The sequence below is a fragment of the Tachypleus tridentatus genome, chromosome 1, assembly GCF_004210375.1.
Source record: "Tachypleus tridentatus isolate NWPU-2018 chromosome 1, ASM421037v1, whole genome shotgun sequence".
NCBI classification, from domain to species: domain Eukaryota; kingdom Metazoa; phylum Arthropoda; class Merostomata; order Xiphosura; family Limulidae; genus Tachypleus; species Tachypleus tridentatus.
Window position 1 is genome coordinate 28,529,356 of NC_134825.1, and position 61,503 is coordinate 28,590,858.

The 61,503-nt window shown below is 32.3% G+C and overlaps 1 protein-coding gene across 2 annotated transcripts; it reads left to right on the forward strand.

The window, feature by feature from the left end:
* Positions 1–24,708: 24,708 nt before the first annotated feature.
* LOC143244954 (proline-rich protein 5-like) lies at positions 24,709–53,215 on the forward strand. Of its 2 annotated transcripts, XM_076490563.1 has the most exons (10): positions 24,710–25,794; positions 35,541–35,627; positions 37,308–37,356; positions 41,887–41,944; positions 45,233–45,324; positions 46,244–46,322; positions 48,069–48,133; positions 49,589–49,754; positions 50,545–50,647; positions 50,899–53,215. In XM_076490563.1, coding segments are annotated over exons 1-10 (936 nt in total). In that variant the 5' UTR covers positions 24,710–25,558; the 3' UTR covers positions 50,900–53,215. The 2 variants fall into 2 exon arrangements, with proteins under 2 accessions (XP_076346686.1, XP_076346678.1); XM_076490571.1 differs by having other exon boundaries at positions 24,709–25,794; positions 50,545–53,215.
* The last annotated feature ends 8,288 nt before the right edge of the window (positions 53,216–61,503 follow it).

The window sequence follows — 61,503 nt, forward strand, 5'->3', positions numbered from 1 at the left end:
ATTTTGCAGAACCTGACTTGCTTTATGCAAAATCTCATCCCACATGATCAACATAAAAACAACTTCTAGCTCTTGCATCTTATTTGCAATATTGTCTGTTTCCTTCTAGTGTCTCCCTTTTGTGACTGGTCTTCAACTAGACATTCTAAAGCTTCCAAAACCTTAAAGACTTCAAAATTGCTTTTGTTGCCATAGCATGTGCCTTCCATCTGGTATCAGAGAGAGATTTTAACACACTTTCATTTCCAAGACAAGCTTTAAGAATTTTCCACCAGCTAGTTGAGGCTAAAAAAAATGTACAGAGCAAATGTATTGTAGAGAAAGAATTAACTGCCACTTGACGGCAGTCAATAGCACTTCGGCCAATCAGATTTAGTGAATGGTCTACACAGGGCACTTATATGGCAAACTTATTTTCTTCCAAATTATTTTGTTGTATTCCCTTATAACGCCCAGACATGCTAGCAGCATTGTTGTAAGGCTAAAATTACTGGAATAATTTACTTCATTAAAAATGAACGCGTGGCTTTGGATAAATAAGAAGGATTTCCTTTTCCATAATTTCTATATTTCGAAATGCGCTCTGCTATAAATGGATCAAACTGACTTGTGAGCTCAAGCAGCCCTAAAATATTCCCATTTTTCAATGAACCAAATTTTTCATCTCTACCTCGAAAAGCCAGGCCACGTTCAGCTAACGTACGAATAACAGCTGTTACACGCTCCAAGACATGTTCCCAGAAATTACACTCTTCTTTAATTTGTTTTTCCAATGTACAGCCTAAACCTTGTCTGTAAGTTAAGTATATTAGCACAGAGTCTCAGTGAGTAGTGTTTCTGTCATAATGATCAATTACAATAGTATTTCGCCAGTCACTGAACCCTCCTCTTTGAACAAAACGCGAGGAAAATTTTGGGACAGAAAATTTACAAACAAAGCGGTAGACTGACCCTATTAATGGTAAATACAATTACCACTCTCTCTTGCATTGCTCATCATTGGCTTTTACCTCAAAGAAAAATTTTCCGAACACTATCTCGTCGGTTTGCCACTACTTAAAGCCCGGCAAGATTTGCCAAATGGTTTATTGTGGTGTTGACAGTCAGTGGGTCCACAAACAATCCAATGAGCCACATCATCAGCAGAGAAATCGAGCCACAACCTTGGATCTTTTGTTTTATTTTCTTCATCTTGTATAGATCGAAGCGTTTTACCATAGTCCAGTAGGTGTTCATTTTCAGCAATTATTTCAATTTCAGACTGTTTTGTAGAGCAGCTTGCATCAACATTAACATTAGAGATATCAGGAGAATTTACAGACAAAGTAAGATCAGTTGTGAGACTTGTGTCAGTTGAGCCAACCTGTGACACCTCAACGTCATCACAATGTTCTGACCTTGAAGTGGACAAAGTGGTACTTGTAGGTGTGGAGCTTGGTTCAACTTCAATCTTCAACTTCACGAGTTCGTGTCCAATTAGAGCTTAACTAACAAAATTTGTCTATGCGTTATAATTCAATTATCGAATGTTACTTGGGTGTAAAAAATCAAAGCACGTCTTTCTTATTAGCTAAAAACACCACAGGAATTACCATATGGATGATTTAACTTTAAAAACTAGTTCTCAAATAAAAGCTTACGAAAACAAAAAATATATCATGAATGAAGTGAATGCACATCACTTGGATGTATTTCATGAATGAAGTGAATGCACATCACTTGGATGTATTTCATGAATGAAGTGAATGCACATCACTTGGATGTATTTCATGAATGAAGTGAATGCACATCACTTGGATGTATTTCATGAATGAAGTGAATGCACATCACTTGGACGTATATCATGAATGAAGTGAATGCACATCACTTGGATGTATTTCCCTTATCAGTACTTCACTTCCTATATAATTTCAAATCTCTTTCTCCCCTTTCCTTCTGCATTGCAGTGTTTAAATTAACACTATAACACCGAATATTTACCTTGATAAATAAATATACATTTGGGTGTGTGTGTGTATACACATATATATATATATATAGAGAAAGAGAGTATGTCCTAAGACTGTTGCATTGTTTTTAGTTAAACACAACACTACACAATGGGCTTGCTGTGGTCTGCTTACCACAGGTGTCGAAATACGGTTTCTAGCGTTGTAAGTCCGCAGACATACCGCTTTGTCACACAGTTATTTTTTAGAAATGTACTGCATGTTTTGAAATATTAAGTCTAATTTAATATCTATATACTACTAATTATTCTGGAACTTCCAAACATTGGTAAAAATTTCATTACCCATATACTTCAACCTTCTTCCATACAAACCATTGTCCTGGAATTTGAAAGTGAAATCAAATTATATTTGAGAAAAGTTATCTTCAGCACAAGTCAACACCATACGTTGGTTAATCGTCAGTGATTAATTATCGTAAGTGAAAATAATTCAAATGTTGTAAGGTATAAATATATGACACTCAATGCTACACACAGGCTCACAGGCGGATAACTATGGATATTTTGACTCTTTTAACACATTCTTCAGTAGCCAGAGCTTCGAAACGTGATTTAAAATGATCGCATTATATTAGTTAATGATGGTAAAACTTCGTTATGATTTCACGTCATCTGTATTGTTTTGCAAAAAAATAATGTAATTTACCTTCGTGAGTGGTATTATACAATTACGTTAGTTAACTTACAGCTCACACGTCACACAGACTCAGTTATATACTCACATATGCCAAAGGTAGAACTTGAATTATATTTGTCTGGTTTATGAAAGATGAGGAGCTAATTGAATGCAGCATCACCTGAAGAAAACGTCATATAAGAGTTTCGATTATCATGAAAAGGAGCATCTTTCTAAACTTGGCATAACAAATAATATACAATGTTGAAACAGGTAAACAATTAAAAACGTTTTATACAATGCCAGTCAGGACCGTTAAAAGTTAATTCTATATATTTTGACGTTGCAACATTATCTTCAAAAGTGATTTACAAGACATAATCATGTCTTATTGATACGTTGTATTTTTATATAGATCATATAATCTATTTACGGAAAGACGTTATACATTTTTCATATATATCCGCTGAACTTTATCCTCTATTTAATAATACATGATTTTTCTTTACATTTATCCATTTCCAAGGATCACGAACATTATTAGCTATAATACTATTCGATTGAGCCAGTATTAAAGTTTTTCATACAAAACAATATATTATAATTCTTCTCAATGTGTCACCCACTGGTACAGCAGTAACTCTACGGATTTATAACGGGGTACGATTCCTCTTAGAGGACTCAGAAGATAGTCCGATGTGGTTTTACTATAAGGAAATAAAGACACACTTTTAAATGTTCTACAATAGCTGAATTTTAATTTTTTTATTTCCTACGTATCTTTGATGCTCTAGTGTAAAATATTTTAAATTACATTTAGTTTGTCTATTACAAATATTTCCACATTTACATTAAATTCTAGTTATTCCTGTTTTGTAGTTAGAGGTATGTTATTTTTAGTATTACCTGACGTTTTCTTTATCTTATTAATCGGGTCAAAGAAAGAATAAATTATTTGTTGTTATTAATATATTATTAGTAAGATCTGAAAAGTTTCTTTTTTAGTTGTTTTTTTTATAACAGGATTTTAAAGTAATACTTTGATCAATTGTTACTGTATCGATTAATTTCTTTAAAGCTCCATGTATAATATTTGGGTCAAATCCTCTTTCAATTGTCACATATTTTATTAGTAATAATTAATGTTTCAAGTTTCCTTTTTTTAATGCATATTATTAAAATTCGGTAGACATAAGTGTAAATGCACATTTTTTGTGAATTAGTATGAATTTTAAGTTACATGTCTTTTACAGCAATTATTTACTAAGCCAGATGTTTCGTACTTGACGTTTCGTGTGAAAATGCATTTAACGCGCGTCGAGTACAAAAACAGTTGTTCAGGCAACATCGCATCTGTTAAGTATTTATAACCAGTTACTTAATTTCCAATGAAAATTAATTAATTTTGAGACAGATCACGGAAATACGCAGCGTTTCATATGGTACATCTGTCTAGATTTTTGCAAAAATATCTAGTCAGTTTTGCTTTAGGCTTGTGAAACAATACTATTAATAGTAATAATAATATTAAATATGTACAAATAGATAAAATTTTATCTTCTTTGCAATCGTTATTTTGGTTACTATAAATAGATCAATTGTTCTAACTATTGATAATAAAGGTTTTAAACTTGTTTTGAGAATAATTCTGCTTCTTTAGGTGATTTCGCCTGAATGTTCTATTATATTTCTGGTCAAATTCCTTTACAATCTCCCACCATTGTGAACTATTATAAAATAATCGTTCCGCACTAAACATATGAAATCAGGTTTTAACCGAGACTAGTTTTCCATTGTTTATGTAGCATACACTATTTTTTTTACCAAACTAAATTGTATAAATAACACTATGGGCATCGAAACTCATTTTTTCGAGGTATGAGTTCACAGACATAACGCTGTGCAACTGTGGGATATGTTAGAGAGAAGTGATGGTTTATTTATTTTGATTCAAGTTTTTATATTCTTAAATTATCCTTTTTGCAGTGCGGGATATGTGTGTCGTTACACTATATAATTATTTTGATATATAAATAATTTGATTACCTGGTTTAAAATAGAAGGAACAGTTGCACAAACAATAATTTAATACGTTAGACTTGGAAGTGTAGAACTTTCGTTCTCAAACTTTATTTTAGTTATAATTATTTAGGATGTTTATAGATGCAAATTTGTACGGCTGTTTAATGTATGTAAGAACAATAATATTTTTCTTTGAATAATAACAGTATCTTTAATATTACTACAGCACTGTTTCTCAATTTTGTGACAGCATCTGATATATTGACTTATCCTCATATAGTAGTTTGAAGCTGAGTTTTGAGACATTATCCTGTCTTCGGTTTGTAGTCTGAATCTGTGGTTTGAAATATTGACCTGTTTACAAATAGCAACATGAATTTGTGTTCTGAAATATTACTACATTGAATAAATGTTTTTATACATTAACCCGTCTTTAGTCAGATACCGTTAGAGACGAAAGGCTTTACAGAAATAAACGTGTTATCCCACAAATATCTTTTTCATATCTTCACAATACTTTAACTGATTTAGACGTTCCTTTGAAGCTCAATAATCAATCGCGTGATTAACTGCAGAGAGTTTGAATTTTCAATGATTTGGAACATCTTGTAGACTATGTTTGCTGTGTAATAGATAGTCCATACACAATATCCGATATATTTTAAGTTATATTATCAAAGTTCCTTTAGTGGCAATAAGTATAAAAAACACATATGGACGTAATCAAACGGATCGCAGTCAGTCAATCAAATTCTGTATCGGTATTTCGGTCATAACGTTTGATGGGGTCAGCTTTCTTTATGTATTCCTCACTCCTATAAAATTGTTTGTTTTCGTTCCAGTAAACATTAACGATGTGTTAACACGAAGACCAGAGTTTACATTTGAGTACTTCATCTGACCTTTTCATAAACCAATGTCAAGTATTGGACCATGGAACGTTTGAAACGTGTCATTTTCGTCATATCAGTTGCTGCATGGCACATTTACATATCTTTCAAGATTTTAAGGTATGACTTAGAAAGAAAAAATTAAATTTTATCAACCTTTGAAAACATTAAGAGTAGATATTGTTTTTATACATTTGAATAATGTTGATGTCACAGAAGTAATCAAAAATTAACATTTTCGTAAATTCATTTTTTTGTTTTAGAAATACTACTTTCCAGTTTTAGAATTGAAAATTTCAACTCCCTATTATGATAATTAAACACAGCAAAAACAATAAAAAGTTTCCAGTCGATAGTTTGTTTTTTGAGTTTCGCGCAAAGCTACACGAGGGATATCTTCGCTAATTTAGCAGTGTAAGACTAGACGGAAGGCGGCTACTCATTACCAACCACCGCCAAAGAATAATGCGATTGACCGTCATATTATAACTCCACCATGGCTGAAAGAGCGAGTATGATTGATGTGACGGGGATTCAAACTCGTGACCCTCCGATTAGGAGTCGAATATCCTAACAACCTGGCCATGCCGGGCCGCTCTAGTTGACAGGCTAAAAATTTTTAGTTCTGATTGAGTTAAAGTAATTCATATTAACATCGCATATTTTTAACGCAAACGTTTTGACTCTGCTGCAACAACTGATCATTTCTTTGCCATTTTTAAAACCTTTTACGAGGTATATATGCATCTTAAAAACAGTTGCTTCTTAAATTTTTATCACAACATCTTTAGTGATCTTTAATACAAATATTTTTAAATATATATATTGCGTTTCTTTCTCTTGATGAACTAAGAAAGGAAGACATTTTTTTTTGGTTGTCTACGATATTATGAATATTCAATTATTTTGATTTATTGTGTAAAAATATAGAGAAGTTCGGTTTCTGTATCATTACTTTGACAAATAAATTCGTACTTTAAATATTTGTCATATGTTTTATCAGTAGAAATCTCCATTTTTTTGATTTTTGAATTATACAAAATTCCTAAGAGTTTGCACCTGCCCACAAATTAAGGATACGATATTAATTTGGTGAATATGAAAACGAAAACTGTTAAAATAAATAATTGTACTAAAATTTTAAAACAAAACTATAAAAAATATTGCATATTCGTACGACTGATTAAGACTAAGTAACCGAATGATTTTTTAACATCTTTTTCCTTTTTGATATTAACATAAATGTATATCATATTAAGTAATTACAAAAACAGTGATTTCATGTTACGGTATTAAATATTAATATAACTCTTATAGTACCAAATGTATTTTTGCAGATTCCCCGAAAATGTTGTGTTTTAAGAGTGAAATACAAACAAACAAAATTAAGAGTAACAATTATATTTATTTCTTGCTTTTAAACTTCAAATATTCTCCTGTGTTGTAACCGACAGAGTGAATAATTCTTCTCGTGGTTGATGGCATGGATACGTTTTACCGACGTCACGACAGTACAAATTGTAACGTTAAGCGTTCCTTGTCTAAAGTCATTTTAATGTCTACTGACTGACTGACAGAAGACATACCATGGTATATTGGTGCGATGATGTCTCCTCCAGGCGACCTTTGTCTCTCTATCGAGAAAATTATCATGTTAATGATAATGGCTTCCAACACCACCAACAAAAATTTTAAGTGGCGGAGACCATATTCACACTCTGCACTTTATAAACATCGAAAGTAAACTAAACATCACAAAGTCAGGTTACTTTGAACAACCGGCAGTTAACAATCTACTTACCAGCTGACAGAGAATGCCATTCGATATTGCTCTAATTTTTTCTACATTTTATAAGAAAAGACATGTCATACATCAAAATACATATTTTGTATTTAAAATTATACCTTTATAGTTTTTCGTCCTGAAGAACAAACACATTGTTTCTGACATTAAATTGAAGGTTTGCGTGTGTTAATAGTTAAGCACAAAACTAAACAACGAGTTATCCTGCTGTGCCCTCCACGGGTACTCCACGAAACTCGCTTTCTATCGTTATAAGTTCGCAGTCTTATCACTTAGCCATTGCGAGTTGATTTTAAGGTAAACATTAACAGCTATTTAGCACGAAAATTCGTTGTTACTGTATTACTGGACCTTAAAGCATCTTGCATAGAGGAATACTAGTCATGCAAACAGAATCGTAATACGTTTCTGAAAAACAACAATGATATGAAAGAAAGGTACTGATACCGTAGGTTAATAATACGAAGGATAACACAAAAAGAATATTACGGCTAATAACATCGAACATAAAGAGTTAATTAGATACAATACTTCTTATATATACGTTAAATGTTATTTTTAATGGACAATGAAATATAGCAGTAGTTAAGCTCTTTTTAACCTAGCTGCTTAAAGTAAACCAGCCATAAATTTCATAATATTAAGATTTACAATGTAGTGAAGAGTGAACTGACCTGACCCTTAAAGACCCAGGTAGATACATAACTGATCTCTACTAGGTTTAACTCTGCGCCTTTGATGTAAGCACAGTGACTACATGCAAAAACTTTGCTTATAATGATTTTTTCCATTAGCAGAAAATTGGGAGAACAAACGCCACTGCACAACTTGTCCTCAGCAGGTTTAAAGTGGCTTTGTTGTCTTGAATACTTAAGCGACAAAGAGAAACAACACAAAAGTGTCAAAGTTATCAGATAATAGAAGAGTCACTAAGGACTAATGTTATATTTTTTATAATCAAAGGATTACACCTTACAATTCAAATGTGTAATTTATTAACAACTTATATGAAACGGACGGATACACGTAATTCTTGAGGAAACAGCGGTAATTCAAGGAGTTGCAATGTCAAAATTCGGGATTCAATTCTTACGGTGCACACAGCAAATACTACAAAAAATATTTTTCCTCTGTTTATTTTGGCATCTAGTAATTTAATGGAAGCTAAAGATGTAAATTATTCGTAACACAGTTTCACCCGAGAAAACAAATATCTCTTACTGAACAACCAGGTGTAACTTAGACACTCTTTAAAATATTATATTATGTTAAATGTAATTTTAGGATACGCAATGGTAGAAAATTGTTCAAGGATATACTGGGAATGAGAGAAAAATATATATAATATCAGTCGGCAAGAAATAAGTTTCACTCATAAGGCTGTGTAAGAACGAATAGTAAATCTTGTATGTAATATTAATAATTATATTTGATCAGTTTTATATTTGACAACATTAATTTGTTTTCAAACATGTGTTTCTAAAATGTTCCATGTAAAAAAGAGAAGGGTCAACTTAACTAAAAGTCATAAATACACATGGTTAAAAGCTATTCTAATTCTGAACACAATACAAAGCTTCAACGAACACAAAAACATTAATAGAGAGCAAATACCAGAAAGAAATATGTAAGATTATAGCTGTTATTGTACACGTGCAACATTTAACACGGGTTCCCCTTCTGGCCAATCCCACTATTAGTTGGTAAAAGGTAGCCCAAGTGTTGACGGTGGGTGGTGATGACTAGCTGCCTTCCCTCTCGTCTTATACTGCTAAATTAGGGACGGATAGCGCAGATAGTCCTCGTGTAGCTTTGCGCGAAATTCTAAAACAAACATATCCATTCTGTTAGCTTAACGCAAGTCGGAGGACTTGTAACTCTAAAAATCAGGTTTCGATATCCACAATTGGCAGAGCACAAAAAATAGTTGTTTACATTCTACTTAGAGAATAACAAACAGTAATGTATTTCTGAAGTCCGTGAGAAATTGTTGGTACCCATAGGTTATCAGGGTATCCTATATATGTCATCTGGGAATATACTTTAATATTGTAAAAGTTATATGTGCTAACATTTTCTATATTTGCTAATATGTTCTTAATTGCATCTCTTTTTGGAAACACGAATTAGTTTAGCCATTTGTCAAGTAATTATCAGCATTTATTATTATGCATCTATAACTATAATTAGAGGTAATACTAAGTTATTCATCTCTGAGTTTATTCATTCTATGCTTGTTCGATACTCTTCCAGTGTTTCAGCAGATTCTCTTTAGCGAACTCTTTGAAGAATGGCTGGTTTACTGGCTTTAGGAAGATAGCACTTATATTTACTCAGTTTAAACAGTCCGTTGTGAGGTTTCACTGTAATCCTTGAATAGCTACTTAGCTATAGCACTCAACGTTCTTTGAAAAATACTTAGTTTAATATTCATGTTGTCATCATGAGGTAGCTGGTAAAGGACAATTTCTAACACCTACACCGTTGCTAGGTGGTTTTTGTCAAAGTGATTTGTCAGGGAGTCTCAACAGAGGACACTTGTTTTTCACATCCTATGATTATTTTAAGTATAACTGTAAATAATTTCCTGTTTCCTCTCATTATGGTCTGCAAATGGTACTTGAAGTTTCACTAAATTTAGTAATGACTATGATTATTTTTTACATTTTAAATTTTAACACTTATTTTAAAAATGATAATTGCTGTGTTGAGATAATGATATATATATATATACATGTATATGCTTCACATTCAAATAACTCACGAGCTGTTCTTTATATATATATATAAACAGTCTGAATTATTAAGCTAAATAAAGGGTATTTATCTAAAACACAGTGAAAGCAATAGGCAAATAAATTGGTTTTTGTGTGTAGTAAACTATTAAGTTTATTTTATTACATTTGTATTTCGTAGAGTTTTAAAATATTGACGATAAATTCTATATAAGTATCAGTTGACTAAAATTTGACAGACGAGAGATTCACCATATTTTAAAAAATGTGTATTGTCGATGTTAAAAATGCAAGGACAGTTAAGTTAATTAGAAAAGGATTGTGTCTGGAGTCTATGCTGCCTGTTTATTCAATGAAAACGCCTTGTTTCATAAAAAAAACTGTGGTAAGAGCTACCAAACAGGAATGGGAATAAAATATCGAAAAATTATTCGTTCTGACAGACGTTCAGTAGTACAAGAACTGATGGTTAACAGACGTTCAGTAGTACAAGAATTAATGGTTAACAGACGTTCAGTAGTGCAAGAACTGATGGTTAACAGACGTTCAGTAGTACAAGAACTGATGGTTAACAGACGTTCAGTAGTGCAAAAACTGATGGTTAACAGACGTTCAGTAGTACAAGAATTGATGGTTAACAGACATTCAGTAGTGCAAGAATTGATGGTTAATAAACGTTCAGTAGTACAAGAATTGATGATTAACAGACGTTCAGTTGTACAAGAACTGATGGTTAACAGACGTTCAGTATTACAAGAATTAATGGTTAACAGACGTTTAGTAGTACAAGAACTGATGGCTAATTTTTAAAGTTGTCCAGCAACAACTGTGTCAATCACACAAAGTGATTATAGAGCAGTAAGAAGCTCACTTCAGTATGTGTTTTGATGTAAACCACCTATTCTGCATTATACAATGATGTGTTCAGACTAGCGATTTAGAATTTCCAATGCAAAGTTATCTCTTAACGACAATGGGAAACAAAGGGAAACAGATCAACATGAGCCACTCAGAAAGAAACTTACATCAACTTTTACCTCAATCGTGACATGTAAAGAGTGGCGTCTTGTAATAGGTGAGAATTCCTGAACATAAAAATCAGTCACAAAGGCAATTTACTTTATCCAAGGAGCAGTATGCAACATAACCAAGAAGGAACTCCATCTGGAAACGAGGTTAATAGTGTAATAGTTCACTAAATAACACTTCCAGTGATGTTTCATCTTTAACTATCGCATACCTCAACTGCTGGGGAATAAAAAAGGTATTCACTCTATCCCATATGAACACATACCATGCGAAACGGAAAAAAAACAACACTATTCTTGTAGAGTAGGTTGCATTATGGAAAGGATAGGGAAGAGTAGTGTGCATTGGACATGACTTCTTCACATCACAGACGTTTTTTTGTTTGTTTTTTATAATTGAATTCCTCTTTGTTCATTTGATAAGAAACGTCCGGATGTGATAATGTTGACTGTGACAAGATGGTAAGTCCTGCAGTCATTTTAATATGAACTATTTTGTACTACTGCAGCTATAGTAGGTTAGAATATTTTTTGTTTCTAGTACAGAAAGAGTAAAAATAGTTTCAATATAAAGTAAGTGCAATGCAATCATTCAATGAACTTAATCTTTATATTTTGACCTTGTCATTTGGGAGTAATGATTCATTTTGAACTAAACTACACCTGATAAAATCTTCCAATCCAAGGTGATATAAAATTACTTCTCATCACATAGTTACTAAATATTTTTGACCTACAATGTGACAAGCTTTCTTCAGCACAGAGAAAGGTTTTTATCCTGATAGTATGTCTTTTATGTCGATTATAGAGAAGAAAAACAACAAAAGATGACGAAATTGTCATTGTTCTAGAAAACACATAACTCAGTGTACAGTCACTGTAGTGCGTTTTTTATTGACTTGAGTCGAGTGTAAATACACACATAGATCAGAACATTAAAAAATTTAATGCTTATTCATGGAATGCAAATACGATAATTATATAAATACATTAGACTTAGTTTGGATTTTAAGTACAATACATATCTTAGCCAGTAGATGGCACTACAAGATTCAACTCACAATTGAAAATCCACATACCATTTTCAAAATATTCAAAAATGAAAATACGGTTATACACACACACATACATATATATAATTCTAATTAAACACACATATATATAAATTAAAATACAACTTTCTGTGGAAAAACATGTTTTTATATACCAAACTTTTCTTTTGCTTACAAAATTATACCTTTAAGATACTCATAAACAGAGGCTTATGAATATCTTGATTTTATGTAATGTTTAATTCTTATGGATTAACATTTATAGATTACATTTATCATTTGAAAATATCAGTGGACATTTATTTTCCATGAATATCTTCGAATAGCTGCATATATATATATTTTAATTTAATTTTTGCTTGTTTTTCATATTTTACCACAACATTTCGTAAACTAATAGTACTATCTACATAACTGAGAAATAAAAACTTTACAATACAGTTGAAGTAATTTTAATTACAAGAATAAATAAAGTTGTTTAAATATCAACTGAAACGACAAATACCACATTGAAAAAAGTCTGAAATGAAAAAAAAAACAACTGAAATATGCAATCCATAAATTAAACTCACACTACAGAAAGAAAAGCTTTCATGTTCCTGAAACCACAAACACACCGCATAAGAGCCTGACATGGCCAGGTGGGTTTAGAATGTTCGACTCGTAATCTGAGGGTTGCGGGTTCGAATCCCCGTCGCAACAAACATGCATGACCCTTTCAGCCGTGGGGGCGTTATAATGTTACCGTCAATTCCATTATTCGTCGGTAAAAGAGTAGCCCAAGAGTTGGCGGTGGGCGGTGATGACCAGCTGCCTTCCCTCTAGTCTTACACTGCTAGATTATGGACGGCTAGCGCAGATAGCCCTCGAGTAGCTTTGGGCAAAATTAAAAAAACAAACAACAAACAAACACACCGTATAAACTACTTGATGGGATCTTTCTGGAAAATTCAGTTTGTTGAATATGTTAAAGCAAGCTGACTTCATGGATTTAACTTAATGCAGAAAATATACAATTATTAATGGATCAAATTGTTGAATAATCACAGGGAATTAGGTTATCTTTGTTCAAATTTATCATTATAAAAAGCCTATTATTGTAATGAATGGATTTTAAAAAGTAAAATCATCATCGTTCGTGAACAGTTAAAGTTCAGAAAAGTAATGTTTGTGTTGTGGTTTAAATTACATTTGTTAACGTTGGTGCTTAATTAATGGAAGACCAGCAAGAGCCTTTCAAGACGTATATCAACAAAGGTCATTAAATAAAAGTCCGAAGATACAGGTTTTGAGTGGATTGTTTATTTTTATATTTTATTTCATTTTATTACAATGTTTTGGCCACTGGTGTGACCATCGTCATAAAACTGTCATTTACTGTGTGAAATACTGCACGACTATTTCACACAGTACATTACACATTACACTTACTTGGTGGTGGTCTTACGAGTTGTCGAAACGTTGTAATAAAACGTAAAAAATTCACTCAAAAACTATACTTCTGGACTTTTATTTAAAACCAAGCTCTGCATAAGCTGGTCTAAAATTCGTGTATTGACGTTTCGTGGATTATTCTATTCCAAACCATTTGATTTGGAGTAGCTATAATGTTCAGTAAAACATCTTTGACGTCTGTTCAAAGTGTAAGATCACGATCATACATTCTCTTAACGAACAAGATCATATTCTTGTTCATTTAAAGCATCTTTAATATTATTCTACTGGTTTCAGTCATTAAATCAATATTTTTTTATTATTCGGGAAGATAATCCAAAAAGTGCAATATATTTAACGATAAAAAAATCGTTTTAATTCCTTAAACGTACAACTTCAAGAACCTATATTGCTTGATAAGCCTAACTCACAAATAAAACTATAAAAGTTACTTATGTATTCTCAAGACGACTGTTATGGATATCAGCACTTTAATTAAAATAAAGTAGAGAACAACGTTTCGACCCTCTTAAGTCATCTTCAGGTTAACAAAGAGAGTTTGCAACATCACGAATTACGTAAAATATTGCTTATTAAATTTATTCTCATATGTATGAAACAACGCAACACTGATTAACACATTCACTAATGGAAGAAGAAACTTATAGATCAAGCCTTCTCCACAAATACAACATATGATGTCTGGAACTAGTCATCCGTTCTGACATTTCTTGTTCTTCCATAACTTCTGTACCTTTGAGAACCCCAGTCTTTTTTGTAACTACGGATCATCTGGCTAACTGATGTATTGGGACTACATCTGCAGTATGATTCACATTAGATTTTTTTCTGTTTTTTTTGCTACAAGGTCCACAGGATAAGTTGTCTTGGTATTCCATGAACGAGTCTGTATCAGTAGAGAAACCCCACACCTCCTGTCATAAAATTGTTGTAAGGTTCTAAGCTGTCTTTTAGCGAGGATTTGACATCAAACTTATATCTTATCTCAATGTCGATTATGTTTCACGTATTACTTGAACAGTTTTACAACTTGCATTGTACTATCCACAATTAACTGAAAGTTTATGGTTTGTCGTATTCGAGGTCTTAATAAAAACATTTATATCTGTAGGATTTATGCAAAATTTTTCGACTAATTGTCTTTCAAGACACACAGGGATACTTGATTATACTGTGGCCTACTTATTAGATGTTACTTTTCCTAATAAATACTTAACTTCTTAGTTGTAATAATTGCCCTCCTTGATTTATAAGTTCAGTTTATTGTGCTATACTTTTAACACAGTGCTCAGTGATTTTCTGGTAATAGATGTGAAATCGTTTGAAGGATGTGTAAACCCACATAATCGTTTCTAAATTAAATCTACACCCAAAATCCACTTCTTCTATGTCTATTATCTATACATCATGTGTGTAGAGAACTCCCCACAGATGTCCTCTCGCTAGATCTTTATGTCAATCTACTGTTCATATTAATTCATCTTCTGTTTTTATCATTGGTAGAATTTTTCATCTTTCATCACCAGAATATATCAAACGGGTTGTAGCTGTAGAATGAATTTTGATGAAAATAGCGCAAGTCTTCCATCAATAAATCCGTTAACTTATGAACTAATTTATTCAAGAAATGAACTTCTTATTTCAATTGGGACATGTAGGTATTCTGAGCTACAATCTACACCTTCAGTCTCGTTAATTCATGTTTTCCACCTTTGATTAGTTTTTTATTGTTCCTTTGATATCATTCGCGCATTGCCTCCTTAGTTTATTATAACCTGTTAATTACACAAAATCTGGGCCGTAATATCACGGTTCCCACAATTACATAAGTTTAATTTTACTGAGGTTCTTTGGAAGAGATTTCTATTCTCTACAAGCTTTTGTCTGCAGTTACTGACATTGTGTCCTCTTAAGTTACAGTTTAAATATATTCCAAATGATTTACTTCTCTGTGTTACTAATACAATAATTACTCCTTCCAATTTGTTTAGAATACTATCAGAAGAAGTAAATGATTCTATTCTACTTATTTTGATCGAATTTTTAGTTATTCATTTGCTAATTTAATGAATTCAAATAGTATTCATAGATTGGTTACATATAAATGGATTCATCCCATCATTTCACCTGAAGCATGTGGATAAAATATTAGACACGTGTTTTCAAATATTTCGTTATTTCAGTTAATATTACGCTCTTCCCCTTTGCTCTTTTCCTAAACTTTGTTTTAGAAACTTTATTCTATTGTATCACTTGGAACTGTTTTATAAGACAGTCAGTCAGCAATAATTGATATTTGGCTGGAAGATTGTTTACTGTTGTTAAAGCTAGTTTTTTTGAATAGGCACTAGGAGGAAATGTTTGTTGCTGACTATTCTTTACATTTACTTTATGAATTATCTGAAATTGAGCGTGTAGTGCTTCCAATGATGCCTTTACATTATACTTGTTTGTTTCTTGACTGAAAGATGGTGTTGAATCGGCTTGCAATTGAATAGGTCTGGATTCAACAAGTTCAAGAGACTATGAGTAGTCCAAGAGCGGCGCGTGTTTATGGATAGAATAGCAGTGATGATAACGAATGTAGATTAGAAATTCTTCTTTTTCATAATTCGTATTTAAATATTGAGGATGAAATATTTTGGTGAACTTAGAGAATGTTCTTGATGGTTTTTGATTCTTGCATTTCCAAAAACTCATTCTCCAAATGATTTATTCTATAATTAATTCTGTCTTGTTGATTTTACTGTTTCATGTTTTTCTATTTTTTATAGACTAAATCTACCCCCTGACATGCTCGTAATTTTATATATATCACAATTTTTTAAAAACCAAATCACACAAAAATTCGAGAAGGTACATCTAATCCAGATGTCCAGAAAACTTCCAGGTGTTACTCATCATGACAAAACTACCCTCTCCAACAAACAATGCAAAACGTCTAGAACGGCTAGAAAGTTCTGAATTGATGCCAAGTTCTTCTCGCGCATTTAAAACTATATTATAAATGCGGGATAGTTGTTTCAAGAGTAGATTAAAATGAAAGATAATGGAGGATGTAGTTAAGAAACTGTAAGTTCAATTTAAAAAAGAGAGTCAAATCATTCAGTGTATTTAAGTGAAATATTTGAATCCATATTTACTATTGTACCTATCGAGTTAATTTGTTTAAGCAAATTTATTTGTTTCACATTAGTTACAGACATTTGTTACGTAAATCTTAAACCGTTTGAGAGAGTGTGCTTTATTCATTCGTGTAGAAACCTTAAAAGGAAGAAATAAAGTAGTTTATTATCTTTATGTTGACTGGACATTGAATTAAAAGAGCCGCTAATAAAAGAACAACGTTATAATGCTGGTATCAAAACAGGTATTTTATTTTAATAAAAGTCAAGCAGATCTTTAACTGTTGTAGATGACTTTAATGAGGTCTTAGAGTGAGAAAGAAAGATTATTTAAAATTATGAAAATTTTAAAGCAGGATCAGGAGGAAATAAATAGAACATAGGATCGTTTAAGGAGAACATAAATAAAGATGTGTAGAACTGAAAGAATGAAACATAAAATTAAAACAAAAGAAAAAGGAGAGGGAATTATAATAAATAAACAAAGATTAAAGCAGATCAGGAATAAGGCAACAAGAACTAGTAGAAAGAGACGGAAAATGGAACAAATGCCAAGAAGTAAGAAATGTAAATTTAGAAGAAAGTGGTAGAAAGAAGACCAGAAAGAATGGGACAGAAAATTAGACAAGAAATTAAAAGAGATCGAGAAAAACAAGACTGAAAAACTAGGAGAAGTACAATGAAAAAGGAGATGTCATTTAGGGAAGAGTTTAAATCAAAAACAAATCTGACTAAAAACAAGATAAGTGAAACAACTGAAGATGTACAAAGAAATTACAAAATTTTTCTTGAAGACTTGTGGGGTGGGGGCTACAATGATAAAACTGTTGAAGTAAAGAAAGGTGTTAACAAAGTAAAATGGAGCGCCATTGACATAAGAAAGAACATCGATGAGAGAATAAAACATCTGAAAAATAAATATTAAACTAGCCACACCTCTTTCTGCATTGACTTAAGAATTGTAACCTATAGCACCATGTACCAGAAGATATGGAATACAAGAACTTATTTGATCTATATGTATCACTACTACTGCTGTTTCATCTATTACTGAAGGACCTTCCTCGACTATTCCTTCTGCTATGACATTTCCAAATCCAGTTCCAGAAATCAGCTGGCCAGCTCAACCAAAAAAGAAACCAATAAATTATTATAGGAAGGTATGAAGGAAGCTATTTTAATCTCAGTTTGAAATCATTTTCAAAGTGAATGACTTGAGCTCTTTCAACACTAGCTCGGTCAGTTTGATCGATCTCGTGACCTATTTGTTCTCTAACGGTGTTTATAGATTTCATAGTACTAACTTTTAATATCTAATGTATATCTTCACAAAATTCGGCAGTCTTTCAATAAACATTATAAGTTTTTGCGCACAAAAATGATATTCTTAGTAAAGTATTTTCAATAAACTAAAAAAGACTAATAAACTAAACTCTAAGACCTCCTCAATAATTGGCAGTGTTTGTTTTCTTTCACTAAAAGTTTATATTTTATTTGTTATATTTCACACCCCAACTCTATACAAGGTTGGCTAATTTGGCCGACCTTTTATCCACCCAAAAGTATCGAAGTAAATCTAAATTACCATTCTTTCCTTTTAGAATTACTTCAGATTCTAACATGAAACTACATTCGTTTATGCTAAACATCTTTAAACTCGTAACACTATACATCTTCGTCCTTACACTTTATTGTTTTATTACCCGTTTAATAGTTTATGACTGACTACTGTTTACAACATTGTCACCGTTGTAAATCACTTGGGGAACGTGGAACTCACTTTATGCTATCAAATTACGTTACTTATGAACTGCTTGCGTGGTACCTCGTGAAACATGTTTATTATATTATTGTTATTTATATAACCTTAACTAACTTAAATAGATCCCTGTTTTTACATTTTGGTCACTTTTATGATAATGAAGAAGGAATACACATGTAAAACAAGAAATAAAATACTTACTCAGGGTCTTTCTTTCTTGCAGTCGATTGCCAATGAGACTTAACAGTAGTTTTTGTACTAATGGTAATAATGCAGTATATAATTTTAATTAATTATAATGCATAAAAGAACATAGAATGATAACATACAAAAATCAGATTATTTCCTTTAACTATCACAAATTTTCTAGCTTTCTAGTTATGTAATAAGAGCAGTTACAAACTCATCCAAGTTAGTCATTGTTTTCCGCATGGGAATGAAGCTTGTAATAACAGGGAAATTGACAAGGTAACAACAAATATAATACGATATTTTATAAGTGTCTAACCTTGGCTTTCTGTTAGTTATATATAACATAAAATTAAACGTAAGAGAGAACTATTAATAGATCCTGAAAGAGAAGATGTGACAGGTGAATGGGGTAAGATGGGTCTGATGTTGCATTTGATGGCTCTGGAACCAAACAAAATTGAAGGCTATAAAAGTATGGTTTGTCTGAGCAATGATGATTTGGTGATGAGTAATTTATTTTGAATATCCTGCTTATTGAAGGGGTGGTGACTAAAATGAAGAAGAAAGGTTGTCCAGAGAAAGTGTGTGACATTTCTCACACTAGTTTATAAAGTATTACAGCTATCCGACATCACTATCCACCTTATCCAACAAATTTGGAGTTTAGCACTAAAAAAAAGTATTTAGACCAAAGTCCTGGAACCGGGTACAGAGGAAGGAAGATATATTAGCTAAACCTGTAGAATATTTGAAAAGACTTGTTTAATTATCTTACTCAGACACTTCTCACGAAATGATGGATTCGTTGGTACCTAACCAATTTATAAATACTGTAACAGATGAGGATAAAAGAAGTTTGTTTATTTTGAATTTCGTGCAAAGCTACCCGAGGTCTATCTGCGCTAGCCGTCCCTAATTTAGCAGTGTAAGACTAGAGGGAAGGCAGTTAGTCATCACCACCCACCGCAACTGTACTTGGTGCCAACGAATAGTGGGATTGACCGTCAACAACCGGCTGAAAGGGCAAGCATGTTTGGTGCCAGGAGGATTCGAACCCGCGACCCTCAGATTACGAGTCGAACGCCTTAACCCATCTGGCCATGCCGGGCCTGAGGATAAAAGAAACAGACTGAACCAGTGTAGATGTACGTCATTAAAGTAAGTTTTGCACTTGACAATGGAACGAATAAAACCATCACCTAGAAGTTATGAAGGTATCAGATCCTGCAGTATTGAAACGTTATATTCTCTTAACAATATGCTACATTAACATAAAAGGTTAATCAGATATTCTGATTAACTAGGTGTGGTACTTTTGGTACATTGTTTACAAATTAGCATCTTGGTGCAAAATCCAACAAAACAAATACAAAGATAAGAGGTTAAAACATATCACAGCCAACACAGAAAAAAGGATAAGTTTATAGAAACTGAGAAACAATAAGAATAAATTATACGAAGGATAATTCTTAAAACATATCTACTCCTGATAAGAATTTTGATTTCACAGTGGTATGTTTGTAGACCTGAACTACTAGAAACCGGTTTCGATACCCCTCGTAGATGGAGAAAAAATAATCTTTTTTTACCTTTGTGCATAATAACGAACCAAAAAACAACCAAGAATTATGATAATGAAAATACAATAAAGTTAATCAATTGAATAATTAATTTTATGTGTTTATTTAACAATTAGGAAAATACGTTTTCTATCATAATTGTTTAAGGAGCCAATACTTCGAAAATCGAACAAATTTAAATAATACTGAGAAATAGAAATGTATTGGACAACAATATTTACCAAACTTGCTACAGTTCTTTATTTGATCCTATTACGGACGTAATTATTAACTTAATAAGTTGTTTACATGGTTTTCGTGTCTTAACACTGATTGTCTCAAAGGATTAAAGATATATTAAGAACAATAAGGTCGTTATTAACCGATTCGCAGAGAGATTTGGTTGGGTTTGAATTTCGTATGGCCAGGTGGGTTAAGGTGTTTGACTCGTAATCTGAGGGTCGCACCAAATTTGCTCGCCCTTTTAGCCGTGAGGGCGTTATAATGTGACGGTCAATCCCACTATTCGTTGTTAAAAGAGTATCCCAGGAGTTGACAGTGAGTGGTGAAGACTAGGTACCTACCCTCTAGTCTTTCACTTCTAAATTAGGGACGGCTAGCGCAGATAACCCTCCTGGAGCTTTGGGGCAAAATTAAAAAACAAAGAATAATGAAATTGACCGTCAAATTATAACACCTCCATGGCTGAAAGGTGAAACATGTTTGGTGTGAAGGAGATTCGAATTCGCGACCCTCGGATTACGAGTCGAGTGTCTCCACCACCTGGCCATGTTGGGACTTCGCAGAAAGGAATGAAGTCGTTTATAGTTACAATTATTCTGCACTTACGTATGATAAGCTTTAGGTTAGGTATTTTGTTTGTTTGCAGTTAAGCCCAAAGCTACACAATGGACTATCTGTACTTTGCCAACCACGGGTATCGAACCTCGATACCTATTATTGCAAGTCCGCAAGCATACTGTGTAACTGGGAGTATGTATTTTAGAAATTTTATGAATTTTATTCGCTTGAGATTTAAAGAGAAAACGAGTTGTATGTGTTTTCTTATAGCAAAGCCGTACCACACTATCTGCTGAAGCCACCAACGAGAATCAATCCCCTAATTTTAGAGTTGTAAATCCGTAAACTTATCGCTGTAATAGCGGGGTACTTTTAATTGGAGAACAAGTTCTTCCTACATATCTAGTGTTAGTGCTCTGTTTGTAAATAAATATTACTTGGTTTATTTGCTTTATACACTTTGGAAAACGTAAGTGCATTTTTTTTTTAAATGTTCTGTGAGTGATTGATTGTTGTCCATTTTGTCAGTTGAAATAAATATTGTTCTATAAGTTTTGCATGTCACAAACAAGATGTGTTGACTTATCTTTCGAGAAGTTTGGTTTCGTTTAAATTTTGCGCAAAGCTACTCGAGGGCTATTGCGCTTAGCCGTCCCTAATTTAGTAGTGTAAAATTAGAGGGAAGGCAGCTAATCATCACCACACACTGCCAACTCTTGAGCTATTCTTTTACGAACGGATAGTGGGAATGACCACCACCCTATAACGCACCCATGGCTGAAAGGTCGAGCATGTAACAGGGATTCGAACCCGCAACCTTCTGATTGTGAGTCGAATACCTTAATCACCTGGCCATGCCGGACGCTTTCGAGAAGAATTATACTTTTACTATTTCAAAATCTGATAATATAATATTACAGTTGTTGTTGCTGAGCGCAGAGTTACACAAAGCCTATCTGTGCCCTGTCTACTAATAACCGGTGTGCCCCTGAAAGGTGACAATTACCAAGAAAATTGTGTAAGCTATCGAATATTTTCAGTGGTCATGTGCAATATGTACATTTATATTGGCATTTGACTTTGCCTAGTCAAAGATAAGACAAAACGTGTAATCACAGAAAGATTCGTTGTTGCAGAACGTAAACTAGTTTATAAAAACAAATGTTTGTTATTGCCTAATATCATGTCTTTATTTTCAGAAATGATCATTCTAGGTAGCTGTCTCTGATTTTGTACTCAAAGATTAGAGGAAAGACAACCAATGAAAAGCTCTCACCACCAATTATTGAGCTACTCTAATCGAATCGTGGAATTTAACCGCTACTCTATCAACGTCACGGAATGCAGACCATGATTCTGCAGTTGTGGAAACCAAACCATGGACCCTCAGATTTACGATCTAGAACATTGTTTACTGGGCCATGGCAGGGTATATTCGTACATTTTCTGAGGATAAACGATGCATATATGTTTTATTTGTTATATTTAGGTTAAATCTACAAGTTTTACAAAAAATTCTCTTTACAATTTTTGCAGTTAAAAATACTGATGTTATTATTATTTCAATTTAATTATTTTCAATTTCTAATTTGACTAAAGAATGAATATGTAAACCTAAGGGTTTGTTGGTGCAAGCATTTTGTTTTTTAGAACAACTTACCTTGAGACAAAATATTTTTAAAGTCGTTTCTGTAAAATGTCTATAAAATACAATATCTTTGAGTGTAATTTATTTAAGATGTTTCTTTGTTTGTTTTTGAATTTCGCGCAAAGCTACACGAGGACTATCTGCACTAGCCGTCCCTAATTTAGCAGTGTAAGACATGAGGGAGAGCAGATAGTCATCACCATCCACCGCCAACTCTTTAGCTGCTCTTTTACCAACGAATAGTGGGATTGACCGCACATTAGAACGCTCCCATGGCTGAAAGGGTGAGCATGTTTGGTGTGATAGGGATTCGAACCCGTGACCCTCAGATTACGGACGCCTTAAACACCTGACCATGATTATCGATTGACTCTGAATTCTCGTCAGATTATGGCTGTATATGTGAATGCTTCTTTCTTGTCCTTTATTGCCTTACATTAAACAGTAATCCACGACTACTTTACTTTATACCTTTTATTCCATTCTATCCTTAATGGGTTTTGTCATGTACAATATTGAAGAGAATGTTTAACGTAGCCTATCAATTTATCATTTTAAGTGTTTTTTATAACTGTATTTTTATTATAAAGTTATTTATCGTTTTCAACATAATATTTGTATTTAAAACTATCTTAAGTTTCTTAAGCAGGTCGAACCTCACTAAAGCACACACACACACACACACACACATATATATATATATATATATAAGCAATATTACTCCACTGACGAAACATTGCTCTCTTAATATAATTATAAATATATATAATTAGCTACGCTCATTGCTGGGTTTATGTTTAGATTTGATCTAAGTTCGGAACAATAGAGTGCGCTTTTATGTTCTAACATGCGATATTAATACATTCAGCAGAGTACGTGATTCACTATAACTTATTATTAGCGTGTTTGATGAGGTGACTTTTACTAGAGGTCCGTTACCCATTTCTCCACTGTTTTCATGACGTAAATACTATTATATTGTGGCAACATTGTAACAATTATGGATAGACGCTAAACAATATTTAATAGTCACTGTTGGATTCAATATTTACATGATCTATACAGAGTATTAGTATACTTGATATTGTCTAGCTAGGTCAAACCAACAGTAATCAAACAATTGAGATACAAAACGTGAGATATGAATATAAGATATTGTAGCAACAACAATGAATATCTTCATTCTTACGTAACATATGTGTACATCAGTCCGTCAAGTGTTACGTTGTCTGTAGTCTGTACCGTACATGTATATTTTATCGTACTGTAATGTTTGATGTAATAGAGGAAATGATAAATAACACATGGACGTGTATGAATACAATACATGTAGCTACAGATAAGCTATCTATACAAACACTGTTTTCTGTTTCGCAAAGTTAACTGTAATATCCGCTCATTATTATTTACATGAAAGATATTAAGTAATCTGGGATTCCACAGGGTTTTAACTGAACAAACATCATATGTTTCGAGGATTTAATTGTTGTTGTTTTTATGAGTTTGAAATTACATATTATCGAGAAAGAAATCGTTATATTTTTGTTCAAAATATCATAAACTCGAACTATATATATATTAGGATCAGTGCTCTGATACGAATATAATGTTTTTCTGCATTTGACTTATTATTTCAAATACGATCATCTAGATATGTAACACATGGAATATATTTGTTGAAACAAACATATGGAAATATAACTGTTTACTTCCGAAAGAAAAAAAAATATATACACAGTAATATTACATACATGTCATATTTAACATAATCTTTTTACACTTTTCAGTAAACCTGGTGCAATTCTTACAAATATCGCAACTACAGGAAGCCGTTAAAATTATTGTTTTTATGGTATAAGTGTTTTTTTTTCTATTGTGAACATACATTGAATTAAAATATTTAAGTACGTTTAATGTCAAACTATTTTACTGTACTTAGCGCGGCTTGGTTAGTATATCCAGACTCTGAATCCGAAAATTCGTGGTTCCATCTCGTTTCCGCAATAAATATGTATTCCGCACTTTGGGGCCTTGGGCGTCTTATAAAAATGATTCTCAAATCCCATTAACTGGTTTGAAGATAGATGTCCGTAGCTGCTGTTTAAAGTTAGGGACATATCCCAGATAACCTTTCATGCAGCATGGCGCTAAATTCTGAAACAAAATTTTACGAGTAAGTTCATATGACTCACAATTTAGCCGTAAAATTGTTTATAATGTTTATATTTTGTCTAACTAAGTGTCGGACATTTTCGATGAGAACGAGATTTTTACATCTCAGGTTCTGATTAAACGTAAGAAAAACGACAAGAACAAGGTCTTCATTAAACGGTTAATAACCAACAATAACTGGAAAAACTAAAGGTAATTACTTAAAAAAACGAATAAGGAGGAAATGAAGAAAGCTGGTGTTTAAATAAACAGCAGTCTTCCAAGAAATTAGCAAATTCTCGGATTGCAGAACAGAGAGTTGTCTTTTTGACATTGCTATCAATTTTCGTGTAATTGAAAATATAAATCCAGAAATAACAGGGAAGACAAGATAAAAACAAAACAAACACCAAAGCTATTACGATTCAACTTCCCGTCTAATTTGCGCAATTTTTTTATTTTTTTACATGTGCGAGCTCCACCTTTCTGCAGCAAGTTTCACGTTGTTTAACCGTAGGATGAATAGCAGATAACACGTGCTATCGCTAAGCTGGTGTGTTCGTCTGTTCAGTTGCTATGGTGACCATGGTGCTCCACGCTCCAAACACCTGCGATGTGATATAAATAATATTTTGTGCGGTCTTACGGATATCATTCATCCATTCTTCAGTTACATATCAAACTGTAGTGCATCAGATCGAAACGTCATGCAAGGGTCCAACTGGCGAAGTTCTCGACCTTTTAAGAAGACCATGAGTGCCATTAGCCTTCATTCCGTTCAGACAGTAGGCTCCATAGTAGTTCCCAATTATTTTCGACACAGCGGCATCGTGTTAGCGGATGTCCCCGAGAATGGAGAGATACTATCTATTGATCAGTTTTACGGTAGTCAGCGACCTCAGTGGCAGCGAACTATTTCTGGAAGAAGAGTCGATTGGGATTGGTGAGATATATTTTTTTTCAATACGTGTTTAAAGATTTAAATTTGTAAAATGCATAACTGAATAATTTCATAACATGGTAAAAACGTCACTCACGTTACTTAATATTTTTTATCACCAGTACCAGATAATTAGTTGATATTCGTCAAATTTCTGTTTTTGATTCTGATATTCACCCAAAGTCAAGTTAACTCTCAAATTAATCTGCTGTAATATCTAAAGATAATTTTATGAATCACTCCTGATAATTTCATACACTAAAACTTGCGTACAGAATAACGGGCAGAGACCTTCTGTTGTTTGAAATTATGTAATTTTTCTTTCCATTATTTTTTATTAGATTATCTTCACACTTGCAAGCGAAGTGTGGAACCCGTTAGGCTTAGTTCTTCGTTTGATAATATGAATAAATTGTTGTTGTTGTTTTGAATTAAGCACAAAGCTGCACAATGGGCGATCTGTGCTCTGCCCATCACGGATATCGAAACCCGGTTTTTAGCGTTGTAAGTCCGTAGACATACCGCTGAGCCACTGGGGGGAGGGCATATGAATAAATCTAAAATTCAATAGCAACTTCATTTTATTTTCTAACTCCTAAAAAAGTACAGAAACAAATACCTTAGACTGTTGTATTTAGTATAAGAACTCTTATATCATTACTGTCTTATCGAGTGTACAAAACGAAACACAAACAATGATGTTGCTTCAGTACGTAATAATTTTTATAAAAAACTTTTTTTCTTTCTTACAGTTACAACTTCTAATACTTTGCAATTACACAACTTAAAATAATATATTAAAATAGGTCAAATGCTATTTTACTGATAAAATACTAAATGAGGTACAAGTCTATTCACTATCGGTCAATCACTACGTAGATATCGAGAGGATGGTACGACAAAATCAAACACTTTTCACAGAAATATGTAATTCTAAATTACATAAACTATTTTGAGTTTACTAACAACTGATGATTACTATCTAAGATCTTGTGTCGCGCTGTATTTTGAAAACTAAGCAAGAAATTCCGGAAAAACAACACAAAGTCGTAGAAGAGATATTTGGATTAATTCTTTGGTTATGATGACGCTGTGATGCGTTGATATAGTGTAAGTGTCTTTCTAATCTGGAATCTAAAGCAGTGAAGTAATTGCATTTTACAGCTCAGTAAGCCCTAAAGATATCTCTAATATCTTGGATGCTTTGTATACAAATGGAATATGGAAAAGTTAAGGTATTTTTTTTAGGACGGGAGTTCGCGTGATATGCAGCGTCATTGTTCCATAAACAATTACTAGTGGTAGATAGTTCCACGGGTGCCACGAAGAAGGCGAGTAGTTCAAACGAGTGTCACCAGAGGGTGGATAGCTCAAAATAATTACATCAGAGAACACCACAGAAATTAGTATCGAGCAATATCGACATATTCTAACTTGTGGTTACATAATAATCAACTTTGTTTTGCTCTCGATCACATGAAATTCACAAGGAACATCAGTTCTACGTCATACTTATGGGGACTTTCTAAGTTATAATTTCTTATCAAGCATTTGTTTCGTAAGAGTTAAATTGTATATTTTATTAACTACCTGTATAATGTACTTCATATGACTGTTTGTTTTTAATCTATTAAACTTACAATTTGCAAAAACCAAGAAATACTGTTTTATGTTAATTTTGCATGAAACATTCAAACTCTGCATATTATCTCCTTTGGGCCCGGCATGGCCAAGCGTGTTAAGGCGTTCGACTTGTAATCCGAGGGTCGTGGGTTCGAATCCGGGTCGCACCAATCATGTTCGTCCTTTCAGCCGTGGGGCGTTGTAATATGACGACCACTCCCACTATTCGTTGGTAAAAGAGTAGCCCAAGAGTTGGCGGTGGGTGATGATAACTAGCTGCCTTCTCTCTAGTCTTACACTGATAAATTAGGGACGGCTAGTGCAGATAGCTCTCGAGTAGCTTTGCGCGATATTCAAAAAACAAACAAACAAAAACAATTATCTTCTTTTTTAAAAAATTGGTGCTGTATTTACAAACTAAAACAAGCAATACAGCTCTTTTAACTTGTATTCAATTTTTTATGATCCATATAGTCTTCAAAAGAGTCATTTTTATTGTGACGTCTTTTTACAACCGGTTTACCCAATTGTTTCTGAACTCTACATGCCCTATAATAAACACTTTATTAATGTCGATAATATTAAGGTTTCGAAATGAAAAAATTGTGAAATGGAATGTTTCAAACCTTTTTCTATGATATAGATAGAACTTACTAGGCAAAATAAAAAGCAAAACTTACAATTTTTTGATTTCTTTCACTATGTGTGAAAAAGATAGCGTCTTATGCAAGTCACAATTTCTGTGTTTTAACAAAAATGTAGAGCACTTTGATTCACTCTGAAATGAGAGTAAAATGAAATATATGGTGAGTAAAACTTTTTTATGCTAAGAATCCATATCACACATTTAAACCTTGCTAAATTTTGTAATACTCTTAGTGGACCTTTTCTGATATAAATAATTAGACTGCTAACATAACTTTAAACATAAGCAGTACTAATTCACGTCACGAATTGAGAATCAAAGCATAATGGTTAATCGGTAGTCTCGAGTCACTCATAGTTTAAAGTTCATAGCAACTATCAGAAATATTGGACATGTTGCTTCAAATGTATGTTATTCATCGCAGGTATTATACATATATATTCTAAGTTACTTTTATGCATGTTGCAAATTGGTTTAGCGTTAATTTTTGAATGATAAACATCTATGTTTTTCATTCTTTTTAAGGCAGATTGTGCTGGTAATTTAAAAGTGAAAATTACAAGAAACGACATTTTTGTAACTGTTGCTTTTAACCTACGTTCGTGTCAGGTTTTGTAATACTGGGATTCTTTACAGAAGATGTCTGTAACTTGTTGGCGATACATTTTAACAATAAACGATCGGTAGGCAATCCACTTGTTTTAAAATAGTATATTCAAAACAAGTCAGAACTGTGTACGAAATAAAATTATTTACACTATATATTATCACAGTTGAATCTAGAGCCGTAAATACTCCTCATTTGCATCAATACTTCAAATAGTCTGGTTTAACTGCTTTAGAACCCAACTGACAAAACGGACTATTCTTCTCTCTTGTTATCAAAATACAGTCAGTGATAAATTCATTTACGTTACCTCCTGAGTTATCAGAATTGTATTCAAAGCTTAAATAATTGTTTTATTTTAAAAATTCTCGGAGACTGGTTCATTTACGTTAGAACAAAATCGACAAGGCGAATTACTCTTCTCTATCTTTGTTATTACAATACAAAGATAGAATCTTTCTTTTAAAATACTTCATTACACAGTCTAACTTCACTTTTTTCACTTTTACTAACCTACTATTTATATACACGCGACAGAAAAATACAGAACAAGACAAGAAAAATGACTTAAAAGCTTCGAATAAGATGACGTGAACAATATTAGAGCCTAATACAACAATCAAACTGTATATAGAACGTTTCACTTGTACATGATTACATAACAAAACTTGTCATAACTATCGCTTTTAAAATAATTAACTTTTAACACTCACGTTATGAAAAGTAAAGAATCATTAAATCACTAAATAATAACTCTTAAACTGAACAATGTTATGTTTCCAACAGTTCGCATTTTAGTATTATAAAATTACAAATATTTGAGGAAGCGACTCACGTAGTCGAAACTAAAGTACTTTTAACTAGGTCAGAAATCTGCGTGTGTGTGTGTTTTTCTTATAGTAAAGCCACATCGGGCTATCTGCTCAGCCCACCGAGGGAAATCGAACCCCTGATTTTGGCGTTGTAAATCTGGAGACATACCGCTGTACTAGCGGGGGGGGGCAGAAATCTGCCTTCATGTTATTTAACAAATGTTAAACATCAAATCATTTTATTGCTAGAATAAAATACCGGAATTCATTTCTGTGGTTACAATATGATATTAATTTCGTAAATTCACGAAATTGCTGTTTTCATTGATCACAAGTTTTGTATCAGTAAAACCATAAATGTGAGGTACACCTGACAACTCCTTTTCGATAAAACAAAATTAAAGTTTGGTAAAATTATCATTACCGTAATTCCGTATTTTGAAATAGAAAGATGGCCCGGCATGGCCAGGTGGGTTAAGGCGTTCGACTCGCAATCTGAGGGTCGCGGGTTTGAATCCCCGTCGTACCAAACATGCTTGCCTTTTCAGCCGTGGGGGCATTATAATGTCAAAGTCAATCGTTGCAAAAGAGTAGCCCAAGAGTTGGCAGTGGGCGATGATGGCTAGCTGCCTTCCCTCTGGTCTTACACTGTTAAATTAGGGACGGCTAGTGCAGATAGCCCCCGTGTAGCGTTGCGCAAAATTCAGAAACAAAACAAACAAACTAGAAAGCTTAGTGTTGATTTAAAATATGATATAATCATAAAACAATATATATTAGGCTAACTGGTGATGTGTAATGTAAGGCTAATACCAGAAATCAAAACCTTTTCATTAAAAAGAAAATGAAATGTACATTCAAGCCACTCGTCTTAAGTTCTATGGTCTTGAAAAAGGACTTTTAATCATACTTAAATGAATAAACAAAATTATTTTTTTTTACAAGATGAGTATGTATTATATTCTCCATCTTAAGAACGAACACTATCTAGAAAACATGATTTTGTTCCTGTAGAACTCGAACAGTCCACTGCAACAATATCTTCGGAATATCGTCATTTTATTGCACAAATCAAAAACATTTTAATAACAAATTACACGAGATCCTTTGTGAAGTGATTAGTCTGAAAAGGCCTAGTATGGCCAGGTGGATGTGGTAGACCTTTTCAGACTAATTACTTCAGATTGCGATTTCGAATCCCCGACCCATGAAACATGCTCGCCCTTTCAGCTGTAGGGGCGTCATGAGTGACCGTCAATCCCACGATTCGTTGGTAAAAAGAGTAACTAACTGCTAAATTAGGGACAACTAACGGAAATAGTCCTCGCGTAGCGCTGCACGAAGTTTAAATAAACAAACACACATAATTTCTATCAAAAGGCTCTTCACTTCGGAAGACTAAAGAATGTTTCAAATCCACCATTTTGAACTACCGAACATTATATGTAAATTAGATTTGTTTTTATCATAAGCTTGGACAACGGAAGTGTTACGGATTCAGTGTACGAGACCTTCACTCTTTATTGATTAGATAGTCATCGTGTGTAGTTATTACTGGTGTCGCTAAATGATTAATCTCTTTGTTAACTTATTTTTTTCTAGTAAACAGCTAAACTATGGTTAACAGAAGCAACATTTTTTGAACATTTATAGCATGAAATGAACTAAATACATGCTCTCAACAAATATTAGTTTAATACAAGTTTACTACAATTTGCACAAAATTATGACAAAGCTCTATTGATTGTTTTGTATCTTAACCTACAAAAGCCAGTGAACTCTACAGCTTTATTGTTTTGTATTGTAAGATGAATGTGTATATTTCATACGCAACTGATATGATGGTAATCTGGATGTACAGTATATCTGTTGTTGTGTTCAGGTCTCTGACTGATTTAGTACTTATCAGTATCATCGTCGTTGGTCTGTACATCAATAAATGTTAAAAAAATATGTCTAGTTGGTTATCAAAGTGCTAACTTTTTTTGCTTAAGTACTTTGATTAATGTAGCGCTTTCCGTTTTGTTCATCTATTAAGTTTACTATAAACGGTTAACTATAATTTTGCACAACCGATCCAAAATCGTGATTCACTCCCTAAAACTTAAAGTTTTGTTATATCAACGTTCCAGTACGTGTGATACCAGTTGTATTTGAATGTGCGATTTTACTTATGTGTGAACTATCCCAGCTGGTACGAAAAGCTGTGGACTGAGCGAAACGTGTCTGCTACAACGAATAAGACCAATATAGTTTGGTTGATGTACTATTATTGTAAATTATTTTAATTCATCAATATCCCGTAAATAAAGTAGTGTTAAATCAGGTGTAATAAACATTATACCAACGTATAAGTGCAATTTATTTTTATGTTTACGTACTACGACTTCTACTTAAAGCACGTTAAAATAATATTAAAGGATTATAACACGGGCTTGTACACAAGAATATAGGGAAAAAAATAGAGGGGAAATTAGATTAAATGACTAAAACAATGCTGTTAAGAATGTCAGCTGTGGGGTGTGTTTTAGTAGAAACACGGCGACATTGTATGTAGGTGATAAGTATTGAAGGTAGCTAGTTTAGATTTTGAAAGTTCGGGTTTATATTCGTTCACAAGTAAACTTTTTTTTTTCACGTTACGGTTATACTCCTGGGGAAATAGACTCGAACTTTCCTTTCATGTTAGGTTTAACACCTGATGTATGGTGTGGTTATAAATTTAGTTGTTCTTGATATTTGTATTAGCTTGAGCTGGAGATTTTGTTCGTTGTTTTAGAAATGAGGGTGAATGATAATATATCATGTGATGATCTTGTCATATTTCTGTTAGTGAAATAAACGTCGGTAGTTTCCATATATCTTATAACAACTTCACTGATGACGTTTAAATTGTAAGAACTTAGTGTGTCGTTTCGTAAGTGGAACCAATTTATATTAAAGGTTTAACCGTACACTTTTTACACTGAAGCGTAAAATCGAAGCATTTTATAAATTGAGCGAGTCACACTTGTTTTGCAGAACGTGAAGGTCAAAGTTCAATGACATAAAATCTATTCGTCACTAGTTAGGCTAAAGTGAATTCTTTAATGTCTAGTAAACAAAACAAACTTGTTTGTCACAAAGCATACTTTATGTTGGTAAACATAAATGCATGAACTGCGATTTGTGCCCTAAATTGGTACGTATCACTTACGAACTATATTCAGATTATAAGGTCTTCTTACTAAATTATCGGTTTGTTTTTCTTTGAATTTTGTGCAAAGCAGCAACTCGAGGTCTATTTACACTAGCCGTCCATAAGCTAGAGGGAAGTCAGTTAATTGACACCACCCACTGCTAACTCATGGCTACTCTTGGCTGAAAGGGTGAGCAAGTTCGATAATGGTGTTCAAACACGCTACCTGCAAAGGGTGTTAATCGTATGTCCAAACCATCAGATAATTTCCAGTCCTTACTAAATGGATTTATATTGTAGTACAACTTTAATAATATCTCTGAATTTAACACACAAAGTGAATATTTAACGTAAAGAAATAATGGTTTCACAAAATATCTGCATTTGCAATCAATATTAACTTTTGATTACAGCAAGCTATGCACATAAATCAATACTGACAATCAGTATAGCTAATTAAATATACCTTCTTACGTTTATAATTTTACAAATAATTCTGAATTCTTTTGTAGGTTGGGTATCCTACACTGATAAAGACATTTTCAACCATAATCCCAATAATATCTCGCGACGTTCAGCCAGTCATAAATAATATATCAAGTCACAATGCAAAGGGCTTGGCATGGCCAGGTGGTTAAGGCACTGGACTCGTAACTTAAGGTTCGCGGGTTTGAATCCCGGTCGTACCAAACATGATCGCCCTTTCAGTCGTGGGAGCGTTATAATGTGACGGTATCTCCCACTATTCGTTCGTGAAAGAGTAGCTCAAGAGTTGGCGGTGGGTGGTGATGACTAGCTGCCTTCTCTCTAGTCTTACACTACTAAATTAGGGACGGCTAGCACAGATACCCCTCAGTAGCTTTGTGCGAAATTAAAACAAACAAATTCTTCTACGTTAACAAAATTAGTTTTAATCTTTAGACTAATTCCCTACCCCCAAGTGACACAGCTGTATGTCTGCGGACTTGAACTGCTAGAAACCTGGTTTTGATACCCGTGGTAGGCAGAGTACAGATAAACATTTCTGTAGCTTTGTGGTTAATAACAAACAAAAACGAAAAGATAACAAGTGTGTTAATTGGTGAATATAGAATCGTTTCCTTTAAATAGCTACAATGTTCCATGAAATTTAAAATATAAGTGCCATAAATTATCCTTAACCAATACTAAGAATATGTTTAATATCAAATAATAAAGGCTGTACAATTGTTTCCTGACAATTTCCTGACAAGTATTTAATTCCACAATTTGTTGTATGTCTAGTAATTAAACAATTTTAATAAATTCTCATCCTATAGTAGCTATGAGATAATAAAGACAATTGGCTCTTTGGCCGTTCTTAGCGCTAAGCTACACTGTGGGATACCTGCGTCCTGTTCACAAGTTAAAAGGAATCAAACCCTGAAACTAGCGTTGTAAGTCTCTAAACTCAGTGACACATCTAAATCAGTTCAGTTCACTTGTGTTATCTGTTTTTGTCCCGGATATTGTCTCGTTTGTCAGCAAGTTTGAACTTTGTTGCGAAGAGAGGAAATCCACTGCATGCTTTAACTAAAAAAATCAGAGGTACAGCTTTTGAGTAGAATTATATTTTTTGTTTATCTTTACTACAACGTTCCAACCATCGTGCAGCCGTCGTAAGGCACTTTTCGTCTATTTATTTAATATTACGCTGATATTTTGTTTCACTTAAAAATAAAACAAAACATACAGTATTTACACCTATATTACGATACAAATTAGGTTTTAGTTTATGAATAATTAACGCTTCTTCTGTTTTTCATCTGTTAATGCTGTTTTCATTATATACGATTTCAAAGCTGCTAATATTGATTGGACGTTGATTTGGTGTGCTGTGTTTTTACATGTAATATGGGGATTGTTTTATTATTTGATCATAATACTTTCCCTGCGTCGTGTTTAACTATATAAATGCTATCGCTTCGATTACATTGATATTTGTATATGCTTCCGTCGTTGAGGTTGTTAGAAAAATCCTCATTATATAACATGTGGTTTTAGTGCTCGGTTTTTGATTGTATTTTCTTGCTTTTTTTTTTTTTTGTTTCCAGATGTTTATGATGTTTTTGGTTATATAGTCATGGTATGGTATAACAACTTGTTAGTATATCTAGGTTTCTGAATTTTGTTTCCTTCCTAGAGTTTACGTTGTTTACGTTCTTTCTTTCTTCTGTTACTAAGCTTGTTTTTATATTTTGCTAAGGTTCTAAACGTACTATAATTAAAACTTTGAACCTTGTTTCTATAAACTTAGCCTTCCTAGCGATACAGCAATATGTCTACGAAATCACACCGTTAAAAAACCGGGTTTCGATACCCGTGGTGGGTAGAGCACACATAACCCTTTGTGTAGCTTTGTGCTGAATTCAAAACAAGCTATAAATTAAAACGTATTCGTTCGTAATTCAATAGTTTATGTTCAATTATTATTCTGAATGTTTGCGTACTTGGCAGTATTGTTAAAAAAGACACATAATGAATAATATTTAATAATTTTTTATGATAAATCAACTATATGAATCAGAACAAAACGAAAATCATTCCCAATCTGTATAACAAGTTACCCAGAAGTTAATAATTTTGTATATTATATACATAATACATATTGGCATATATATATATTATAAATCTGTTCCAAAACAATGCAATCTGTAGCAGTTAATATAACAAAACATCCACTCAAAATAAGTTAGCTAATTAGTATTTTCCATTATGCTTGATCATCTCTAGTCCTGTAAGATAATGAAAACAAAAAAGAATGTTATTTCGACTTATGTGGTCTTTCAGTGCAACAGTTTTTGTCTTCTTCTATATCTGTATGTATATAATGTTTAACCGATATTTGTTTTGTATTTATACTAGCCTTCAGAAGACTCTTGTAGGTTTGTTTCAAAGACAACAACCTGTTCTAGAAGTTGGAGAACTTGCTAAACTACACGAAATAATTCGGTTAGTTTGTTTCGCTTTCCTTTTACACTCAAATCCAGTTAATGTCTAGTAAGTTTTTAATCGAACTTTCCCGTTTTTTCAGACAAAATATTTTGTAACCATAACCATCTACTCAGGGAGGAAGTGTTAGCTAATTGTTACCAACGTAATATTAAACAGTAAATTCTGGCATGAAGTATGAGTTGGATATGAGAAATGCAATATGAGGTAGCGGTAGTTACATATGGCCAAAGTAAAATTAATCATTAGTTTCTGACGTGAAATATCAGTTGGATATAAACAACACAAGATTATGCAGTAGTGTGAAACATTAATCACTAGTTGCGTTTGACCAGTACAAGATTAGAGAGTTTATGATATGAATTATTAGCCTGATATTCCAACATACGAACAGGTACTAGTTTCAGATATGGATTATTAACTGATAGACAGTGATCGGTTGACAATTAGATAGGTAGTAGTTTCAAACTGAATTATTAATGGACTATGACAAATTGAAGATTAGGAAGTAGGTTTAGACATGAATTATTAAAGGACTATGACAAATTGAAGATTAGGAAGTAGTTTTAGACATGAATTATTAAAGGACTATCACTAACTAAAGATTAGGTAGTAGTTTCAGACATTAATTATTAACTAATGGACTGTGACCAGTTGAATATTAAGTAGATAGTAGTAGATAGTAGTTTCGAACTTAATTACTAATGCACTATGAGAAATTCAAGATTAGGCAGTAGTTTCAGACATGAATTGCTAATGTAGTAGTAGTTTTAAACATGAATTTTTGAAGATTAGGCAGTAATTTTAAAGATGAATTAGTCCGACTGCTGACTCAGCATGATATGACTCTTTAGTTAGTTATCTTCAATTTTTCTATATATATTTACATTTTTCGTCTTTTTTAACTAACAAAACCAATAACTGAAGTAATTTTGTTCGCTACTTGTTTCAAGAATGGTCAGTAAAATAGATCATTCTCTCATTATAGCGATACATGCATGCCTTTATTTTAACATTGTTTTGTGAAAAATAAAGTCTCGCTAAAATACGATAAAGAATGAAACAAAATACCGTGTATTTTCTACTGTGTTAAAATATCTTGTTTATTTGCATGAGCAATTGTTTGCTTCTTTCCTGCTTAAAGCGAGAATGTAATACCAAGAAAGGTGCTCACTGCCGTTGGTCAGGTGTCTTTCATACATAAGATAATGCAAGCTTTCTGACCACTGTCATAACACTATTAATCCATATATTATGTTGTATCTTCTCTCAACTGTAATTATTACTCACTTCCTAAGATTCATTCTCTTTAAAAATTGATTAGCCATGTTATTATAATTAAAATAAAGCACGTATGTGAAGGGCTTCATTATACATTTATAAAATTGAAGTATCTGTGTAATGCTATACTACGTAAACAATGCTGAGTCAGGATTCTTTTAAGTATTTTTGAAGCAAATATTCCTATTTTAATGAACTGAACAACAGATAATTGTAATCGTTTATGTTACAAACAATAATGCTTGTTTAGTTATAAAGCTCTTCCTTTGGTTTGATGCAGTATTACAATAAACGCATTAGGTTTAGTTAACAACTGTTTCGATTTACTACCTTTGAATATTTGAATCTATATAAATTTGTGCATTTATAGTTATATATTAATATCTTTATTTGTTACAGGAAACTTCAAAACTCAAATGCAGGACACTTTATTTACGATTATTATAAGGTAGGAAGTTTTCCTTATCATGTTATTGTCGTTGCATTTAAAATATTTTATGTACAAGTCTGTACGAGTTCTCGCGCTTAGTCCTCGTTTATCAAAGTCACGTGAGTTTCAAACTTTTTATATTAGATTTCGAGTATTTTAACAAAAATGTCTAACGCATTTTGAAGGGAGAAATATTTTCATTTTTTTCTAATTTTTATCTTACTTGCTATTGTAAGTTAGATTATTGTGAACAATAAATAATAACTGAAGTATCATATACAAAAGTAATTTTCTAGATATATACATATACATTTATCTACTGATATCATAAACTGTATTGCGTATATATTTACGTAAAAATGATCCCCACCTATGGCTCAGGGAAAGGCTTGAGGACTTATAACGCTACCATTCAGGCTTCGATCCATGTGGTTAGGACACACAATTTGTCGATTTGGTAGCTCTAGCATTCAAACATAAACAAACATTATATAAAAACCTTTATTTAGCCATTTCAATAAGTACTAAGATGGCAAAATCTAAACTTTCAGCATGTAGTAATGGTTTAAGATAAGATAAAAATACAAATATATTGTTATGGAAATCTTTATCTCTTCTAAGGGTACTGTTTATTTTATCAATGTGTTTAACACATTGTGTATTAATGAAAGTATCTACACATACACACAATTCGAACAATGTATCATCAGACATAATAATCATAAATAAAATAAAGCTTCAAACCTCTGTGAGAGATAAGATAATGTCTTTAGTAATCTGGAACACACTTGAAACTTTCATAAAGATAAATAAATATAATTTAAAGATTAAGTGATACTTTAACACCATTATGTAATACATTTGAAAATTTTATTTAATACTTTATCATACATAGATCAATATAATTTGAAAGCTTCAGTCAATACTTTATCATACTTAGATCAATATAATTTAAAAGTTTCAATTAATACTTTATCATACGTAAGTCTGTATAATTTAAAATGTTCAATTAATATTCTATCAAATGTAATTTGAAAGTTGTAATTGATGTTTATCATAATTAGTAAATAAATTTAAAAGTGTTTCATTTGATACTCAAAGAACTTAAACAGCTGTTCAAAAGTTTCAATTTGTAACTTTTACAACATAATAATCCAGTTCTGTGCTTGAAAACACAGGATTATCTTTGCAAAGAGATAGGTGTTTTACAAGTCATTTATCAATCTTGTTATTTTTATTGTCGTGATAAATTAGGTTGTATTGCAGCATAGGCAGATAAGTATTACTTGTTTGTTTGTTCTGACTTTCGCGCAAAGATACACAAGGACTATTTGCGCTAGCTGCCCCTAATTAAGGACCAACACTTGGACTACTCTTTTACCAACGTTATAACGGCCCAACGGTTGATAGGACGAGCGTATTTAGTGTGACGGAGATTCGAACCAGCGACTCTCGAATTATAAGTCGAATACCTTAACTAACTGGCCATAAATATTACTTGCTGGTTTCAATCGATAACTTAATTATAAGTTTTGGGTAGCTTTGATTGAAGAAGCTTCAGGTGACATTTTAACATTTTGTTTAATAATTATATTTGCCATTTTATTGTACTTAGGCAAAAATTAATTCTTATATAAACATTTTTAATAGAACATGGTTATCGTTTTACCAATTAGATACGTTAAGATAGCTCGTTCTGATTTCTGGTTGTAATACGAATTAAAATTCACTTATACTATATAGCTTATAAATAATTTATTGCAATAAGAGATATTCAATCCTCTTGCCACAATATATTTTTTATTTTCGAAACACGCAATATTATCGAGAGATTCATGTTACAGTATTTTGTTAATTTTAATACTTTGTAAATAATTTTGCTTAAACCTTTTCTACATACCTACAAAAACAGGATCATAAAAAACAATTTACGCTTTTATTTATTTATGATTATTGTTTCCCTAAATGTTTCTTGAATCTATGTGGACTGCAATGCTGGGTGATAGTAAACGATAGAGAATAAACTCTTGAAAACGGACAGTTTAAATACCACAGCTATAGGAAATTAATTTCTATCAAATTCTGTAGACCGTCAATAATAAATTAAATGATTAATATCTAACAAAATAAGTGTAGATTAAGACCTTGCGCCAAGAAGCTCTTCGCATTCGTTTTTTTTTTTGGGGGAGGGAGGGAGGTTTCTGCGTTCCTTGAGGGCCGAGCGCGAGCTAGCAGTTAGTGTGCTGCACTGGGATTGTGAAATTTTGTTGTTCGCCCCAAGACATTACTTTGTACTCTGGGGCAGTTTTTGAGTTGTTTAACTACTGCAGCCCAAGAGCTAACGTTGGGCGACGCTGACTAGCTGTTTTACATTTAATCTAACACTCCAAAATGAAAGGTGCCAGCGTAAGTAGCCCTCGAGTAGCTTTTGGCGGAACCTAACAGTAAAATACTGTAAAAAGGATGTAACTGTAGAATTTGGAGTAAAATTTCAGCGACTGAAACAACACAAATAGCTCTTTGTGCAGTTTTGCAGTAAAACATAGATCAAATCGTTGTTTTGTTTTGAACGTGTTCTATATGTTATTACCAACGTTCATAAACATATATATATATAGCACAGTATTTAGACTGATATGGCATTATTAAATTTCATTGTAGCACCTGATATTATTGTTAAATATGAGCGAAATTAATCATAATGGCAAATTACTCGCAAAAAATTACTTCTGAATATCTTTATATTATTTTGACAAACAAACACTTGGCCAGAGAAATAAAAATCCTAACAAGTTACTCGTATCTAACCAATTAAATTTTAAAACTGAATATATAATCAAAAAGAAGATTGCTTAAATAATTCATAATATAATATAAAAAATAGCTGAACGTTTTATAGCATAACCGCATAACATTTAAAATCAAGCATAGGTTACGAATATGACACAATTGTTCTTTTTACATCCGTCAGTCATCACATTTTATTTAGTGTTGTGTAAGGTTTCCTTATTTGATTTAATTAATTTGTTTCCGCAAACCCTATATGCAAAGATATATACGCGTAACTGTTCTTAATTTTGAAGTTATAGAGCAGAGGGAAGAAAGCCGGTGAAAAATATTAAACTTCCTTTAACAAGAAAATAGGAATATCTGTCGTTAAAGGCAAATATTTTACTCTTGCCTTTATCTGTCACTATTATTGTTATTATGACTTCTAGTAATGAGAGATTAAGACTTCCTCAGAATTTTTGAAACATCGAATTACAGCTGGACTGTGGTGTTTCTTATTAAAATTAGTAATAAGCGACTAGAATAAGCTATTGACAAATCAGTTTCTAAGCTTTAATAACAAACACAAAGTTGTAAGTGTTGTTTTAATAACGACGTTATTGTCAGGATTTGTCTATTGAGACGTGTCTTTTTATAGAGCAAATTACACGCCTGATGAATTATGTTACACTTAGACTCTGGAAACAGCGAATGTTTTCACTGAGCAAGCATTCATAGAATAACATCGACTATTTCATGCTATTCATATCTGGTTACTTATCACTTTAACGACTCTTCAGTCTCTTTCACCTTTAACAAAGACTGTACAGTTACGTCAGACAGTTGATTAATGCGGCTTAAATTTAAAATATGATAATATATTTTTTCCTGTTTGGTGCCTGAAAGCCACGTGACTCATGTAGCTGTTAGATTTTTTTGTACTGATGATATTTGTGTTTTTTGAGGTCACGTTCTTATTTAACGCACTAACAGACGTGAGTGTTAATGTGATACCCGTTCTTAATTGAATATATTTCAGTCTTTATGGGCAAGTAATTTAACAAAAAGTGTCGTTCTTTAGAGATACAAAACTCAGTTAAGTGCTTATTACTGCTTGAATAACAGTAATATTAAACGTCATAGGAAATTGAAGCTTGGTGGAAACAGAATTACATAAACACATTTTTTGTGTTAAAAATCAAATTAACTATGCTAATTAACGATGCAAATTACATTAGAACATGTAAAAGTTTATTAATCAATGATATAACATTTGAACAGCATTTCAGTATGCTATGTTTTAATCGAAATCTAAAGTCTAGTTCTGCATATCTTTCAGCCATTTCCTTCTTGTTCTCTTTAATTCGGTGAAATATATTTAATTAAAAACAGAGAAAATGTGAAAAGGTGTTATATTATATGAAGTTTAGATACTTTGGCATACATATATTTGCAGTGCCAACCTTCGATTGGAAAATTTTAGAGTGATCACTTCTGTTTAATGAAGGAGCTAAGTATCAGTACTTAGCATCAATTAACTTTCAATAACCCAGGTTTTATAAAGATAAATTAGTCCTCTGTAAGCTCAAAAACTTACATATACCTGGCAACAAACAAACAAATACAACTATATGACCTGATAATCTCACTGGGCCTGATACACCCTTCGTACCTCATCCAGGTATTGTTTGTTATCTTGTTCTTTGTATGAAAGTGTAAACAGTTTAGTAACTTTATAAAATATATTAAAATTATCTAATTTAGATCCTCTCCTTACAGTTACAAATACTTACCAAAGGAATGATCATCGTTAGAGAAAATATTCGCCAAACACAAGGTAAACGTTGATGTTTATGTAATTGGCACATGAAAGTAATTGAAACAATGTGTGTTGTATCATTCTTAGCAAAAACAATTATCCTCAAACACACAGACACACACACATATATATTTATATATATAGACATTTATATCTGACTTTATTTTTGAAACACTCAAGTCAGCCTTTCTATGGGTTTTACAAATGCTTAACGTTTGAATAAAACGTAATTATTATTAACTTTTGACCAAAGAAATCAATCCACAATCAGTAGTCATCATCCGGCATCTAATGCGGCTATTATCTAACGATAGTTAAATTCATAGTATCTCTTATAATGCATTTGCAGCTGAAAGTACGTGATAATTTATTTCTTCTGAGATTTCCCATTAAGGAAGCACAAACTGTATAAAGGACGATGATAAATAAGGTTGCTTTTCTTCCTATCTTTTGTCATTAAGTCCCTAACTTCATACCCTGCTTTATGGAATTTAACAATTGACTCACTTAACTGATTAAGTACATTTTAAATTGACAGTCAGAAGTCTATACAAGAGTAGAGATGTGCCTCATTTCAGGTCTCTTTTTGTTCCTCTTCTAGCAAAAATCTTCAAACAAAGTAGCTCTTGTACATCATTGGACGGTTTCCAGTTATCGTACAATAAAATATGAGATTACCAAATCTAACATGCTAACATGCACATACAAACAAATAATGGATCATCTGTATAGTGAGATAGTTTGTAACTCGTGATTTATTTGATTATAGAAAACAGATATTAGTACGAATAGTGTAGTAAATATGATCGGGAAAAACTTAACTTATGGATAAGATTAATAATAATATTTTCTAAGTATTCAATCGACAGCTATACTTTGTTGATGATATTAATATAATGGCTCCTATCACTGCGTTACATTATATTTATAAAGCTCTTTGTTATGCAAAACCTGGTAATTAATAATAATAATGGGCGACAGTTCTATTTGAAATTATAAAATAACCAGTATTCTGGTTCAGCTTAAGTAAGTTATGGCCTCAGATTGTAAACGAACAAGCCCTAGTTTATGCTGAAGATATAGTTTTTTTACTGGCCCTTGCTGAAATCTAAAAATAGTTCGACTGGTAGACTACCACACACTCACCGATGACGTACACCATTACATTTGATTTATTCGGCGTTGTTAAATCGCATGTTCTTCCACTCGTGTCAAAATGTTCCATATCATAAAATCACTATGACTGTACTTACAAGAAGAACACGTAAGCTAATAAGCTACATGTGATATTTTCAACGAAGAAAAAGTTTTTATTTGTGAAGAAATACACCATAAGACGTTCCAGGCTCAAGAACACATCGGAGATATATAACTGGGTATTCTTTACGAAGTAAAGTGCATAGCCATTTTTAAACGCACAAAATATACTTCGTGTCACGTGGCATGGTTATATAAACTGGACATTAGAAAATCCATACTTAAAAAGCTTACTAGTATTTCACTTGCTCGAATAACCCCGAAAATTTTCATCTATGAGATAAATATATGCAAATATTTGTAGTATATAAAATTTATGAAGTTGCACACTTTTTTGATTCTTTGTTTTTTGAATTTCGCGCAAAGCTACACGAGGGTTTGTTTGTTTGTTTTGTTTTGAATTTTGCGCAAAGCTACGCGTGGGCTATCTGTGCTAACCATCCCTAATTTCGCAGTGCAACTAGTCATCACTACCCACCGCCAACTCTTGGGCTACACTTTTACCAACGAATAGGGGGATTGACCGTCACATTATTAACACCCTCACGGCTGAAAGGGCGAACATGTTTGGTGTGACGGAGATTTGAGCCCGCAACCCTCAGATTACGAGTCGAGCGCCTTAACCACTTGGCCATGCCAGGCCTTCCCTTCTTCGTAGTAACATTCACGTGCAGGTTGAACTAAAACGTGGTTTAGATACTCGACTCCTAACTCGAGAGCCGCGGGTTCATATTCCAGTCACACCAAACATGCTCGTTCTTTCAGCCGTGGGGTCGTTATAATGTGATGATCTTACACTGTTAAATTAGGGACGGCTAGCGTTGTTAGTCCTGGTGTAGCTTTGGGCAAAATTTAAAAACCAATCAAACAAACTAAAACGTGGACTGGGTTTCCTGAAGGCACAGTTAATATGTAACTTGTATGAGTAAATTAAAAGCCACTGAACGTTTTCTTATTGTAAACTTTAGATTCAAATTTCTACTAATATAATCAAAAATGCAAGCTTATGATCTTGCTGATGATCGGCAGTAAACTTAGTAGTTTTACGTTCACTCTTCAGATAGTCCGAATGTGAAGCATATGCTTTTGGTTCTTAAGAATGGTAAAAGTATTATATGTATACATCCGCTAAAGTATTTAAAATATTCCAATTGTTAAGTAAGAGATTAGTTGAAGTAGACAGTATAGAAACCATTAGGTTTCATGACGGACCAAAAAGGAGGAGGAAAAACTAGCTTTACTTCCAAAATTCACCAACTTCAAAAATACAAACTTTGGAATGCATAATCCATTATAATTTTCATTAACAATTAAGTTTACACGAAACAGTAACGTTTATTCTAGTATACAAAAATTAATCGTAAAATTAGCACAATAAACCTTGTAATCAAACTTTAGATTTTCTATTTTGTTATAAAATTAAAAACTAATGATTTGCAAAAGGCCCCCATTGGCACAATGGTACGTCCGTGGATTTATAACGAAAGAAATCGGGTTTCGATGCATGTGGTGGGAAGAGCATAGATAGCCCATTGTTTTTGATTGTACTTAATTTCAAAGGAAACCATAACATCTTTCGTGTTTAAATTTATAACGTGTTTTGAGATTACTTAAAATTAGTCTGATGCTGACATTATTACGATACGTTATTATCTTTTAAACATTAGTAATTTCAATCGACAGTAAATAGTATTGTGAGGAAATAATGTCTTTGAATTGCATATTATTTTCTACATCAAATTAATATGAAAGATGTAGATTTCTACCTAAGTTGCTGTATAGCTGTTTAACTATTTTTGTATGGCTTTTAATAAGATTGATAAGATGGTATTACTTTTAAAAATTGAGAAAATCTCAGTATGACAATAAAACCCCAAAACACTGTTATATAAATATGTAAAGTTGTCATAGTTTTCAAGATATTGAAAACATTTGTTACATGTTTGCAACAGAGATACCTTGTGGTACTTAATGTTCATTTTTAGTTTTAAGAATAACAGAATGGTAACGATTCAGTTGTTATCAAAAATGTCTCCTATTTTTCAACAGGAAAACCTTTGCTCCAGTGTTTAGAAGAAGCTTGGAACAATCTCTTTACAAATATCTTACCTTTATTAGAAGCAGCTTTGTTCCTTGTGAAGGTACGTAAACAGTCTAGCTTTAGTCCATTTGATAAACAAGAAAATAGGATCAAAATAATGATATAATGTTTAGTGATAGAAAGTTGAGAGAGATTACTACTTAATAAAACTTAATAAACGTCGAGACACTGAAACTACATTATATAAACGCTAGTAAGTGTCTTATAGTCATAAAAATATACTGTAATGGATGTAGTGTGTGTCAGTATGGATATATATAACCATGACTCCTTCGCCATCTATTGAGTAGCACCACAAACAACAACAACGACAAAAAAAAAAACATATTTTGTGTATTGAAGATTCAGACTTTCAGAAAACTAACTGTGATTACTTTAAACACTCATTTTGTTTTATAACAGAATGCTATTTTAAATAAAACTACTCTCCTCACAGCAAGAACACGACTTTCACTAGGGTTGGACTATATCTCTTTATGTAGTTTTTAAATTTAGTAATGAGAAACTGGAGTTCATAAAAAAGCTTTTGTTTTATCCAATAAACGATACCACTTTAAATACATAAAAACATTAGTTTCTATCAGTAAAAGTTATGACAATTTTGAGACACGTACATTGAATCATTTTGATGCAATGAGTTCCGTGTGACTAACTAGCACAATCCGAACACTTTTCTCAGACAATAGGAAAAAAAGGCCCTTTTTTAAAGAAAGAAAATGTTCATTTGTTCAATAAAGAATGAATGCTATTGCTAATAATTACCAACTCAAATTGTCGCCGGTAGGGTGACGTTTCTACTAGTAAACAATAATAATAAATACTGAAAAGCTTTCAGCATAAAAACTTGTACATATATCACAGCGTATGGCGAAAGAAACGTTGCAAAAATGGATTTAACATAAATCAATTAGAGCTTTGGAAACATGTTACATATTAATACATATTTTTCTATCTTTCAGACGAGAGGTAATGTCACTATTCGTCAGACAACTCTTGCTGCTTTCAGAGATGTAGTTCTTTTAAAATTAAACATGGAAGGTAAGTTTGCTCTGTTATTTGAACACAGTAGAATAAAGAATAAGTATTTAAGAGTTATTAAATAGTCTTGAGACATTCGGATATCATATATGATATAAAGTAATTCAGAAATATTTATTGCATTTTTTTTCATGAGTCTCTGACCTTAACTTCGATATAATTTCTGAATATCCAATGTTGGAACATTTCCTAAGTGTAATATTGCAATATAAGAATCTGATTAAGTCGATACTGTTGGAGAAATGTTTTATTCTGTTAAATAGAATTATATCTTTGTACATATCCAACTTTGGAACATTTCCTGAGTGTAATATCGCAATATAAGTATCTGATTAAGTCGATGTTCAGAGAGAAATGTTTTAATTCTGTTAAATAGAATTATATTCTTGAACAGACTGTGCAAAGATGAGAATGATTTAATAATCTGTGTTTCTTATTTCGTTATTAAGATTTGTTTTCTAATGGATTATTTCAAAATACCCTAAACAATTCTGACTTTTAATACGACTTTTACGACACACAAATCAAAGCTATTTAGATATTGGTTGCAAACGTTAGCTTCTATTTACTTATTGAACATGTTGTCTCTTTGTGTTGACTTTATTAAACATACAAAGTAATATCAAGGCTAAAGGTTTATAAACAACAGACTTAAGGTTTCCTAACGTATTACCCAATGACCGTAAAACGAAGGAGCACCATTCCATGTTAAATGCTCGTCAAAAATAACAATATGGTGTTTTGATGCAGATGGTTAAAAGCTAACACAGAATAAGGTTTAAAAAGAGACAAAAATACTTCAATGTTATACTTCAATAATTGTGTTTTCTTGGAAATAGTCGTTAATTATTAATAAATGACCTTGAGATTCATCAAAGGAGCCTACTTTTGCCACAGTTGGTTTTGGTGGTTCACTTATTTCTTTATGACAGTTGTTCTTTTACTATGTTTAAGTTGCTAATCAGAAATATGTCTGGTTTTACTGATAACATAATTATCACATATAATTAATTACGTATGTCGTAAGACATAATTTAGTCTTATGTTTCTAACATTACATTCCTCATATGGATTGTCAAACAACAAGAATGTAGCGTTAAAAAATGTAATAGGCCTAACATAATATTTTATGACAAATATAATTAATTATATTGAGCTTCGTCAGCTTCTAAGAGGCACCACATCATAATTTTTTTTATTATCATGCATATTCTTATACACTACATATTCAAGTTGATAAAGTGTTTGCCAAAAAAAAAACAACCTCAAAGATTATTTAGTTAAACTAAAATAAAATATGATTCAAACCAAAAGTTATCAAAAGTTAAACACGAGCATTGGAAGTAAATAAGAAAAAATATGAAGTCTTCTCCGGTTTTTATTGTTTGTTTGCAAGATGTCAACTACAATATTTAATACTCCAAACCAGAGATAACATAAGAGAAAAAAGATAACTGGCCGCTTAACTTGTGTAATTTTCACAGAAAGATGTTATGATAACAACTACATATTTTGTAAAAACTGATAACTCATCAACTTGGAAAGATAACATCAAGAAATTTATTCCCTGGAACATACAGTATGTCACGTGATGTAAGTTACATCAGAATTAACAACTGCATATTACACTCCCCTTTTATACCTATAATATATATATATATATAAAAGGGGAGTGTAATATGTATATATATATTAATGAGGATATTAATGTTTTATTATTATTTCTGTTTGTATATTTTTCGTTAGATGTTCTGTCCTCCGAGCTTATTGAAGTAACACCTGGTGTAAAGCATATGTTGCTTATACTATATGTAAGTATTGTTTAAATTGAATGTTTTTAATTGATTTTCTTAGTTAATCTATAATAAAAGAAATATATTGAATGCTAGTCGTCGCGGATGTATACATACATGTTTCAAACACAATATGTACGAAATAGTTTTACTGACCAACTCATGGTTCTTTTTCTATCTTTATTTAGTTTGATAAATACTGACTAAATTTTGCATTAAGTGCTTGACCTCTATATTAATAGATCAACTTCATAATTTCATGGTTAAAAATAAGCTTTCTTGAAATTTATCTCAGCAGATGGTATTACGTCTTATGCCAAATGACGTTTTTGTTGTTCTTGAATTATATTACAAGTATCATATGAATTAATACGGATAGATAGTTTTATATGCAAAAGAAAAATGGTTTATTCAATTTGTAAGAAACCAAATGAAGGACGAGAATATCCAACAGGTTCCCCTTCCCTTTTGCTTTCACTCCTTATCTTAAATATAAGATTGGGTTATATATGCAAAAACGGCTCGTTTGGGTTGAGAAAATATTTTACATAGAAGAGCAAACGTTTCGACCTTCTTCGGTCATCGTCAGGTTCACAAAGAAAGAGGCAACTGACCGGAAGTTGACCACATGTTTGAAAGAGGTTGTGCAACTGAGTGTCGGAACGTAGCGTGTTCCGCTCTTCTATGTAAAATATTTTCTCAACCTATACGAGCCGTTTTTGCATATATATTTCTCTACAAGTGGGTTTTCTCGACATCACTGATTAAGATTGGGTTAATAAATAAAGTGGAACAACCGAGATAACTTATTTCTCATTGTGTAGCTTTGCGCAAACGAAACAGAAAGTAGTTCTGTTTAGGGCGCTCTCTATTGGGACATAACTGAAATGTAATATTGTAGGCAAACTGGATTTTATATATTGTATTTTTCCAAAAACTGAGATTTTTTCGGTTCACATGCATTGTTAATAACTTTATATACTTTCTACGCTATTTTTATTTATTACCATTTATCTAGAAAGTTACTGAAAACTCTAAAATTACAAACATCTCTAAGAAACTGAATTTCTAGAAATATACCAAAGTGCAGTTGTGATGATATATATACATTCAGTAAGAGATAAACAATACCATATATCGTTATAATTGCCACAAACAAACTGGAATTTAAAGTAAAATCAGTGTGCGATTAGTAAACTTATTTTAATTTCTTATAATTTTCGTCCAGTGTTTAGAAGTTTAATCAATGGGTTATAATTTGAATTGGCTACAAATTATATCCAAAAATATATAAATCATAAGCAAGTAATTATTGAAAAATTCAGCAACTTCCAAATCTTTGAAACAGTTTCATCAAGATATTTAGTTAACGTATCGACTTTAAGTTAGAGTAAATGCATCAAAAATGACCATGAGTGATTCGTGAAGAACTTATTTTTTTCTTCTTGCCATTGACTTCCACTATTTTTGAAGAATGTCAATGACACTTTTCCACCAAACAAGAACAAACTTCGTCTAGAATCCCTGTTAGCTAGAGTGATTGTACCATTGTTAGGATTTAAAGGATTGTACTATGGAGAAACTGAGCCTCTGGTCGAGTCGTCAGAACCACAGCTGATAGCGAGACGAAGGTCGAGTGGTAAGGTTTTAATTTTACTTCCTCTGCTCACAAAATAAGACCAGTTAAATAATGACAATGAAATTAACTTGTTACATCTTCATAGGTACATTAGTAAAGAAAGAGCAGTAATATGTTATATAAATACTGTTATGATTTTTTTTTGCGCCCAAAGGTCAATATAAATAAACGTTTTGTAGTGAATGCTATTTACGTAAATTTTTATAACCTCAAGTGAGTGTACACAATGTTTATGTTGATGAATGTAACAAACATTTGTAATGTTTACTTGCCAGAAAATACATTTATGATAATTTTTGTCCGATTCATTACATCTAACAATAAAATGTGGTTTTAGTCCTATGTATCTTACTTCTTGTCAAAAACTGACCAATCACTTTAGAAGATAAATGAAGCTCATAACATAATTGGCAATGCTTCTTGACGCTGTAAACGTAAGAATCGTACGATTAGAAATTTTCATAGTCCTCTGATAACACAGCGTTAAATCTGGAGACTTATAACGCTAAAACTTGGGATTCTATACCCCTGATGGGTACAGCATAGACAGCCTATCATGTAGAGTGTTCAGAGCACAGATAATAGCTTTGTGCTAATAAAAAATAAGAAAAGAGCAAAGAAACAAACGAAAATATTTCCATCTAGTGACAAAAAGTTAAAAGATTTGACTTTAGTAATACTTTGTACCTTAGGATTTTATTAAGTTTTGTTAATGTTTCCCTCATCATGTTATGTTTCAGTTTCGTTTTCATCTAGTATTAAGACTTGATATTTGTGTATCTTTCTCCAGATGGGAGTCGCCGAATCTCCCGCCCACTCAGCATCCAACCTCAGCAAGTGGACACTTTAAACGAAATGTTCTTAAAAGCCATCAGAAAGCAGCAGGAAGGATAGTAAGTTCTGAGAGCAAAATATTTATAGGTCAGTCAGTGTGTGCAGGAATCAGTTATGAACTTGCCAACAACATGAACTCAAAAGCTTGTATTGTAATGATTAACTTCAATTATAAGATTTCTTAGCAATTTTCAATTTCAGAAATTCTTAAAACTTTTATACGATTATATATAGAGGATCCTTACCATATAAATATAGAGGACCCTTACCATATAAATTACTTATTTTATTGTCACTTATTGCTTTCAAGGTTTCTTACTACATGAGAGAACTTCATGATTCTTCGGCACACGAGTCAATTTCGGTGTTTCTTGCAACTGAGACAACTCAGAGGGCCTTTGTCACTTGAATGGTTCCTTACAGAAAGATCTACTTCAAAGTGCTTTGCTCTGTAAAGTGTTTCAAGGTTCCTTTTCACATAAGTTAATTTCAATATTTTTTTGCTAAATTCTTAAGGGTACGTACAATCGACAATTTTCGACAGTGATATGAAGTGTTCCTTGTTGAGATTTTCGAAATGTGACAATTGTTGGCTCTGAGAAAACCAATAAAACATAACCTGTTAATTAAGAATGATGAACATCTTTAATACTTGCTCCAGAAAATACACAATCTTATCAGGAGTAGATGGAATACTTCGTATTTCCAGAACTGTTTTATTTCTCATGATGTATCCATGTTAAGAGAGAAGTATCCGTCAAATATATGACTATATAAAAATCTATATAGGTCCATACGTTGTCTTTCATGATTGACGAGTTTAAATGGTTAATGATATATTCTTGTAAAACTTTATGAGCATGCATGTCCTATAAAACAATATTAATGTGTTCTCAGTACAATATGTATCTTAATTATTTTAATTCATTCACTGTTTAATTTGCTACCAAAAAATAAACATTTAAAGCCATAATAAGATATTTAAGAAGGTTATACTGATATTTAAAAAGTATAAAGACGTCTCAGCTGTAATAGTGAAGTAAAAAAGTGCCAACATAGAAATTCCCTGGCGTAAAATTAATTGCTGTTTGTTGAAAGCATTTAAAAGGTAGGAAAATACATAATATATTGTAACTTACAATAAAGTTTGCCCCTAGTGGCCCAGCGGTACGTCTGGGGACTTGCAACGTTAAAAACCGGGTTTCAATACTCGTGTTTTGCAGAACACAAATAGCTTATTGTGTAGCTTTGTACTTAATTAAAAGCAAAACAAAAACCATATAGTCTATACCCACCCACCAGAACAATACAAAATTTAAATGATATTGACTGTAAAGAACATGTACAACGTCGAGACCTGTTTCCACTTAAATTTAGTATTGCTTCTTAGTCTCTGTAACGATCAAACCCCCTCAGTGATAGGATTTCAGACAATTGTTTCCTCCTGTTAGCTATAAAAACGTAAAAGTAGTTTGTTTTTTTTCCAAAACATGATTCATTGATATTTAACTGTAGAAGATTAGTAGTGATGTTTAATCTCACTGGATAAGCACTGTACATCCGTTGTTCTGTCACTGGGACCACATTCTCCATTTTTAATTGTGCAAAATCTGGTGGTCATGTTTACGTTTACTGCACCCCATTACAATTACATTAAAATAATCACTGCAAAAGATTGATTGAGTCAGTATTAGAAAACGCACTTTCACAACTTTACACATCTGTATGTAGATGTCAGCTTACGAGTCTATGTTTAACCAAACTATCCATTTGTTAAACCAATGTATCAAAATATGAATTCTAATGTAAATCGATAAAATTATGATGTTATACGACTAATTTCACTCTTTATGGTTGTGGTTCTGAAAATCTGTATATTGTAAATATATTTTTTATGTTAATACTGAGAAATATATTTTCTGTACTTCTAACTGCATTTGTGATTATGTTTATGTGAAATATAAAATATAACTTCTTTTATATCGTTCTATTTGAGTGATAAGAATAACTTTTGATATTTAATGTGACGATAAGGAAAATAAAACTTTAAAATATAAGGTAAATGTTTTATATTAATTTAATACACACACACATATTATATATATATATACACACATATTATATATATATATATACATACACACCCACACACACATATTATATATATATATATACATACACACCCACACACATATATATATATATATATACATACACACCCACACACACAACACACACACATATATACACACACACAATCATATATATACATACACACAATTATATATATACATACAAACAATTATATATACATACATACACACAATTATATATATACATATACATACACACACACACACAAATTCAAAAAGAAAATATTTCTTTGTACATTTAATGACGATTTAGATTTTGATAACATTAATATAAAACGGAAACAAGATTTAGTGTTTTAAAATGGTTAAATATTTAAGTTCTCTTTAAATATTGAGTGGTCTGTGTATAGTTTTCTTATAGTTTAATAAAACTATGTTATTTAAACACAATTAATAAAACTGGATGTAATTTTAGCATAACTAATAAAAAAAGTATGTTATTGTCGCCTATGTGAACAATAAATATTTTTTCAGTTGATGTTTGGTTATTTTGTTTCATTCACGTCGCCCTCAGGTGGTTTTGGGGTGAAGCTATGGACTTAAAACGCTAAAAGTCGGGTTTAATGACTGCTGTGGGTGAAGGTCAGATAGTCCATTGTGTAGCTTTGTGCTTAACAACAAACAAACAATAATTACTATAATGTAAAGGCTTAATATTCTCTCACGTTTCATTTTCATCGTGAAATAAAGATACTACAAAATACACGTCTTCTTCAATCACTGTTACGTTCTTTTGATTTTGGGAGTTTTAAATAAAATGAATGTTTCATTTTTGGTGTTTCATACATGACGCAACACATTAGTTACTTATAAAACATTCTACTCTGTAATTATAAAAAAAAAGTGTTGTTATTCTTGGAAAGAAAACGTAAAAAAAAACAAGCAAAGGATACAAATGTAAAATAAAATTTGTAGAAGGGAAACATTCATGAATATTGCATTACCTAACTGTGATCAAAAAAGCAACGGTGGTAAATATTAAAGGGCGTTCATTTAGCTAATCCTGAAGTAACGAAAATATCGTGTTTAATGAAAGAAAAACAACTTGGACTAGACATAGGCGCTGATCCCGGAGGGAGGTAAGTATTTCATATTTACTGGCACAAAGCTACTAGGCTATCCGTAGCAAACAAGATATAGTATACTATAATTGTATATGGAAATAAAGGTAAAAATACGTAAAATATGTATAATTAATCAGTGATCCCGAGTAAAATTAAAACCCGCCAGGAAGACTGAAGGCTGGTTTGGGTTAAGAAACTTTTTATGTGGATGAGCAACTAAACAAAATACTATTAAAATGAAAAAAGCCAACACAATTTCAAATACACTTTATTCCTACCTACGCAAGACCGACTCACGCAAATCACAAATATACGGCACCTCCAAACCTCATAAATCAGATTGTCCACTACCACCAATTATGGCCACATAAGAATCGTTTAATTACAATCTTGTCAAATACATAGCATGGGCATTCTTCAGATATGTAACATCAGCCAGCACATTCATCAAAGACTCTTTTAATTTCAAGTCTAATCTTAATCAACTTAATCATAAAGCCTCAATGGCCAGTTTCGATGTTATATCCCTCTTTACAGAAGTCCCAACCGCTGAAGCCTGCAAGATAGCCTTATAACTCTATATCCGAGACCCTAACCCATCAATAGTCATTCCCAGCAACCAATTAGCAACCCTCATAGAATTCACCACGATGAAGACAAACTTCATGTTCAACAACCACAACTATATACAAACAAATGGCCTAAGCATGGGCAACCCAGTATCACCAGTTCTAGCCAATATTTTTATGACACAAGTTGAAACACAAGCAATTAACACAGCGTTACATCCACCACTATACTGGTACAGATATGTAGATGACACGGTTGCGAGTTTCAGAGCTACAGAACACACATCTAATTTTTTAATCATATTAACTCTATAATCCCAACATTAACTTCACATGTGAACAGGAAGAAAACAATCAAATATCATTTCTTAACCTCAAAATTACAAGAACCAATACACAATTTAAAACAAAAATTCACCGAAAAATCACCCATACTGAACTATATATTCCTTGGGACTCAGCACATGAAATACAACAACAACTCAACATATTTCTTAGTAAACACAGCCATAAAACTATGCTCACCAGATAAAATAAACGACGAATTAGACAAAATAAAACAATACTTCATCAAAATCAATAAGTTTCCTCCACAAACCGTAGAAAACATTATACACACACACTTAGATAAAAAGCAAAATCAACTAACAAAAGTAAATAAATCTCACGAATCAAAAAATCACGAAACCATATACTGCTGTATACCATATATTCCCGACATCAGCAGAAAAATAACCAACATTTGGCAAAAACTGATAACAAAATATAAAATTCCAGTTAATATCAAATTTATTCAAAAATCAGGCACAAAACTAAGGTCTATACTATGTAAAAACTACACTGACAAACACCACACCAACATTATTTATAAAATACAATGTGATAACTGCCACAACTTCTATATTAAAGAAACAAGTAGAAAAATGGAAACCAAATTCAAAGAACACAAAAAGTCACCTTCACACGTTTTCGAACACTACAAATCAAATAACCGCAACATAACCATAGAAAACACCTAAATATTAAATAACGAAACAAACGCAAAATTAAAGAAGCCTAGCTTATACAACAACTCAAGCCCAAAATAAACCAATACAAAGGAACACCTTTATACCTATATTAATAATGTAATATAATCAAACATTAAACACGCCCTCTGCATTCCTATACTTAGTTACACAACTCCCTTCTAACATATGGTCAGTTATCGGTCAGTTACCTCTTTTTTTGTGAACTTGACGATGACCGAAGAAGGTCGAAACGTTGTTCGTTCCTCCACATAAAAAATATCTCAACCCAAGCCAGCCGTTTGAACATAAAGATGGCTGTCAAGATTACCAGATAATGTAAAACGACTTCTTCTGTTGGTCGCTTTCTTCAATTTATTCTTAAATTACCCTCCATTTTCTCCACCTCACGGCCAACATTAGAAACCATAAGACCAGTCTTGTTTGTTTCTTTCTATTTTGAATTTCGTGCAAAACTACACGAAGACTATCTGTGCTAGCTGTCCCTAATTTAGCAGTGTAAGACTAGAGGGAAGGCATCTAGTCATCACTACCCGCCGTCAGCTCTTGGGCTACTTTTACCAACGAATAGTGGTATTGACCGTACCATTATAAGGTCTCCTCGGCTGGAAGGGCAAGCATGCCTGGTGTGACGGGGATTCGAACCAACAATCCTCAGCTTACGAGTCGAGTGCCCTAACTACCTGGCCATACCGAGTTCGTAAGACTAGTCAACAAGAACAGAAATAACATAATAAGACTTTACTGAAATGTGTCGTGAAGGTGGACTTCAAAAAAGTTAATTATAAAAGATATTCATATACGTCTCACGTTTATAAAGACATGATAATACAGTTTACACTGCATAATAATACCTAACCAAGAACTGTAATTTTGAATACATAGCACATCTTGCAAATTCGGTTAAAACTACCAGGGAAGAGTACATAAGAGCTCATAAGATTCGACCATATGAACTGGAAAAAATGCCGTTCATGCAATGCTGACGTTTTGTGTGGTGATTTTAAAGAAATAATGTTGCATTCTTGTTTTGAAAATAAACTATAATGTGATGACCTATACAATATGAACAGACATACGAACAATTGAACATAATGTTTTTTTATATTTTTTTCAGAATTAGTCCACAACAAATCATAGCCTGAACTCAATCAATTAAAAAAATCAGAAACATACGGAATGAAAACTAAAACCAACAACATCGGATTGCATACTTAATTACCAAATTTAATATACAGGAAAATATTATACTGACAAGTAAATATATATGTGTGAAGTAGATAGTATTAAATAGTAAATTACTTTAAGCACGCATGTATGTTTTTTGTTGTTTTTTTTTAACTTCGCGCAAAGCCACTCGAGGGCTATCTGCGCTAGCCATCCCTAATATAGCAGTGTAAGACTAGAGGGAAGGCAGCTAGTCATCACCATCCATCGCCAACTCTTGGGCTACTCTTTTACCAACGAATAGTGGGATTGGTCGTCACATTATAACGCCTCCACGGCTGAAAGGGCGAGCATGTTTGGTGCTACCGGGATTCGAACCCGCAACCTTCGAATTACGAGTCGAACGCCTTAACATGCTTGGCCATGCCGGACCGAAATTAGTTTAAGTAATAAAAATGTAATATTTGTGTTACATGTATTTCACGTTTACAAGCTTTTGGACAAACCAATCTTAAACTGAAACCAAGGGAAGTCAAATAATATTTCTAACATTATACTATGGCACTTTAACCTACACTAAAGTAAAGCATGTTAGTTCATGCTTCCAATTTACCGAATTAAATTCGTGAGAACTGCTCGGACTTTCAGAGCCCTGAGCAATATATCACGTCAGAGCAAGTGAGCCACTTAATATAAAAGACCGGTGCTTATTAGCTAAAAAACTTTAACTAAGGTATCAATAATTCTGTTAAATATAACTTCGCGAAAACAGACTTAATGGTCCACTGTTCTCTAACGCAATAAGTACCTTACCAGCATCCTGAGTCAGAAAATTTTAATTTCATAATATCATCACATTATATGATATTGAACAGTGTTTTCAGCAATTCAATAAAATACGTAACATTGTTTATAACTTTATATATTATGCTGTAATAAAATAATAGCTCTCGATCAACAATATAAGAAAAAGTGAATGTAAAATGTTTTATTATTTCCTTAACCCACGGCGGACTCAGCAGATAACCCGATGTGGCTTTGCTATAAGTTAAAACATAAACACACTTTATTTACCACCACAAAACAGACTATTTCAAGTAGCTGCATGATAATATTTCTCCTGTATATTGTTAGTAATTGAAGTAAAAACCTAATCCTAAACATGTAAAAAAGTCAAGTAAAACTTGAAATGCTGGAATGGTAGAATCAGTTATTGGATTAATAAACCACTGTTCACATTTATTTCAAATTTTGCGCATATTAACTACAACGACTTATAAAAACTGCTTGACATATGAGTGACAAGAAAGATCACAAACACGTGAAGCTATTAAAATAAATCCGAGTCGTGATACAATGTTGAAGTATTGTGATCCGTTACACAAAACTGAACCCTTTGTGGATGCTTAACCAATGGATTTAAGGGCAGTATTGACACAAAGAGGCATTCACAGCAGTAAACGTAGTGTAGTTGCATGTTGAAATGGAACACTATCTCAAATAGAAGATATTTTTTAACAAAACGAAACGGAAGCTCTATGGACTGCAGGGGTTATGAACATCTCTGTCTCTCTATATGTGGCTCAAATTGTCTACATCATTACAGGGATAAAAAACATTGGAATTTATATTCAACGAAAGAAAATCACAGCTATCAGTTCTCAATGACTATGCTTTAAAATCCTAATCTCGAGAAACGAACATTTTTAGACCACACCATTCTATACACTAACATTACAGACGAACTGGCAGCAAAGGTTATTAATTTTCCAGTTCAGTATGATACTCTGAAAACCATAATTTATGAATAAATTAAAGAACTTACAAAAATATCAAACACTCATAATGATATCCATAAAACATGAAATGTGGTAATGTTATTCAGAACTAAAACATCTGTGGCGCACTGACTATTTTACATGTAACAGTCACCATACCTCAGAATTAATCTCACTTGTTAAGCTAAAATAAGTAATTGGACCTCTGTACTTATCTTGTTCAGAATTTATAATAAATAAATAAAGTTTGAGGTATTTAATAAACTATGTTGACAAATTATAAATGTACGTATCTAATAATGAGATATATTTGTGTTTTTTATCAAATTAAATTCGTTGAAATTGAAACAAGGGTTCAAATCAATAGGCAATTATTAAATAATGTAGTTTGTTTTTTACAGTTTAACACCAACTGAGGGTAAACGACCTCTCTCATTTTGTTTTTCATTTAATTAATGGAACTTTAGATCTTTTCAAGCACTTTATTTTACATTGCTTATTTGAACCACACACACAGCGCAAATCTATTAAACAATTTGCTTAAACAACGTTACAGTTTTTTAAACATCTACACAACATTGATCAATAACTTCATTAGTTTAATTGACTATACAGATAAGATGACTTCATACTTAGTCATTCTTAACCTTGCACAAGGTACATTATAGAAACTTACTGGCACAGTTAGGTGAGCCACAAGCCTTTGTTACAAAAATACTGAATTTTTAATGAATTATTTTACTAATTTTCTTTTTCTGTTAATACACAGAATCAGGGAGTTTAGTGCTGTGAGTGCAAAATGATTTTCATTTTGTTCCCCTGCAAAATGTTAAAATTCATTTACATGATCTCTAAACCTTTTTAACTAAATTTCAGACCTTGTTGTCTTTCAATAAAACTTTATATCTTTTCTTATTTTTCTCTACCGTATCTCTATACAAGTTCGATCAATATGACTGACTTCGTAACCACCAAAAAAGAATTCAACAACTAAATTACTCTTTTTCGTTCTAGGATAACTTAAATTGTAACAGGAAACTACGTTTGTTTATCCTTAGTAGCTTAAATCTCATAACATTATACATGTGTTTCTACTTATAATTACGGTTTTATTGCTCTTTGAACAGTACATAATTAATAATACCACCACGCAGGTTGCAAATTAATCCGTGAACGTATACTACCTCAGGTTTGCCTTTCGAACTACTTAAATACTCGCAAGTATACTATTCATGCAAATTTTGTTTATTATTACTTTATCTCTTTATTTAATCCAACCGAACCTATTTAATTTAATAAGTATTTAAATTTTGCAATATAGTTATTTTTATAATAATAGATATAGAATACAAATGAAAAATAAAAAAGTATAGTACTTATCTGGTACTTTTCTTAATCACACAGTGACTTAATACTTTTATATAGTAACTATTTAGCCAGTGTTCATTTAGTGGCTTAAAAGTTTTATATACTAACTGTTTAGCTGGTGTTGCTATCGACTGTCGATGAAACTTAACCATGATTTATTTACCTTAATGGTACTAATACACTAAATAATTTTAAATTAAATAATGTGCGTAAGAATACAACGTAAAACCTGTTAAAAGAAGAAAATTATCAACCAATAGATTCTGATCTTTACAAGTAGAAAAGCGAGACAGGTATGTTAAATTAGCCGTACTGATTGCCAGGTTAATTTGTTTATTAATTTAGTATTAATATTAATGTGTCTCACAAACGCTACTAATGTTATTTTTTATTCTATAACAGCAGTAAGTTTGTTTTGTTTGTTTTAGAATATCACGCAAAATTACACGAGAGCTATCTGCGCTAGCCGTCCCTAATTTTGCAGTGTATGGCTATAGGGGAAGCGACTTCTCATCACCACCCACCGCCAACTCTTAAGCTACTCTTTACCAACGAAAAGTGGGATTGACCGTCACTTTATAACGCCCCCACGGCCGAGAAAGCGATTATGTTTGGTGTGACATGGATTTGAACCCGCGACTCTCAAATTACGAGTCGAGTGTCTTAACCACCTGGCCATGCCGGGCCTAACAACAGTAAGAGAAGCAAATCACAATTGAATGAAAATTAAAAATATTGTAATATTTTATAAATGAGCTATACAAAGATAAGAAGTATTGAAAGCAGGTGGTTGTTACATAGTAACGCAGTGAGTACTATAACACAGACAAGTATAACTATAAATATGAAAATGTTCACAAAGAATAAAATATAAACTGCAGCTGTGGAATATCCTTCCAAAATATATATTCATATATCAGTGATCAGCTTACTTTTCAATAGTTCTTGTATTATTCTATATCTGTGCTAAAACATACTTCATTGTGGGGGGTTGAAAGTTTAAATTGATTTCAATAAAAACGTAAAATTTGTGTTTGTGTTTGTCGTGATATTTAGTGCGTGTGTTTAGTTGAACTTATAAGAAAATGAATGCGGGCCCGACATGGCCAGGTGGGTTAAGGCGTTCGGCTCGTAATCTGAGGGTCGCAAGTTAGAATCCCGGTCGTACCAAACATGTTCGCCCTTTCAGCCGTGGGGGCGTTATAATGTTACAGTGAATCCCACTATTTGTTGGTAAAAGAGTAGCCAAGAGTTGGCGGTGGGTGGTGATGACTAGCTGCCCTTCCTCTAGTCTTACACTGCTAAATTAAGGATAGCTAGCGCAGCTAGTCCTTGAGTATCTTTGTGCAAAATGTCAGCAAAATTAAAAAAAAACAAAAACAAACAAACAAAATGAATTCAGATTTTTAAATAAATGGACCAAATTTTTGTTTTGTAAGTTATGTTTGCTTGTACGTCTGTGAATAATAATTAATGTTTAAAAACAATCTATAAAACAGTAAGGTTAGTTTTTCTTGTTTCTTTATCTAAGTATTTTAAATTTGAATAGCTTTTTTTGTGTTTTACACTAAAAATTTATGTTAAAGCTAAAGCCATAATTTATTTGCAAATTGTGAAGTTTAGACTCAGGTTATCACGAGACAACAACTATTCACACGTCGTAACGCTTAAAATCTAAACATCCAGTTTATTTTCCCATAATAAATACAGTATCATTTGTGTTTGTGATAATGTTTATTGTTAACCATTTCTCAATATCCATCGCTTTGTTTGAGTGGTTACTGAATT

What these genes read in the sequence shown, in the direction of transcription:
- LOC143244954 (XM_076490571.1), top strand. Translation starts at nt 25,559, where the DNA reads ATGCAAGGGTCCAACTGGCGAAGTTCTCGACCTTTTAAGAAGACCATG. An exon ending in AGAAGAGTCGATTGGGATTG is followed by an intron (nt 25,795 to 35,540) that starts GTGAGATATATT and finishes TATTTATACTAG; the next exon opens with CCTTCAGAAGACTCTTGTAG. An exon ending in CAGCTTTGTTCCTTGTGAAG is followed by an intron (nt 45,325 to 46,243) that starts GTACGTAAACAG and finishes TCTATCTTTCAG; the next exon opens with ACGAGAGGTAATGTCACTAT.